Source organism: Somniosus microcephalus, unplaced genomic scaffold (genome assembly GCF_052327205.1).
Source record: "Somniosus microcephalus isolate GS21.2 unplaced genomic scaffold, FLI_Smic_1.0 unresolved_chr1, whole genome shotgun sequence".
Taxonomy (NCBI): domain Eukaryota; kingdom Metazoa; phylum Chordata; class Chondrichthyes; order Squaliformes; family Somniosidae; genus Somniosus; species Somniosus microcephalus.
Window position 1 is genome coordinate 158,243,500 of NW_028225179.1, and position 72,089 is coordinate 158,315,588.

General features: G+C 49.9%; 1 pseudogene across 1 annotated transcript; it reads right to left on the bottom strand.

Moving 5' to 3' along the window:
• Positions 1 to 1,022: 1,022 nt before the first annotated feature.
• LOC147096353 (zinc-binding protein A33-like) lies at positions 1,023 to 29,998 on the bottom strand (annotated as a pseudogene). The gene is made up of 6 exons (XR_015074886.1): positions 29,166 to 29,998; positions 28,980 to 29,075; positions 28,632 to 28,887; positions 27,485 to 27,528; positions 27,272 to 27,387; positions 1,023 to 4,947 (listed from the first exon to the last, which is right to left on the bottom strand). The product of XR_015074886.1 is annotated as a zinc-binding protein A33-like (transcript).
• Between the last annotated feature and the right edge of the window lie 42,091 nt (positions 29,999 to 72,089).

The following is a 72,089-nucleotide window of genomic DNA, read 5'->3' on the forward strand; positions in this document are numbered from 1 at the left end:
CCAGATCTTACTCAGGCCAACAGAGGCAGGTAAAGAAGAGAGGAAAGGAGCATCAATCACACAGCGGCATGGGGTTTCCCAACAGAACCAGGGTGTATTCCAGCAGATGCATGAAGCACACAGCAGAGGCAATCAGCATCCCAGCAGAAGCAGGGAGCTCACATCAGAGCCAAGACGTGTCCCAGCACAGGCAGGGAGGTAAAGAAATGAAACAAAGGTGCTCTCTTCTTCTGTATCTGCTCGAAGCAGGTTACATTTCCGTATTAGCAGAGACATGGTGTGAACAATAATATAAAAAACAGAATCTACTAATACAATAAACCTGAATTGGAAAAGGTGTTTCAGGTGTATAACGCCTCATCACGAGTTCTGATGAAAAGATTCACATTCAAACCATCAATCGGCTCTTTTCTCTTTACAGATACTGACTGGTCTGCCATGCACTGCCGGCACTTTGTATTTTATATCCGGTAGGAACAGTTTGCCAGTGAGCCCCATCAGCTGGGAACAGATGTGTGGCACTGGAGGGGCGGGGGGAAAGGGGGCAACTGAATTTGCCACACTACAGTGACAGAGCTTACTCATGAAAAAAATAAGTTGAAAACCACAATATTTCTCAATGCACTGAGGGCTGTAAAAGAGATTTCACTCCAGCTTATAGGGCAGCACAGCTCAGACTGGGAGATCACCATGTGTGGAGTGCAGCGAGCACCGTGGCACAGTGAGCTGAGCACCAGCACAGCCAATCACCTTTTTATAATGTGGCTTTCTTTGTAGAAGTCCCTCAAACCTCAATTTCCTCGCTTCTTCTCCTGAAGGCACTAACTCCAGTGTCGGGAACAGCAGAGCTGAGCTCAGTTGTGTCCTCACCTGATGGCCACGTCCAGCGGGAGGAGTCACTGGAGAGCACCCAGGCTGGGGCTCGTTTCTCTAGATAAGAGAAGACTGAGGGGTGATGTCGCTTTTAAAAGTTCTTTAGAATAATTTCTCCGTGACTACACAAAGCACTCTGGGTCCAGGTATATTGTGTATCAGTAAAACAGGTTTATTAAGCATTAAACATCCAGTACAAAGAAGTAATGCTGAACAAGAAGATAGTCACAGTCTGTTCATCAAACCCTGGCATTCCTCCGAGTGTCTGTGGTGTCGTCTCTTTATTCTCTTGCTGTGGTCTGTTGACTGAAGCTTATTTTTCCTCCTCTGGCTTCGCGCTGCTTTCGGTGTTCAATATCTGCATTTTTATACCCTTCTTCTCCCATTTTGCCTACATGGCAGTAATTAGCTCTCTGACATTAGTAAATGTCCCTCCTCTCCTCACCAATCATCTTCTGACCTCGTTAACCCACTCGGCCTCTTTCTGTGCATAACAAAATACCCTTATCTAAGAATTTCACTTTGCCGAACATCCTTGAAGTGTTTTCTAAACAGTTTGTCTATTCTGCAGTTTCTAAAATGAAGGATGTCTCCAATCCTATCTCTTTTCTCTAGTTCTTATCTCTTTTCCATAACATTACCGAATTCTCTGTCTCCGACAGTCTCCGTGTTTATTCCGCACCACATTCCATTACTTCAGTCATTTAAAACACAGGTTTTCAGTCAGCTTGGCATAATTTCCCATCCTGCTTTGGTCTCAGCCATTCGCCAATTTATACAGGGTTTTTAGCTATTTAACATACAATTTCACATATTATAGTTATACAAAAATGGTTATAGAATCTTCACAATGTTTACTAAATCCTACCGGTACACTCTATCCTACAGATACCCGATAGAGGTCTTTACAATGATGAAAGGGAAAGGTCGACGTACAGTAAATAAGTGCATGTTCCATTACCCAACTCCTCCAGATCCATCAACTGATTGCAGAAGGAATGTTGGCCAGGACATGGGTAACCTGCCTGTCCTTATTTCAATAGTATCTCGTGATCTTTAACACCCAGTTGAACAGGTAGACAGGGCCTCTAACACCTCAACCTAAAGATGGTACATCTAAATAACAGGGACTGCACTTCAAAAAGAATTCATTGGCTGTGACGTGTTTTGGAATATCTTGAGGTCATGAAGGACCTATATAAATGCAAGCTCTTTCCTGCTGATTCCTTCATTATTGCACTGGAGTGTCAGCTCAGGTTATGTACTCAGCAAGGCAAGGGTCTTGAACCCACAACATTCAGACTCTACTGGGTTTTTAGTTACCCGAGTGGGCTCCCAGACCCTGGCCCTAAGGAGACTGGTCGCAGCTGCACCGTGCAGTCGGCAGATCTGGTTCACCCTTCGCCCCTGTGCTCACTCATCTACACTGGCTCCCGGTCCGGGAAGGCCTCGATTTTAAAATTATCATCCTTGTTTTCAAATCCCTCCATGGCCTCGCCCCTCCCTATCTCTGTAACCTGCTGCAGTCCTACAACCCTCCGAGATCTCTGTGCTCCTCCAGTTCTGGCCTCTTGCACATCCCCGATTTTCATCGCTCCACCATTGGCAGCCATGTCTTCAGCAGCCTAGGACTAAACTCTGAAATTTCCTTCTTAAACCTCTCCGCATCTCTACCTCTCACTCCTCCTTTAATAAACTCCATTAAACCTACCTCTTTAACCAAACTCCTTATGTGGCTCAGTGTCAGATTTGGTTTGATAACGTTCCTGTGAAGCGCCTTGGGTCATTTTACTATGTTCAAGGTGCTATATAAATGCAATTTGTTGTTGTTGTTTGATTCAAATCCAGGACCAAGGGGCGAAGTAACGGTCTGACACATACCTAGGGCGCTGCCTAGGATAATCCAGTAATTGTTTCCATTCACTTTTGACCAAAGTATCTCCCAGGCACCCTCTGGAAATAAATTTCATGTCTTCAGCACCCACTTCAGAGATTATTTAACTGATTAATCTCCTCTCTGTACTCGGAATACAGGCCCAGATTTTGGAATTCCGCTCTCCTGACACACAGCAAGAGCCCATATTGGGAAATTCCACAATCCCAACCTGTGCTTTTTTGAACATTGGACAGACCGGGAATGCGGATTTTCCTGACAGGGACTCGGTGTGTGCCAGGAGCACGGGAGAGGGAATTCTAGGCTCATGTTTATTGTCCATTCTTTTTTCTGATCCCATTATCTTTCAGTTCTGAAGGAAGGTCCTGCCTGAATTGTCTGATCCGCCGAGTGTTTCAGCATTTGCTGTTTTTGATATTCCCTCAGTACCGGTTTCCACCAGCAGGTGGTGATACTGCACTGTAAAACTTTACAGCGCTTTGTACAGCTCGCCATCACCATCTCCTGGCTGAAAGTGGCACTACAAGCAACTGCAAGGGAACGTCAAACACTCTGGGGTGAATTTTCACTTTTACCACAACAGGCGTTAGCGGATTGGCCGCCCGTTTTACAGCCCGCACCGCAGTAAAAGTGAACATTCAGCCCGTTAAACCGAAGATTTGCAAACTCCCCGTCATCTTGAAGAGAGATAGTTTGTGTATTTCTCATCACTAATGGTGCTGATGAACTGAGGAATGTCCTCATTTTGAGAGCACAACTTATACCTGCTTTTTAATATAAAGGAGTGGGGCAGTGATGAGAAAGGGCTGGGATGGAGTTGCTGTCGGTTTTACTTTTTATTTTAGTCTTTGTTTTTATTACAGTGTCAGCCAGTGGCTCAGTTGGTCGCACTCTCGCTTCCTGAGTCAGAAAGTTGTGGGTTCAAGTCCCACTCCAGAGACATGAGCACAACAATCTAGGCTGACACTCCAGTGCAGTACTGAGCGAGCGCCGCACTGTCCGAGGGGTCTTTTCGATGAGACCTTAAACCGAGGCCCTGTCTGCTCTCTCCGGTGGATGTAAAAGATCCCAAGGCACTATTTCAGAGAAGAGTTCTGAGGAAGGGTCATCAACCTGAAACGTTAACTCTGTTTCTCTCTCCACAGATGCTGCCTGACCTGCTGAGTATTTCCAGCATTTTCTCTCTTTATTTCAGATTTTCAGCATCCGCAGTATTTTGCTTTTGTGTTTGAGTTTTCCCCGGTGCCTTGGCCAATATTTATCCCTCAATTAGCGTAACAAAAAACAGATTATCTGGTCATTATCACATTGCTGTCTGTGGGAGCTTGCTGTGCGCAGATTGGCTGCCGCATTTCCCACATTACAACAGTGACTACACTCCAAAAAGTACTTCATTTGCTGTAAAGTGCTTTGGGAAGCCCTGTGGTCGTGAAAGGCGCTATAGAAAGGCAAGTCTTTCTTTCTTCTTCTGACATTTTATATTTTTATTGGTTGTATTTACAGTCTCATTGAGATTTTACAATGTGTAATTTGGAAATTACATTTTCTAACTCCTGACCCCTGACCTCTGCGCCTGACCCGAATGGTGCGGGGTCAAGTCATTGTGATGTCATGGATGATGCGGGCCGGCCCGAGGCCCCGCCCCTTTTACAGACCCGGATCGGAGCCGGAGCAGATTCTCAGCCAGTTGTTTTTATCCCAAGGCCAGAAGAAAGGATAAAGTTTCCCCGTGAATTTATTCCCAGTGACGGTGTGGAGATGGGACTTGGTGTCCGCGCTGTAAAATGAAACTGTCCCGGACTCATAACTGAGATAAACTCCCACCTTCCCGGGGATCGGACCGGCGGGGAGAGCGGATTGAGGGGAGGAGTTTACATAAATATCATCAAAATTCCGCTCGATGGCCCAGAATCCATTCTCCGGGCTCAGTGTGACCGCTCCCTTCCTCTCCACAGACTCTGCGGCTACTCCCAGACACCAGACCTCATTCCCCGCCACCTCCACCTCCCAGTAGTGTCTCCCCGATGTGAATCCCTCCGATCCCAGCACACAGGCCCAGTTTGTAAACCTCTTCCCGGTGTCAGGGAGATTCCTCCAGGTCTCGGTCCATCTCACACTCTTCAGATCCTCAGACACCTCGAGCTCTGGATTCGCTGTTTCGACATCCAGGGTCACAGAGACTGGGAGAAAAAACAGAGAATTAGAGAGATTCACCCGGGATTAGAGAGAGACTGGCCGGGGATCGGGGAGAGAGACTGGCCGGGGATCGGGGGGAAGAGACTGGCCGGGGATCGGGGGGAAGAGACTGGCCGGGGATCGGGGGGAAGAGACTGGCCGGGGATCGGGGGGGGGGGGGGGAGGCTGGCCGGGGATCGGGGGGGGGAGAGACTGGCCGGGGATCGGGGGGAGAGACGGATCGGGGGGAGAGACTGGCCGGGGATCGGGGGGAGAGACTGGCCGGGGATCAGGGGGAGAGACTGGCCGGGGATCGGGGGGAGAGACTGGCCGGGGATCGGGGGGAGATGCTCTCACTGAGATCCCCCTTTCTGACTGATTTTTTGTTTCTCAATTCGAGAAAAGAGCCGCCCTGAGGGGAGGAAACGAGGATCTGACAACAGCAGAAAACACCGGGACTTCCAGAGAGGGAGGTCACAGCTTCTGAAAATATCAAACATTACACCCGCCTCCGCACTGTAGGATTCTGTGGGGATATAAATACTAAAATGAACAAAAGCTGGAACTGGAGCCTCAATGTACAACTAAATACTGTTCCCAGTTTAATGCCCCACAAACTGGGGTTAAAATACCTGGGGGTTGAACACATTCCATACTCCTTACCAGATTACTAACTGAGGAAAGTCACTCTGTGGGACTGGGTGTATATGGGTAGATGTGTGTGTGTGTGTTCCTCAAAGTAGGAAAGTCCCTGGTCTGGATGGGATGCACCCTATGTTACTGGGGGAAGTAAGGGGGGAAATTGCGGAGGTTCTGGCCACAATCTTCCAATGCTCCTTAGATCTGGGGGTGATGCCAGAGGACCGGAGGATTGCAAATGTTACACCGCTCTTTTAAAAAGGGGAGAGGGCTAAACCTGGCAACTACAGGCCAGTCAGCCTAACGTCGGTGGTGGGGAAAGTTGTAGAGACAATAATCTGGGACAAAATTAATCAGCGTTTGGGAAAGTGTGGGCGAGTAAACGAAAGTCAGCACGGATTTGTGTTTGACTAACGTGATCGAGTTCTTTGATGAAGTAACGGGGAGAGTTGATGAAGGTAGTGAGGTGGATGTGGTGTATATAGACTTTCAAAACAAGGTACCACATAAGAGACTTGTTATCAAAATTAAAGCCCACAGGATTAAAGGGCAGAAAGTAGCGAGTAGTGGTGAATGGCTGTTTTTCAGACTGGAGGGAAGTATACAGTGGTGATCCCTGGGTGCTTATTAGGACCACTGCTCCTTTTGATATCTATTAATCACAGAAATCACAGAAACCCCACAGTGCAGATAGAGGCCATTTCGGCCCATCGAGCCTGCACCAACACATATCCCACCCAATCCCCGTAACCCCATATATTTAATCCCCTAACACTAAGGGTCAATTTATCATAGCCAATCATCCTAACCTGCACATCTTTGGACTGTGGGAGGAAACCGGAGCACCCGGAGGAAACCCACGCAAACACGGGGAGAATGTGCAAACTCCACACAGACAGTCACCCGAGGCCGGATTCGAACCCGGGTCCCTGGCGCTGTGAGGCAACAGTGCTAACCACTATGCCACCGTGCTGCCTGGACTTGGGTATACAAGGCATCATTTCAAAGTTTTCAGACGATATGAAACTTGTAAATGTTGTAAATATTGAGGAGGATAGTAACAGACTTCAGAAGGACATAGACAGACTGATGAAACGATCAGACAAATGATAGACAAAATTTAATGCAGAGAAGTGTTGAGTGATATTTTGGTAGGAAGAATGAGGAGAGGCAATATGATCTCAATGGTACAATTTTAAAGGTGTGCAGGAACAAAGAGACCCCTGGGGGTGTATGTACATAAATCTTTGAAAGTGGCAGGACAAGTTGAGAAGGCTGTTAAAATAATATGGGATCCTTGGCTTTATTAATACAGGAATAGAGTACAAAAGCAAGGAGGTTATGATAAATCTTTATAAAACACTGGTTAGGACTGTGTTCAATTCTGGGCACCGCACTTTAAGAAGGATGTCAAGGCCTTGGACAGGGTGCAGGACAAATTTAGTAGAATGGTACCCGGGATGAGGGACTTCAGTCACGTGGAGAGACTGGAGAAACTGGAATTGTTCTCCTTAGAGCAGAGAAGGTTAAGAGGAGATTTGACAGACGTGTTCAAAATCATGAATGTTTTTGATCGAGTAAATAAGGAGAATCTGTTTCGAATGGCAGAAGGGTTGGTAACCAGAGGACACAGATTGAAGGTGATTGGCCAAAGAACCAGAGGCGACATGAGGAAACATTTTTTACACAGCGAGTTGTTGTGATCTGGAATGCGCTGCCTGAAAGGGCGGTGGAAGCAGATTCAATAGTAACTTTCCAAAGAGTATTGGAGAAATAGTTCAAGGGAAAAAATGACAAGGCTGTGGGGAAAGAGCAGGGGACTGGGATTAATAGGATAGTTCTACCAAAGATGGGCCAAATGGCCTCCTTTTGTTCGGTATCATTCTATGATCACAAAAAATAAGCATTTTATTAAGAGTGTCTAATCCTCGACCGTGCTTAATCTGAATTAAATTCACTGAAAATGACTTTAAAACTGTATTGAACCATTTACTAGTTTCACTGGTGTACATTAGTCAGTTTCTTCGTAAATTAAATATTTTTTAATATTTAAAAACTTTTAAAACGTGCCTACTAGTGCCTGTGCCCCTAAAAATGGGTTCAATTTGAAGAGCTTCCTCAAACGGGTACAATCAGCGGAAACTCGCCATGCTCATTATCCCGATCTGGCGGCGGGGCCAGTTTTATGGGCGGGGTCGATAAATGGAACAACACCCAAAAGCTCAGAGGGACTTGGACTTCGAGCTTCGAGCAGCGTAAGGAGATGAGAGCTACACGCTTACAACTGTTCCTGATAAGTCCTCCGGTGAGTATCTGTCTGTCCCAGTGTAAGAATCCTGGGAAATCCCCATTTCAGATTCCCACTAGCTAACATGGACGAAATGAAATAAACATTATTAGTTGTAGGTTTAGGTTGGTATTATGTAACTGTTAGTCAATGCTCGCCAATTCTTGAATAATCATGTTTGTAAACCAGTGTAATACGCCTTGGGTAGACCCGGTTAGATTTTAAAATGGAAGAAAGAGGCCTTGGGCCTGCTTGACCAAATATTAAAGGTGCAGACTTTAACAAGCCTTGTTAGCAAAGCGACAGTCAGTCTGTGAGAAAAGCTGAGAGAATTAATGGAATTCCAGAGACTGAGATACGAGGCAGGGACTGTAAGATTGTTATGAATTACATGTTCGTTGTTTTTTTTTAAATTCTTGTTTTAATATCTTATAAGCAATAAAATCTTATAATTGTCAGTAAGAGATCCATAATCGTGTGTAAGGATTAAATGTAGAAGTTTGTAATCATCAACTGTATGCAATGATAGCCTGAATGATGTGTAACATGTAACCCTTTTTCTTATGCTTAAAAGTCTGTGAGGAAGCTGTAACCAGACAGCCTGGGGTGAGAAAGAGATTGTCACGGTCGAATAGACTGCAGTTACCCTGGGAACCAAGGTCAGGTGCAGTTACCATTGTGCTGAAATGTTAGAACATCCGCAGTGAATTATAAAAACAAAGGCCAACAGCAAGGGCCATATCTCAACCTGTGGAGACATATTCCTTTAGTATTGCCATAAATACCCCAGATAAAACCGCGTGGACCACCCAGCATTGACATCGGTACCGGCTACGGACATGACAGTGGCACACCCAGCCCAGTCGCCCCTGCGGAGTCCTCCGCACGAACATCTGGGCACTTGTGCTAATATTGGGAGAGCTGTTCCACAGACAAGTCAAGCAACAGCCTGACATACTCATACTCACAGAATCATACCTTTCAGCCACTGTCCCAAACTCCTCCATCACCATCCCTGGGCAGATCCTGTCCCACCGGCAGGACAGACCCACCAGGAGTGGCGGCACAGTGGTATACAGTCGGGAAGGATTGGTCCTGGGAGTCCTCAATATTGGCTCTGGACATCATGAAGTCTCATGGCTTTAGGTAAAGCAAGGTGAAGGAAACCTCCTGCTGATTAACACCTACCGCCCTCCCTCAGCTGATGAATCAGTTCTCCTCCATGTTGAACACCACTTGGAAGAAGCACTGAGAGTAGCAAGGGCACAGAATGTACTCTGGGTGGAGGACTTCAATGTCCATCACCAAGAGTGCCTCGGTAGCTCCTCTACTGACCGAGCTGGCCAAGTCCTTAAGGATATAACTGCCAGTCTGGGCCTATGACATGTGGTGTGAGAACCAACATGAGGGAAAAAGCTACTTGACCTCGTCCTCACTAAACTACCTGTCTCAGATGCATCTGTCCATGACAGCATTGGTAGCAGTGACCACTGCACAGTCATTGTGGAGATGAAGTCCCGTCTTCACACTGAGGGCACCCTCCATCGTGTTGTGTGGCACTACCACCGTGCTAAATGAGATAGATTCAGAACAGATCAAGCAGCTCCAAACTGGGCATCCATGAGGCGCTGTGGGCCATCAGCAGCAGCAGAATTGTATTCCACCACAATCAGTAACCTCATGGCCCGACATATCCCTCAGTCTACCATTACCATCAAACCAGGTGACCAACCCTGGCTCACTGAGGAGTGTAGAAGAGCATGCCAGGAGCAACACTAGGTGTACCGAAAAAGGAGGTTCCAACCTGGGGAAGCTGCAACACGGGAGTACATGCATGTTAAAAAGCAGAAGCAGCATGCTATAGACAGGGCTAAGCGAACCCACAATCAACGGATCAGATCAATGCTCTGCAGTTCTGCCGCATCTAGTCGTGAATGGTGGTGGACCATTAAACAACTAACGGGAGAAGGAGGCTCTATGAACATCCCCATCGTCAAGGATGGTGGAGTCCAGTACGTGAGTGCAAAAGAAAAGGCTGAAGCGTTCTCAACCATCTTCAGCCAGAAGTGCCGAGTGGATGATCCATATCGGCCTTCCCCTGAGATCCCCACCATCACAGAAGCCAGTCTTCAGCCAATTCACTCCACGTGGTAGCAAGAAATGGCTGTGTGCACTGGATAAGGTCAGAAGTGGGTATGTTCGCTGATGACTGCACAGTGTTCAGTGCCATTCACAACTCCTCAGATAATGAAGCAGTCCATGCCCGCATGCAACAAGACCTGGACGACGTTCAGGCTTGGGCTGATAAGTGGCAGGTAACATTCGTGCCACAGAAGTGCCAGGCACTGACTATCTCCAACAAGCGAGAGTCTAACCACCGCCCCTTGACATTCAATGGCATTCCCATTGCCGAATCCCCCACCATCAACATCCTGGGGGGTCACCATTGACCAGAAACTTAACTGGACCAGCCACATAAATACTGTGGCAACAACAGCAGGTCAGAGGCTAGGTATTCTGCGGCGACTGTCTCAACTCCTGACTCCCCAAAGCCTTTCTACCATCTACAAGGCACAAGTAAGGAGTGTGATGGAATACTTTCCACTTACCTGGATGAGTGCAGCGCAAATAACACTCAAGAATCTCGACACCATACAGGACAAAGCAGCCGCTTGACTGGCACCCCCTCTAACACTTTAAACATTCAGTCCCCCAACCAAGGACTGCAGCGGTTCAAGAAGGCGGCTCACCACCACCTTCTCAACGGCAATTAGGGATGGACAATAAATGCTGGCCTTGCCAGCGACACCCACATCCCATAAAAATGAATTTTAAAAAATACAGCGAAGGCTATGGGCCCTGTCAACATCCCGTCTGTCGTGCTGAACACTTGTGCTTCAGAAACAACAGTGTTTCTAGGGAAGCTGTTCCAGTACAGCTACAACACTGGCATCTATCCGACAATGCCGAAAACTGCCCCGGTATGTCTTGTCCACAAAAAGCAGGACAAATCCAACCCAGCCAATTACTGCAATCTCCAATACCTCCAAGTTACCACCCATGTCTCACCTCCTGACTCCCCAAAGCCTTTCCACCATCTACAAGGCACAAGTCAGGTGTGTGATGGAATACTCTCCACTTGCCTGGATGAGTGCAGCTCCAACAACACTCAAGTAGCTCGACACATTCCAGGACAAAGCAGCCCACTTGATTGGCACCCCATCCACCACCTTAAACATTCATTCCCCAACCACCGGCGTACCGTGGCTGCAGTGTGTGCCATCTGCAAGATGCACTGCAACAAATCACCAAGGCTTATTCGGCAGCACCTCCCAAACCCGCGATCTCTGCCACCTAGAAGGACAAGGGCAGGGGGCGCATGTGAACACCACCACCTCCAAGTTACCACCCATGTCACACACCATCCTGACTTGGAAGTATATTGTCGTTTCTTCATCGTCACTGGGTCAAAATCCTGGAACATCCTACCGAACAGCACTGTGGGAGTACCTTCACCTCACGGACTGCAACAGTTCAACAGGCGGCTCACCACCACCTACTCAAGGGCAATTAGGGATGGGCAATAAATGCTGGCCTTGTCAGCGACGCCCACATCCCATAAACACGTTTTAAAATGAGTCTTGATGGTCAAAAACAGATGATGTAAGAGTGTCATCAGACCAAAAGCCTGAGTAAGCCAGGGTGATACCAACGTGGCATCTTTATGATTGGATTTTGGGTTTGGGTGTCAGTCAGTCATTGGTTCAGGAGGATCCCATAGGTTTTGAATGAGAGTAAGGATATAAGAAGTTCTTAACAGCCACAAATTGTAGAAGATTCCAGGGGCGGGCGATTCCAAGGGCGGGAGATTCCAGGAGTAGGCGATTCCAGAGACACAGTAGAAGGATTCAGGAAGAAACAAGGAGACACCCGGGAGTCGAGAAGAGATGAGAGACAAGAGACACAGGGTGCAGCTTACTCACAGTTGCGGCTTGTACCCAGAGTATGAGTGGTAATATAAGTCTCAATTATACACTGTAACTGCTGCTTGAATGCTGTAGTGAATGAAGCCTTGCTTGTGCTGAATAAAGTTAAATCACTGTCCCCAATGCGGGTCAACCTCGAATCATTTGGAACCAGGGTCTCGCTGAACATAACATAAGAACATAAGATATAGGAGCAGGAGGAGGTCATTTGGCCCCTCGAGCCTGCTCCACCATTCAATAAGATCATGGCTGAGCTGATCTTGGCCTCAACTCCACTTCCCTGCTCGCTCCCCGTAACCCTTGACTCCCTTCTCATTCAACAATCTGTCTATCTCCACCTTAAATATATTCAATGACCCAGCATCCACAGCTCTCTGGGGAAGAGAATTCCAAAGATTCTCGACCCTCTGGGAGAAGAAATTCCTTCTCATCTCAGTATTAAATCGGGGACTCCTTATTCTGAAATTATGCCCCCTAGTTCTAGATTCCCCCACGAGGGAAAACATCCTTTCTGCATCTACCCTGTCAAGCCCCTTCAGCGTCTTATATGTTTCGATAAGATCCCCTCCCATTCTTCTAAACCCCAATGAGTATCGGCCCAACCTGCTCAACCTTTCCTCATAAGACAACCCCTTCAACTCAGGAATCAACCGAGTGACCTTCTCTGAACTGCCTCTAATGCAAGTATATCCTTCCTTAAATAAGGAGACCAAAACTGTACGCAGTACTCCAGGTGTGGTCTCACCAATGCCCTGTACAGCTGTAACAGGACTTCCCTACTTTTATACACCATTCCCTTTACAATAAAGGCCAACACTCCATTTGCCTTTCTAATTACTTGCTGTATCTGCATGTTAACTTTTTGTGATTCATGTACAAGGACCCCAGATCCCTCTGTACCTCAGCATTTTGTAATCTCTCCCCATTTAAATAATAATGTGCTTTTTTATTTTTCCTACCAAAGTGGATAACCTCGCATTTTCCCACATTATACTCCATCTGCCAGATTTTTGCCCACTCACTTAGCCTATCTATATTCCTTTGGAGATTCTTTGCGTCCTCCACACAATTTGCTTTCCCACCTATCTTTGTATCATCAGCAAATTTGGCTACATTACACTCGGTCCCTCCATCCAAGTCATTAATACAGATTGTAAATAGTGGAGGCCCAAGCACTGATCATTGCAGTACCTGACTAGTTACAAATTGCTAACCCGAAAATGACCCGTTTATTCCTACTCTCTGTTTTCTGTCCGTTAACCAATCCTCAATCCATGCTACTATATTAGCCCCAATCCCATGAGCCCTAATTTTGGTTCACAACCTCTTGTGTGGCACCTGATAGAATGCCTTCTGAAAATCCAAAGACACCACATCCACCGGTTCCCCCTTATCGATTCTGCTAGTTACAACATCAAAAAACTCAAACCGATTTGTCAAACACGATTTCCCTTTAATAAATCCGTGTAGACTCTGCCCAATCCTATTATTATTTTCCAGGTGCCCTGTAATCACAACGTTAATAATAGATTCCAGCAATTTCCCTACTAATGACGTCAGGCTAACTGGTCTGTAATTCCCCGTTTTCTCACTCCCAGCTCCCTTAAATGGTGGGGGTACATTTGCTACTTTCCAATCCCGGGAACCATTCCAGAATCTGATCTGTCTGCATCAGGAATCTTACAGTCACTGTAAGATCTGTCTGTACCAGTAATATCATGATCAATCTATGATCTGTCGATACCAGTATCCGAAGTAAATGTATGATCTGTCTGTACAAGTAATCTTACGGTCACTGTATGATCTGTCTGTACCAGTAATCTCACGATCATTGTATAATCTGTCTGCACCAGTAATCTCATGGTCACTGTATGATCTGTCTGTACCAGTAATCTTACAGTCACTGTATGATCTGTCTGTACCAGTAATCTCACGATCATTGTATGATCTGTCTGTACCAGTAATCTTACAGTCACTGTATGATCTGTCTGTACCAGTAATCTCACAGTCACTGTATGATCTGTCTGTACCAGTAATCTCATGGTCACTGTATGATCTGTCTGTACCAGTAATCTCACGGTCATTGTATGATTTGTCTGTACCAGTAATCTCACGGTCACTGTATGATTTGTCTGTACCAGTAATCCCAGTCACTGTATGATCTGTCTGTACCTGTAATCTCATGGTCACGGTAGGATCTGTCTGTGCCAGTAATCTCAGTGTCACTCTCTGATCTGTCTGTACCAGTACTCTCGGTAAATGTATGACCTGGCTGTACCAGTAATCTCACGGTCACTGTATGATCCGTCTGTACCAGTAATCTCACGGTCACTGTATGATCTGTCTGTACCAGTAATCTCAGTGTCACTGTATGGTCTGTCTGTACCAGTAATTTCATGGTCACTGTGATCTGTCTGTACCAGTAATCTCACGGTCACTGTATGATCTGTCTGTACCAGTAATCTCACGGTCACTGTATGATCTGTCTGTACCAGTAATCTCAGTGTCACCGTTTGATCTGTCTGTACCAGTAATCTCACGGTCACTGTATCATCTGTCTGTACCAGTAATCTCATGGTTACTGTATGATCTGTCTGTACCAGTAATCTCATGGTTACTGTATGATCTGTCTGTACCAGTAATCTCAGTGTCACCGTTTGATCTGTCTGTACCAGTAATCTCACGGTCACTGTATCATCTGTCTGTACCAGTAATCTCACGGTCACTGTATGATCTGTCTGTACCAGTAATCTCATGGTCACTGTATGATCTGTCTGTACCAGTAATCTCATGGTTACTGTATGATCTGTCTGTACCAGTAATCTCAGTGTCACCGTTTGATCTGTCTGTACCAGTAATCTCACGGTCACTGTATCATCTGTCTGTACCAGTAATCTCACGGTCACTTTATGATCTGTCTGTACCAGTAATCTCACAGTCACTGTATGATCTGTCTGTGCCAGTAATCTCACAGTCACTGTATGATCTGTCTGTACCAGTAATCTCACAGTCACTCTATGATCTGTCTGTACCAGTAATCTCACAGTCACTGTATGATCTGTCTGTACCAGTAAACTCACGGTCACTGTGTGATCTGTCTGTACCAGTAATCTCAGTGTCACTGTATGATCTGTCTGTACCAGTAAACTCACGGTCACTGTGTGATCTGTCTGTACCAGTAATCTCAGTGTCACTGTGTGATCTGTCTGTACCAGTAATCTCAGTGTCACTGTATGATCTGTCTGTACCAGTAATCTCAGTGTCACTGTATGATCTGTCTGTACCAGTAATCTCACGGTCACTGTATGATCTGTCTGTACCAGTAATCTTACGGCAACTGTATGATAATAAGAAATTAAGAACATAAGAACATACGAAATAGGACCAGGAGTAGGCCAATTGGCCAGTCGAGCCTGCTCCGCCATTCAATATGATGGTTGATCTGCTGCCTCTTTTCCACTTTCCTGCACTTTCCCCATATCCCTTGATTCTCCTAATATTCAAAAATCTATCGATCTCTGTCTTGAATATACTCAACGACTGAGCCTCTAGGGTTCTCTGGGGTAGAGAATTCCAAAATTTCACCACCCTCTGAGTGAAGAAATTTCTCCTCCTCTCAGTTCCATATGGTCGACTCCTTATTCTGAGACTGTGACCCCTGGTTCAAGACTCCCCAGCCAGGGGAAATATCCTCCCTGCATCTACCCTGTCAAGCCTGTAAGAATTTTGTATGTTTCAATGAGATCACTTCTCATTCTTCTAAACTCTAGAGAATATAGGCCCAGTCTACTCAATCTCTCCTCATAGGACAATCCCCCCATTCCCAGGAACCAGTCTGGTGAACCTTTGTTGCACTCCCTCTATGGCAAGTACATCTTTCCTTAGGTAAGGAGAACAGAACTGTTCACAATACTCCAGATGTGGTCTTACTAGAGCCCTATATAATTGCAGTGAGACATCTTTACTCTTATACTCCAATACTCTTGTAATAAAGGCCAACAAAGCATTTGCTTTCCTAATTGCTTGCTGTACTTGCATGTTAACTTTCTGTGATTCGTGTACAAGGACACCCAGGTCCCAATGAGCACCAACATTTCACAATCCCTCACCATTTATAAAATAAGCTGCTTTGCTATTTTCCAACCAAACTGAATAACTTCAGATTTGTGCACATTATATTTCATTTGCCATGTTCCTGCCCACTCACTTAGCCTGTCTATATCCACTTAAAGCCTCCTTGCATCCTCCTCACAACTTACATTCCCACCCAGCTTTGTATCAGCAGCAAACTTGGATATATTGCATTTGGTCCCCTCATCCAAATCATTGATGTAGATGGTGAACAGCTGAGGCCCAAGCACTGATCCTTGCGGTACCTGACTAGTTACAGATTGCCAACACGAAAATGAACCATTTATTTCTACTCTCTGATTTCTGTCCAGTAAACCAATCCTCAATCCATGCTAATATATTAGCCCCAATCCCTTGAGCCCTCATTTTGGTTAAGGCACCTTATCGAATGCCTTTTTAATTCCAAATACACCACATCCACTGGTTCCCCCTTATCTATTCTGCTAGTTACATCATCAAAAAACACTAACAGATTTGTCAAACACAATTTCCCTTCAATAAATCCGTGTTAACTATGCCCAATCCTATTATTATGTTCTAAGTGCCCTGTTACCACATCGTTTATAATAGATTCCAGCATTTTTCCTCATACTGACGTCAGGCTAAATCGTCTGTAATTCCCAGGTTTCTCTCTCCCAACTATCTATAATAGTGGGGATACATTTGCAACTTTCCAATCGCGGGCACCATTCTAGAATCTGTGATCTGTCTGTACCAGGAATCATACGGTCAATATATGATCTGTCTGTATCAGTAATCTCACGGTCACTGTATAATCTGTCTCTACCAGTAATCTCACGGTCACTGTATAATCTGTCTCTACCAGTAATCTCACGGTTACTGTATGATCTGTCTGTACCAGTAATCTCACGGTTACTGTATAATCTGTCTGTACCAGTAATCTCACGGTCACTGTATAATCTGTCTGTACCAGTAATCTCACGGTCACTGTATAATCTGTCTCTACCAGTAATCTCACGGTTACTGTATGATCTGTCTGTACCAGTAATCTCTCGTGTGGTGTATGTGCCTTTAAGAGCCCCAGGTGTGCGTAATGCCGGTAATTGCCACTTGGGCTATATAAGCCTGTGTATTGTGTATATCCTTTAGAACCCCCCCCCCAGACTTGCTTAGTAAATACCTATGAACCAACTCCTGTCTTCAGTGTCTTTATCTACACACGGACACTACAGTGGCGATGAAGTGGAAACGAACTTACCTGCAATTCGGCAGCACCTCAAGGACATCGATTCCTCGGGCGTCCAGAAGACTCAAGGAAGTAAGAGAAACTGTGGTTTCACCAGCTGGCCAAGCTGGTGGCAGGTACTGCGCTAATCCTTCCTGGGCATCAGGCTGGGGCTCCAGCGACTGGCTCTACAGCTGAGACAGGCAGCGAAATCGGAGGCAAGCAATAACGGACTGGGAGGGAGCACTCGGGAGACGGCCGGCGCAGCAAGCAGGTCAGCGTTCAGACCTCCGGCGGGAACGAGTCTCCAACAGTGAATAAACGGAAACCGCAGTAAAACAGCGTTGTTATCGGCAGCAGCGGCGGGAAAGCGCGGGAAGCGCCATATCTTTGCTGCAGAGAAAAAAAAGCGCGGGAAGCGCCATATCTTTTTTTTGAAATGCCTAAATCTGGTAATATTGATGCTTTTGATAGCGAAATAGAGGATTGGACCACATACGTGGAAAGAGTAGAGGTATATTGCACTGCAAATGGAATAGAAGATGAAAAAAAAGCTTCAGTACTTCGGAACTTAATGGGCGCAAAGACATACGGGCTGTTACGAAACTTAATCACTCCAGCCAAACCAAAGGACAAGAATTTTAAAGAAATTGTTGATACCCTGCAGGAGCACTTAAACCCAACACCGCTGCTGATAGCGGAACGATTCAAGTTCTTCAAGAGAAATCAACACAAGAATGAAAGTAACGCTGATTGCCTAACCGAATTAAGAAAGCTATCAAAGTACTGCCAATTCGGGGCAGGACTATCAGATTATCTTCGAGACAAATTTGTTTGCAGTCTCTTAAGTGAAGGAACACAAAAAAGACTGCTTTCTGAACAAGATTTAACATTGGACAAAGCTTTCAGTATGGCCGTATCATACGAAGCAGCAGCAAAAGGAGCTGCAGAGATACAACAAAAGACACAGGACTTCAGCACCTATGAAATGACACAGGGTTTCGGAAGATGTTATCGCTGCGGCAGATCCACCCATAACCAGAGGGACTGCTGGTTCAAGGACAAAGCATGCAGGCAATGCGGGAAGATTGGACACATTGCACGGGTATGCCAATCTGGACAAAATAAATCCACTGACAGAAAACTAAAAATCAATAAAGAAAAATACAGGAAGGTACAAATGATGACGGACAGTAGCTCCGAAGACCAGAAGAGCGATAGCGACTTCAAAAACAAGAGACTAAGCTGTCTCAAATTATATAATGTACTTGCCAAAGAGGATTACCAAACCATTTGGGTTACCCTCACAATAGCAGGGTCCCCAGTTAAAATGGAGCTAGATACAGGATCAGCTCTAACCGTAATAAATCGACGAGATTACGAGAGGCTATTTTCGCATATACCTCTAAAAGGCACATCCATTATCTTAAAAACATATACGGGGCAGAAAGTATACCCCAAAGGAAAAATAAGGGTGCCTGTTGTATACAACGGCAAAGAAATACCAAAGTTGTATTTATACATTCTACAAGATGGTGGTCCACCGTTGTTGGGACGTGAATGGATCAGGAAGATACGTTTAGACTGGCACTCCATTCAGGCACTGACGGTGACCAGTAAGGAAAAAAACAATGATGACATCATACCTGAACGATTAAAAGACATCTTGGCCAACGCCAAAGAAGTGTTTCAAGAGAAACTAGGAACCTTGAAAGGCATCACCGCCTCAATAAAAGTGGAAGATGCAGCAATTCCCAAATTTTTTAAGGCAAGACCGGTGCCATACGCAATACGTCCAGCAGTCAAGGCAGAGCTGGAGAATTTGGAAAAAGCAGGCGTATTATCCAAAATAGATTGGAGCGAATGGGCAACACCCATTGTTCCAGTCATGAAAAAAGCATTGAAAAATAACTCTGATGAACAGAGAAAAATTCACATCTGTGGTGACTTCAAGGTAACTGTAAACCCGGTCCTTCACACAGTACAGTATCCTCTTCCGAGGATAGAAGATATTTTCGCCTCACTATCCGGAGGGAAACGTTTCACCACAATTGACTTGGCACAGGCATATCTACAGATGGAGGTTGAGGAGGCCTCTAAAAAGTATCTCAAAATAAACACACACAAAGGCCTGTACCAGTACAATCGACCTGGTTTTTGGAGTAGCATCAGCTCCAGCTACCTGGCAAAGAGCTATGGAGCAAGTCCTGCAAGGGATTCCGGGGACTCAATGCTACATAGACAACATCCTTATAACAGGAGAAAACGACAACGAGCACCTTGCCAATTTGGAGCAGGTGCTCACTAGGCTGAAAGAACGGGGCCTGCGAGCAAATCGCCCCAAGTGCGAATTTTTCCAAAATCAGATATCATATTGTGGCCACATAATTAACAGTGAAGGGTTGCATAAGTCACCTGAAAAAATTGAAGCAGTCATAAAAGCCCCAGCACCTGAAAATGTTTCACAATTAAGGTCATTCCTGGGATTAATAAATTACTATCATAAATTTTTACCTAACTTATCAACTCTTCTACACCCTCTTAATGAACTTCTACAGACAGGAGTGATTTGGAAATGGAACGAAGACTGTAAACGTGCCTTCCATAAATGCAAAGACTTAATCACATCCGAAGAAGTTTTGGCTCATTACAACCCATCACTACCAATCAGACTGGCGTGCGATGCATCCCCTTATAGCATAGGAGCAGTATTATCCCATAAATTCCCTGATGGCTCAGAACGGCCGATAGCTTTTGCGTCACGCTCATTAAACTCAGCTGAGCGTAACTATGCCCAAATAGACAGGGAAGCACTCAGCCTGGTATGGGGAGTGAAGAAATTCAACCATTACCTACACGGACAAAAATTTACCTTGTTGACTGACCATCAACCCCTCATCTCCATATTCAACCCTAAAAAAGGTGTTCCCATTATGACAGCACAAAGACTACAGAGGTGGTCCCTTTTTCTAGGGGCACACCAATATAACATAGAATACAAAGAGTCAAAACAGCATGGGAATGCTGACGGTTTATCGCGGCTACCATTGCCAACGATAGAAGAGGCACCTACAGTAGACCCAGTAGAAATATTCCACTCTACCATAGTGGAATGTCTACCAGTGACAAATTCTGCCATTGAAAGGGAGACAAGAAATGATCCGACTCTCTCACGGGTCTACGATTTAACAGTGAAGGGATGGCCAGCACATGGCGAACCACTGTTGCCAGCATTCTCGCAAAGAAGAGAACAGCTGTCAGTGTGCCGAGGAACCTTGATGTGTGGATCCAGAGTGGTGATTCCACCCAAACTCCAGGATAAAGTGCTAAAGGAGCTTCACGAGGGGCATCTGGGTGGAGTGAAAGTGAAGAACCTAGCTAGAGCGTTTGTATGGTGGCCAGGTATCGATGGAGACATCGAAGACATGACCAAGAGCTGCCTAGGATGCCAAAAGGTCCAAAACGCTCCACCACAGGCCCCTCTACATCCATGGGAGTGGCCCTCATCTCCCTGGCAAAGGGTGCACATCGACTTTGCTGGTCCATTTATGGACTCAATGTTCTTAATCGCGGTTGATGCACACTCCAAGTGGCTGGAGGTAATAAAGATGTCCTCCACCACCACGGAAAAAACCATCACAGTATTAAGGACCATATTTGCCAGGAATGGGCTGCCGGAACAGATATGTTCTGATAATGGACCGCAATTTGTGTCTGAAGAATTCAGAAAGTTCTTAAAAAACAATGGGGTAAAGCACTACACGTCCGCCCCATACCATCCCGCCACCAATGGATTGGCTGAAAGGTTTGTCCAGACCTTCAAGAAGGCCATAAAGGCCATGGGTAATGAAGACATAAAACTTCAGCACAAGGTGGATAACTTCTTATTCGCATACAGGAATGCAACACATATGGTTACCAACCAAACTCCCGCCATGATGTTCTTCAATAGAAACCTAAGATGCCGGCTGGATTTGGTCAAGCCCAACATCAGAAGGGACGTGGAGAACCGGCAGTTTCAAGGCATGAATGAAAGGCCAACTAGGGCCTTCCAGATAGGCCAACAGGTTTTGGCCCGGGACTACCATACCGAGAAATGGCAGCCTGGAACTATCTGCACATGACTAGGACCACTAATGTATACCGTGGACATCGGAGAAAGCATAATAAGGCGCCATGCAGACCAAATCATAAAGTCATCCGAAAAGGGACAACCTACACCACCACTCTATACATCTAATGATGAAGTAGAGATACCCATATCTACCTCCGATCCAGTGATACTGGAACCCGATGAACCGGACACTGGCATTCAAGCCGAATCAGCCTTACCAAAAGAACCTACTACACCACCAGAAACTACTACACCCCCGAAGCGTTATCCGGAACGAGTCAGGAAGCCTCCTGAGAGACTAACTCATAATTAATTAATTAAAGCAATGTATATTATTTTGCATATAACATGTAATTAATAATTACTTAAAATATGATGTACTGGTTAGCTAAAAAGGGAGGAATTGTGGTGTATGTGCCTTTAAGAGCCCCAGGTGTGTGTAATGCCGGTAATTGCCACTTGGGCTATATAAGCCTGTGTATTGTGTATATCCGTTAGAACCCCCCCCAGACTTTGCTTAGTAAATACCTATGAACCAACTCCTGTCTTCAGTGTCTTTATCAACACACGGACACTACATCATGGTCACTGTATGATCCGTCTGTACCAGTAATCTCAGTGTCACTGTGTGATCTCTCTGTACCAGTAATCTCACGGTCACTGTATGATCTGTCTGTACCAGTAATCTCACGGTCACTGTATGATCTGTCTGTACCAGTAATCTCACAGTCACTGTATGATCTGTCTGTACCAGTAATCTCACGGTCACTGTATGATCTGTCTGTACCAGTAATCTCACGGTCACTGTATGATCTGTCTGTACCAGTAATCTCATGGTCACTCTATGATCTGTCTGTACCAGTAATCTCACGGTCACTGTATGATCTGTCTGTCCCAGTAATCTCATGATTACTGTATGATCTGTCTGTACCAGTAATCTCACGGTCACTGTATGATCTGTCTGGACCAGTAATCTCATGGTCACTGAATGATCTGTCTGTACCAGTAATCTCATGGTCACGGTATGATCTGTCTGTGCCAGTAATCTCACAGTCACTGTATGATCCGTCTGTACCAGTAATCTCAGTGTCACTGTGTGATCTCTCTGTACCAGTAAACTCACGGTCACTGTATGATCTGTCTGTACCAGTAATCTCATGGTCACTGTGTGATCTGTCTGTACCAGTAAACTCACGGTCACTGTATGATCTGTCTGTACCAGTAATCTCACGGTCACTGTATGATCTGTCTGTGCCAGTAATCTCATGATTACTGTATGATCTGTCTGTACCAGTAATCTCACGGTCACTGTATGATCTGTCTGTACCAGTAATCTCACAGTCAATGTATGATCTGTCTGGACCAGTAATCTCATGGTCACTGAATGATCTGTCTGTACCAGTAATCTCATGGTCACGGTATGATCTGTCTGTGCCAGTAATCTCACAGTCACTGTATGATCCGTCTGTACCAGTAATCTCAGTGTCACTGTGTGATCTCTCTGTACCAGTAAACTCACAGTCACTGTATGATCTGTCTGTACCAGTAATCTCATGGTCACTGTGTGATCTGTCTGTACCAGTAAACTCACGGTCACTGTATGATCTGTCTGTACCAGTAATCTCACGGTCACTGTATGATCTGTCTGTGCCAGTAATCTCACGGTCACTGTATGATCTGTCTGTACCAGTAATCTCACGGTCACTGTATGATCTGTCTGTACCAGTAATCTCACAGTCACTGTATCATCTGTCTGTACCAGTAATCTCACGGTCACTGTATGATCTGTCTGTGCCAGTAATCTCACGGTAACTGTATGATCTGTCTGTACCAGTAATCTCACGGTCACTCTATGATCTGTCTGTACCAGTAATCTCAGTGTCACTGTGTGATCTGTCTGTACCAGTAATCTCACGGTCACTGTGTGATCTGTCTGTACCAGTAATCTCACGGTCACTGTATGATCTGTCTGTACCAGTAATCTCACGGTCACTGTATGATCTGTCTGTACCAGTAATCTCATGGTAACTGTATGATAATAAGAAATTAAGAACATAAGAACATACGAAATAGGAGCAGGTGTCGGCCAATTGGCCAGTCGAGCCTACTCCGCCATTCAATATGATGATGGTTGATCTGCTGCCTCTTCTCCACTTTCCTGCACTTTCCCCATATCCCTTGATTCTCCTAATATTCAAAAATCTATCGATCCCTGTCTTGAATATACTCAACGACTGAGCCTCCAGGGTTCTCTGGGGTAGAGAATTCCAAAATTTCACCACCCTCTGAGTGAAAAGAAATTTCTCCTCCTCTCAGTTCCATATGGTCGACTCCTTATTCTGAGACTTTAATCCCTGGTTCTAGACTCCCCAGCCAGGGGAAATATCCTCCCTACATCTACCCTGTCAAGCCTGTAAGAATTTTGTATGTTTCAATGAGATCACTTCTCATTCTTCTAAACTCTAGAGAATACAGGCCCAGTCTACTCAACCTCTCCTCATAGGACAATCCCCCCATCCCAGGAACCAGTCTGGTGAACCTTCGTTGCACTCGCTCTATGGCAAGTACATCTTTCCTTAGGTAAGGAGAACAGAACTGTTCACAATACTCCGGATGTGGTCTTACTAGAGCCCTATATAATTGCAGTAAGACATATTTACTCTTATACTCCAATACTCTTGTAATAAAGGCCAACATACCATTTGCTTTCCTAATTGCGTGCTGTACTTGCATGTTAACTTTCTGTGATTCGTGTACAAGGACACCCAGGTCCCAATGAGCACCAACATTTCACAATCCCTCACCATTTATAAAATAAGCTGCTTTGCTATTTTCCTACCAAAGTGAATAACTTCACATTTGTCCACATTATATTTCATTTGCCATGTTCCTGCCCACTCACTTAGCTTGTCTATAACCACTTAAAGCCTCCTTGCATCCTCCTCACAACTTACATTCCCACCCAGCTTTGTATCAGCAGCAAACTTGGATATATTACATTTGGTCCCCTCATCCAAATCATTGATGTAGATTGTGAACAGCTGAGGCCCCAGCACTGATCCTTGCGGTACCTGACTAGTTACAGATTGCCAACACGAAAACGAACCATTTATTTCTACTCTCTGATTTCTGTCCAGTAAACCAATCCTCAATCCATGCTACTAGATTAGCCCCAATCCCTTGAGCCCTCATTTTGGTTAAGGCACCTTATCGAATGCCTTTTTAATTCCAAATACACCACATCCGCTGGTTCCCCCTTATCTATTCTGCTAGTTACATCATCAAAAAACACTAACAGATTTGGCAAACACGATTTCCCTTCAATAAATCCATGTTGACTCTGCCCAATCCTATTATTATGTTCTAAGTGCCCTGTTACCACATCGTTTATAATAGATTCCAGCATTTTTCCTCATACTGACGTCAGGCTAAATCTTCTGTAATTCCCAGGTTTCTCTCTCCCAACTATCTATAATAGTGGGGATACATTTGCAACTTTCCAATCGCGGGCACCATTCTAGAATCTGTGATCTGTCTGTACCAGGAATCATACGGTCAATATATGATCTGTCTGTATCAGTAATCTCACTGTCACTGTACGATCTGTCTCTACCAGTAATCTCACAGTCACTGTATGATCTGTCTGTACCAGTAATCTCACGGTCACTGTATGATCTGTCTGTATCAATAATCTCACGGTCACTGTGTGATCTTTTGTACCAGTAATCTCATGGTCACTGTATGATCTGTCTGTACCAGTAATCTCATGGTCACTGTATGATCTGTCTGTACCAGTAATCTCACGGTCACTGTATGATCTGTCTATACCAGTAATCTCACGGTCACTTTATGATCTGTCTGTACCAGTAATCTCACGGTCACTTTATGATCTGTCTGTACCAGTAATCTCATGGTCACTGTATGATCTGTGTATACCAGTAATCTCATTCACTGTATGATCTGTCTGTACCAAAGATCTCACCGTCACTGTAAGATCTGTCTGTACCTGTAATCTCAATCACTGTATGATCTGTCTGTACCAGTAATCTCACAGTCACTGTATGATCTCTCTGTATCAATAATCTCACAGTCACTGTTTGATCTGTCTACCACTAATCTCAGTCACTGTATGTATTGGGTGGTTTAATATGATTGAAAAGTATTAAACTGTTCACTCATTATTTCCTAGTTTTCAAGCTCGTTTAAAGGGTCTTAATACAGATTATTCTGTAAAAAGCCAATGTATATTTAGCGTATTAGGGGACAAACACCTAACTGGATGAAGAACACATCCCGCAGATGGAGTGAGGAAACGAGCTGCCACAGGGGAAAAGGTAAGGAAGGGCAGTGAATAAATAATTCAAGGGAAAAAGTAGAGTAAAAAAAAAGAGGATGAAGCAGCTGTGGCCCACAACTCGATCAGTCTGAACAGCAGCCTGGACAGGAACTCAAACAAAACTGGTACAATCGGGCAGGCCCCAGATTCAGAGACACCCACAAGAGGAAAAGACACCCTGGAGACAGCAAACCGACATCACCCTGAATACAGTCCATCAATCAAATTATATCCACAAATCTCAACAGACTCCAGCACATAATCAGACAAAACAAAACTGACTGACATAAAAGGACAGGTGGGTGCTCCATTTCTACAGGAGATCCTCCTCACCACCCTCAGAACACACCAAGTTTGAGAGTGAGTGGGTGGGACCAATGCTGGCCGCTTTCTACTAACCCAAGAGCAGAGGATGGTCACACTAATCAACAGGAACCTTCCCATTACTCTGAGACACGCATTCCTGGAGAAGGAGGCCGCTCCATCCTAAAGAACCTCGAATAACAGGAGAACCCAAAGTGATGCTTCAGTTCTGTGTCCTGAATGAGGTGTCCCCACATCAGCAATCCTCACACTCGCCCCACGTATGGACAGCACAGTAACCATGAGTGGAGACCTAAGCTGTGCTCTTCACTCCCAACAGGACAAGCTTCCAGTGGACACAGGGCACTAGGACAAGCAGCCGGAGCAATCTGGGAAAAATAGTGACCTGGTCCCACGCCAACTAATAGGTCCCCTACCGAGTTTTACAAGGTCCTAATCGCGGAACTTGCTCTCCCGCTACTGAAATCCCGCACTATGTGCTGGAGACAAGGACACAGACACACTTAACTTAGTCACAATCATGTTAATACATATGAAGAGAAAGGTCACCACCATTGCTCATCGTAGAAAATTAAATACCTCCTCAATGCGGACAAGAAAATATTGGCCAATATAACCTCCAGATATCTCCGGCCTGGTCCATGCAAACAAATAGGCTTAATACGGGGCCGCACATGGAGGCAAAGCACCAGCGGTTATTCAATGTGATGCACCATTGTCATACCTCTACCCTGAAACTATCCCTGGATGTATAAGCCATAATTGTCTAGGGCGAGTGGAATGATTCAAGGCAATTGAGAGAATAAGCCTTGGTGACACTTTCAGCAATCCAGTGCTTGCTCCCCAGGTCCACAGTGAGCACCAGCTAACTCTATACCCCTCACCACTCCTCCCTCAACAGGCAGAGAAAGCCTCGCTCCCAGGCTTCCTGTCCTGACCTTGGTCACGGACATGAGTTTGACACACAAGATGGAGATGGATCAGGGGATGAGTATTGTAGAGGAGGAAAGGTTCAGCTGGGAAGGGCGGTGTTTCCTGTTGCTGAAGTGTGCAAAGTATCGATGGGTTCTGGAGGCTGTGGTTCATCTGAGGGTCCCTGTGTTGGTCATGTTCGGGGAGCTGACATTTTCAGCTGACCAGTTGAAGGCGATGCTTTTTAGAACATGGATTTGGTGCGTGAATAACACTAACTCCATCCAGGCCCACTTTTAACCACGTTCATTTGCAACTACTTAGTACTAAAAGATACTTTCTATGATATTTTTATGTATAAGGAATCAAATTATAAGATATAAATCAGGCCAAAGGAACTTATATGAGTTTTACCTGGGTTCATGACATCCAACATTTCTCTGCACACTGTGTATAGTAAAGGGCCGTTGAATTTTTCGATAGTCAGGGCGGTATCTACTAATGTCAGTTTATTATCGTCCTCACTAATCCTGCAAATATCAAACAATTGGTTATAAATTGACCATAAACACTTTCCTGAGCTATTTTACCAAACTGTGCAGAGTGTCAGTAAAGAGCATGTCCTACCTCCTCTTCTGACGAGTTTCTTCCTGAAATAAATAAAACACAATCTGAGTTGACAGAGACTGAGCGTCTATATCCCGACAGCAGAAATTACACCCAGATTGTTACAAGTTGCTGATAATTCCCAATTCTCACTGCTGCCCACACACAGGTAGAAAGAGGATATTACAAAAAGGATATAGAAGCACAGGAGAACGTATAAAAGAGATTTACAAGAATGATACCAGAACTGCGAGGGTACAACTAACAGGAAAGAGTGAACAGGAAAGATTATTCTCTAGAAAAGGGAAGACTGAGAGGAGACCTGAGCGAGGTCTTTAACATTATGAAAGGATTCGATGGGGCAGATGTAGAGAAGATGTTTCCACTTGTGGGGAGTCTAAAGCAAGGGGTCATAAATATAAGAGAGTCAGTAATGAATCCAAAGGAGAATTGAGGAGAAATCTCTTTACTCAGAGAGTGTTTAGAATGTGGAACTCGCTACCACAAGTTGAGGAGAATAGCACCGATGTATTTAAAAGGGAGCGAGATCAGTACATGAGGGAGAAAGGAACAGAAGGATATATTGATAGGGTGAGATGAAGTAAGGTGGGAGGAGGCTCGTGTGGAGCATAAACACTGACATTGATCTGATGGGCCGAATGGCCGGTCTCTGTGCTGTAAAATTCTGTGTAATTCTATGAGCGGCATATTTGAAAACAGGCCATCAGAAATTACACGAAAAATTATTAAATGCTTCTGATAGAAACAGGATATAGTTGAAAAATCTTATTAGAGTATAGATACTAGAAATCAACACCAGTGTCACTCCCAGACACAGTGCCTCTCACACCCACCCTACCAGACACACCCACACACTCACAACATGGGACTGGAACTGGATTGGAATGTGAGTTTCAGGAGAATATTAAACTTGGGCACCACAGAAATAATTACAGACTAAACATCAAGATCACGGCAACTCATTCCCGGGGAGGTTGCAGGTATTCCCGGGATCCTGTAGATTTTGTGGGAGGCCGATTAGTTCGGTGACAATCGCAGCTCCGCCCAGGATAGACAAAACAATCGATCGGTTTAAATCAGTGACGAATTATTGGGAAAATGCTGCATTTATGTCAAAATTCTCGCCCGTCAACTTGTGACTGTGAACTTTCACTGAACTAAACTGAAATATAATCCTCACCTTCAGAAATGTCAGCTCGTCTTTTTGCTCCATCTGTTTCTGCAACTTTGAGAGTTTCTCCTGAATAGAATTTAAATTCTCTTGAATCTGTCGCCATTGTTTTTAGAATCTCCCCCTCTTGTTCCCTGAGATCTCTGATTAAACGCTGCTCTTTCTCACTGAGAATCTGGTGCATTTCAGCGAACTCGGATGTGATGCGGGTCTGCAGACTGCTCGACTGTTCCTACCAAATGAAATGTGAAAAATAATACGTTTTCCGCATTAAAACCAAAAAAAACCGAATCAAACTTCGAAAATCAGCAAAGCGCGATTTACCCTAATTTCGGAAATCTTCTGTTTCTGCCGCCACTCCGTTTCTAGAGCCGCCGATTTCTTCTTTCTGAGAGAATCTAAGGAAGATTTCAGCTGATCCTGGGATTGGGAGAGAAAATCACAGAATAAAAGTGTTGGACCATGAAAATGTGATAAAATAATCAGGTGATCAAATCTGTTCCCTTTTACCTTGTAGATTCCAACAGCTTCTTTAATGGGCATGAAGCGGTGCTCTCTGTGTTCCCGCGCATCTCTACAAGTGTAACAGATCAATTTCTTGTCAGTTTCACAAAACAGCTTCAGTTCTTCCTGATGTTCCTCACAGGGAATTTTCCTTTCCTTCTCTTTCGGATTCAGCTTTAATTTTCGAGCTTTCTCGGCCAGGCTCGCTAAGGCCCGATTAACCTTGAGGTTTCTTTCCGGAAACTCCTCTCTACATTCCGGGCAGGAGTTTGTCTCCTTCTTTTCCCAACACTGTGTGATACAGGAGCGGCAGAAGTTGTGCCCACACTCCAGTGAAACCGGGTCGGTGAAGAAATCCAGACAAATGGGACAAATTGCCTCCTCGGACAAACTCTCGGCCTGTTGTCTGGAAGCCATGTTCACCCTCAGCACTTCCTGATTCAAACCGCTTTCAGTTTCCGTGTTTACTGCGGTGCCCACCATCCGCAGTTCAGCGATTTCCCGATGAAATTCACGGGGGGAAGCGGATTGGCCGGAGCGCCTGTCACTCAGATTGAGGGGCGGGTTTCCGGGGCGGGGCTCTCCCGGGGGAAGCGGATTGGCCGGAGCGCCTGTCACTCAGAGTGAGGGGCGGGTTCCCGGGCGGGGCCTCAGTGGGAGTCGGACGCGGAGCTCGGGCAGTAAGTTGGGGCTGAGCGGCAGTGACGCCGCGCTGGGCGCTGGTCTCGGCCAGTTGGAGCGGCTCACGGCGGCCACCGCCTGGTTTTATACTCGGGGGTTTATTTCAAACTTTGGATTCTTGTTGTTATTATTCACTCGGGGGGAGCGAGGGCGTCATGGCAACGGGTAATGAGGAGAGGGGTGAGGAGGAGGAGGAGTTGGGTGGGGGGGAGAGCGGGGTGAGGAGGAGGAGGGGAGAGCGGGGTGAGGAGGAGGAGGGGCGAGCGGGGTGAGGAGGAGGAGGGGAGAGCGGGGTGAGGAGGAGGAGGGGCGAGCGGGGTGAGGAGGAGGAGGGGAGAGCGGGGTGAGGAGGAGGAGGGGAGAGCGGGGTGAGGAGGAGGAGGGGGAGAGCGGGGTGAGGAGGAGGAGGAGGAGGGGAGAGCGGGGTGAGGAGGAGGAGGAGGAGGGGGAGAGCGGGTGAGGAGGAGGAGGAGGGGAGAGCGGGGTGAGGAGGAGGAGGAGGGGAGAGCGGGGTGAGGAGGAGGAGGAGGGGAGAGCGGGGTGAGGAGGAGGAGGAGGAGGAGTGGAGAGCGGGGTGAGGAGGAGGAGGAGGGGAGAGCGGGGTGAGGAGGAGGAGGAGGGGAGAGCGGGGTGAGGAGGAGGAGGAGGGAGAGCGGGGGTGGAGGAGGAGGAGGAGGGGAGAGCGGGGTGAGGAGGAGGAGGAGGGAGAGCGGGGTGAGGAGGAGGAGGAGGGGAGAGCGGGGTGAGGAGGAGGAGGAGGGGAGAGCGGGGTGAGGAGGAGGAGGAGGGGAGAGCGGGGTGAGGAGGAGGAGGAGGGGAGAGCGGGGTGAGGAGGAGGAGGAGGGGAGAGCGGGGTGAGGAGGAGGAGGGGAGAGCGGGGTGAGGAGGAGGAGGAGGAGAGAGGGGGGTGAGGAGGAGGGGAGAGCGGGGGTGAGGAGGAGGAGGAGGGCGGGGTGAGGAGGAGGAGGGGGAGAGCGGGGTGAGGAGGAGGAGGGGAGAGCGGGGTGAGGAGGAGGAGGAGGAGGGGAGAGCGGGGTGAGGAGGAGGAGGAGGGCGGGGTGAGGAGGAGGAGGGGAGAGCGGGGTGAGGAGGAGGAGGAGGGGAGAGCGGGGTGAGGAGGAGGAGGGGGAGAGCGGGGTGAGGAGGAGGAGGGGAGAGCGGGGTGAGGAGGAGGAGGGGGGAGAGGGGTGAGGAGGAGGAGGGGAGAGCGGGGGTGAGGGGTGGGGGGAGAGCGGGGCGAGGAGGAGGAGGGGGAGAGCGGGCGAGGAGGAGGGGAGAGCGGGGCGAGGAGGAGGAGGGGAGAGCGGGGCGAGGAGGAGGAGGGGAGAGCGGGGCGAGGAGGAGGGGGAGAGCGGGGCGAGGAGGAGGGAGAGCGGGGCGAGGGGGTGGGGAGAGCGGGGCGAGGAGGAGGAGGGGGAGAGCGGGGCGAGGAGGAGGAGGGGGAGAGCGGGGCGAGGAGGAGGAGGGGGAGAGCGGGGCGAGGAGGAGGAGGGGGAGAGCGGGGCGAGGAGGAGGAGGGGGAGAGCGGGGCGAGGGGGGAGAGCGGGGCGAGGAGGAGGAGGGGGAGAGCGGGGCGAGGGGAGAGCGGGGCGAGGGGGAGAGCGGGGCGAGGAGGAGGAGGGGGAGAGCGGGGCGAGGAGGAGGAGGGGGAGAGCGGGGCGAGGAGGAGGAGGGGGAGAGCGGGTCGAGGAGGAGGAGGGGGAGAGCGGGGCGAGGAGGAGGAGGGGGAGAGCGGGGCGAGGAGGAGGAGGGGGAGAGCGGGGCGAGGAGGAGGAGGGGGAGAGCGGGGCGAGGAGGAGGAGGGGGAGAGCGGGGCGAGGAGGAGGAGGGGGAGAGCGGGGCGAGGAGGAGGAGGGGGAGAGCGGGGCGAGGGAGGAGGAGGGGGAGAGCGGGGCGAGGAGGAGGAGGGGGAGAGCGGGGCGAGGAGGAGGAGGAGGGGGAGAGCGGGGCGAGGAGGAGGAGGGGAGAGCGGGGCGAGGAGGAGGAAGGGGAGAGCGGGGCGAGGAGGAGGAGGGGGGAGAGCGGGGCGAGGAGGAGGAGGGGGAGAGCGGGGCGAGGAGGAGGAGGGGGAGAGCGGGGCGAGGAGGAGGAGGGGGAGAGCGGGGCGAGGAGGAGGAGGGGGAGAGCGGGGCGAGGAGGAGGAGGGGGAGAGCGGGGCGAGGAGGGGGGAGAGCGGGGCGAGGAGGAGGAGGGGGAGAGCGGGGCGAGGAGGAGGAGGGGGAGAGCGGGGCGAGGAGGAGGAGGGGGAGAGCGGGGCGAGGAGGAGGAGGGGGAGAGCGGGGCGAGGAGGGGGAGAGCGGGGCGAGGAGGGGGGAGAGCGGGGCGAGGAGGGGGAGAGCGGGGCGAGGAGGAGGAGGGGGAGAGCGGGGCGAGGAGGAGGAGGGGGAGAGCGGGGCGAGGAGGAGGAGGAGAGCGGGGCGAGGAGGAGGGGGAGAGCGGGGCGAGGAGGAGGGGGAGAGCGGGGCGAGGAGGAGGAGGGGGAGAGCGGGGCGAGGAGGAGGAGGGGGAGAGCGGGGCGAGGAGGAGGAGGAGGGGAGAGCGGGGCGAGGAGGAGGAGGGGGAGAGCGGGGCGAGGAGGAGGAGGGGAGAGCGGGGCGAGGAGGAGGAGGGGGGAGAGCGGGGCGAGGAGGAGGAGGGGGAGAGCGGGGCGAGGAGGAGGAGGGGGAGAGCGGGGCGAGGAGGAGGGGGAGAGCGGGGCGAGGAGGAGGAGGGGGAGAGCGGGGCGAGGAGGAGGAGGGGAGAGCGGGGCGAGGAGGAGGAGGGGGAGAGCGGGGGCGAGGAGGGGGAGAGCGGGGCGAGGAGGAGGAGGGGGAGAGCGGGGCGAGGAGGAGGAGGGGAGAGCGGGGCGAGGAGGAGGAGGAGAGCGGGGCGAGGAGGAGGGGGAGAGCGGGGCGAGGAGGAGGAGGGGGAGAGCGGGGCGAGGAGGAGGAGGGGGAGAGCGGGGCGAGGAGGAGGAGGGGGAGAGCGGGGCGAGGAGGAGAGGGGGAGAGCGGTGGCGAGGAGGAGGGAGGGGGAGAGCGGGGCGAGGAGGAGGAGGGGGAGAGCGGGGCGAGGAGGAGGGGAGAGCGGGGCGAGGAGGAGGGGAGAGCGGGGTGAGGAGGAGGAGGAGGGGAGAGCGGGGTGAGGAGGAGGAGGGGAGAGCGGGGTGAGGAGGAGGAGGAGGGGAGAGCGGGGTGAGGAGGAGGAGGAGGGGAGAGCGGGGTGAGGAGGAGGAGGGGAGAGCGGGGCGAGAGGAGGAGGAGGGGGAGAGCGGGGCGAGGAGGAGGAGGAGGGGAGAGCGGGGGCGAGGAGGAGGAGGAGGGGAGAGCGGGGCGAGGAGGAGGAGGAGGGGAGAGCGGGGCGAGGAGGAGGAGGAGGGGAGAGCGGGGTGAGGGGGAGAGCGGGGCGAGGAGGAGGAGGAGGGGAGAGCGGGGTGAGGAGGAGGAGGGGAGAGCGGGGTGAGGAGGAGGAGGAGGGGAGAGCGGGGTGAGGAGGAGGAGGAGGGGAGAGCGGGGTGAGGAGGAGGGGAGAGCGGGGTGAGGAGGAGGGGAGAGCGGGGTGAGGAGGAGGGGAGAGCGGGGTGAGGAGGAGGGAGAGCGGGGTGAGGAGGAGGGGAGAGCGGGGTGAGGAGGAGGAGGAGGGCGGGGTGAGGAGGAGGAGGGGAGAGCGGGGTGAGGAGGAGGGGAGAGCGGGGTGAGGAGGAGGGGAGAGCGGGTGAGGAGGAGGGGAGAGCGGGGTGAGGAGGAGGAGGAGGGGAGAGCGGGGTGAGGAGGAGGAGGAGGGGAGAGCGGGGGTGAGGAGGAGGAGGAGGGCGGGGTGAGGAGGAGGAGGGGAGAGCGGGGTGAGGAGGAGGAGGAGGAGGGGGAGAGCGGGGTGAGGAGGAGGAGGGGGAGAGCGGGGTGAGGAGGAGGAGGAGGGGGAGAGCGGGGTGAGGAGGAGGAGGAGGGGGAGAGCGGGGTGAGGAGGAGGAGGAGGGGGAGAGCGGGGTGAGGAGGAGGAGGAGGAGGGGAGAGCGGGGTGAGGAGGAGGGGAGAGCGGGGTGAGGAGGAGGAGGAGGGGAGAGCGGGGTGAGGAGGAGGGGAGAGCGGGGGGGTGAGGAGGAGGGGAGAGCGGGGTGAGGAGGAGGAGGAGGAGAGCGGGGTGAGGAGGAGGAGGGGGAGAGCGGGGTGAGGAGGAGGAGGGGGAGAGCGGGAGGAGGGGGAGGGGTGAGCGGGGTGAGGAAGAGGGGGAGAGCGGGGTGAGGAGGGGGAGAGCGGGGTGAGGAGGAGGGGGGAGGGGAGAGAGCGGGGTGAGGAGGAGGGGAGAGCGGGGTGAGGAGGAGGGGAGAGCGGGGTGAGGAGGAGGGGAGAGCGGGGTGAGGAGGAGGAGGAGGGGAGAGCGGGGTGAGGAGGAGGGGAGAGCGGGGTGAGGAGGAGGAGGAGGAGAGCGGGGTGAGGAGGAGGAGGGGGAGAGCGGGGTGAGGAGGAGGAGGAGGAGAGCGGGGTGAGGAGGAGGAGGAGGAGAGCGGGGTGAGGAGGAGGAGGGGGAGAGCGGGGTGAGGAGGAGGGGGAGGGGTGAGCGGGTGAGGAAGAGGGGGAGAGCGGGGTGAGGAGGGGGAGAGCGGGGTGAGGAGGAGGGGGAGGGGGAAAGCAGGAGGAGGGGTAGGGGGAGAGCGGGGTGAGGAGGAGGGGGAGGGGGAGAGCAGGAGGAGGGGTAGGGGGAGAGCGGGGTGAGGAAGAGGGGGAGAGCGGGGTGAGGAGGGGGAGAGCGGGGTGAGGAGGGGGAGAGCGGGGTGAGGAGCGGGAGGGAGAGCGGGGTGAGGAGGGGGAGAGCGGGGTGAGGAGGAGGGGGAGGGGGAGAGCAGGAGGAGGGGTAGGGGGAGAGCGGGGTGAGGAGGAGGGGGAGAGCGGGGTGAGGAGGAGGAGGAGGGGGAGAGCGGGGTGAGGAGGAGGAGGGGGAGAGCGGGGTGAGGAGGAGGAGGGGGAGAGCGGGGTGAGGAGGAGGAGGGGGAGAGCGGGGTGAGGAGGAGGAGGGGGAGAGCGCGGGGTGAGGAGGAGGGCGAGAGCAGGGCGAGGAGGAGGGGGGAGAGCGCGGTGAGGAGGGGTTTGGGGTGAGGAGGAGGGGTGTTGGGAGGAGGGGGACTGGGGTGAGGAGGAGTGGAGGGACTGGGGTGAGGAGGAGGGGGGCCTGGGGTGAGGAGGAGGGGGGGCCTGGGGTGAGGAGGAGGAGGGGGGGTCTGGGGTGAGGAGGAGGAGGGGGGGGTCTGGGGTGAGGAGGAGGGGGTACTGGGGTGGTGAGGAGGAGGAGGGACTGGGGTGAGGAGGAGGTGGGTCTGGGGTGAGAAGGAGGGGGGCCTGGGGTGAGGAGGATGAGGGACGGGGTGAGGAGGAGTGAGGGGGAGATTGGGTGGGGATAAGGAGGAGGGGTATGAAATTGGAGTATGGGAGGGTGAGGAGAGGGATATTTGGGGGAGATGGGTGAAATTGGCGGAAGGGGGAGATGGGGGCAAAATTGGGGGGGAGGGGGAGATGTGGTGTGATATTGGGAGGGAGTGGGAGATGGGGGCAAAATTGGGGGGAGATGGGGACGAAATTGGGGGCGGTGGCATGTGGGGTGAGGAGGTGGAGGGATGGGTTTACGGTGTTTGTTACAGTCTGTACTATAAAGTGTTGAACTTTGTTCTGGATTACTACACAAGGGAAACTCATTAAAATTGTTTGCAATTACATTATTCTGCCCTCGCAACGCGATCCTATGCAGAGCTAGACAGATAGCGAACAACTTGATATCTTCCCATAAAATCACAAGGCTTGACTTAAGGTTAAGTTAGAGGGAGAGACAGCACAGACATGAAACTTTAAATTTTACACAACGAGTTGTTGTGATCTGGACGTACTTTTGACATGACTCACGGTTGTAATGTAGGAAACGCAGGAGCCGATTTGTGCACAGCAAGCTCCCACAAACAGCAATGAGATCATGACCAGATAATCTGTTTTAGTGATGTTGATTGAGGGATAAATATTGGCCAGGACACCGGGGATAACGCCCCCTGTTCTTCTGAAAATAGTGCCACGGGATCTTTTATGTCCACCTGAGTGTAGACTGGACCTCTGTTTGAGGTCTTATCCGAAAGAGGCACCTCTGACAGTGCAGCACTCCCTCAGTACTGCACTGGGAGTGTCTGACTAGATTTCTGTGCTTAAAAGTTCTGGAACGGCCTGTTTGTATGCTGTAATTCTATGCTAACTCTGTAGTAGGGAGATGTGCAAAGCCCATTTCAAAAGCAGCTCTGTACAAGTGTGAGGTGATGCGTAGTACTGTATTTCTGTCCCGATTTCAGAAGGAACACGTGTCTTATTTGTGAGCACTTTGCCAAGCAAGTTAAACCTGTATGTGAGCCTTTTTCTGCTCATGTTTTTGTCTGGTATTAAATACTTACTCCAGTGTGGTGAGCTAAACCATACCACTGAATCAATGCTCTACCACTTGCGCAGTCTTTCCTCTTCCCCCGAGCTCATTAAATCTCATTTAATTTGTATTGGGAAATTGGTTACATAAGAACATAAGAAATAGGAGCAGGAGTAGGCCATCGGCCCCTCGAGCCTGCTCCGCCATTCAATAAGATCATGGCTGATCTGATCCTAACCGCCAATCCACTATCACAGAACCATCTCCTGAATCTAACAGAATTAGACACACGAAATAGGAGCAGGATCAGGCTACACGGCCCCTGGGCCCGCTCCGCTACCCACAGGGCCATGACCGATCCGAACCTAGACTCGTCCAATGTCCAAATTCCTGCCCGCAACCCTTAATTCCCTTTACTTCTAGGAAACTGTCTATTTCTGTTTTAAATTTATGTAATGATGTAGCTTCTACAGCTTTTTGGGGCAGCATATTCCATGGACCTACCACCCTCTGAGTGAAGTAGTTCCTCCTCATCTCAGTTTTGAAAGAGCAGCCCCTTATTCTAAGACTATGCCCCCTAGTTCTAGTTTCACCCATCATCGGGAACATCTTCTCCGCATCCACCCGATCCGACCCCTTCACAATCTTATATGTTTCAATAAGATCGCCTCTCATTCTTCTGAACTCCAATGAGTAGAGTCCCAATCTACTCAACCTCTCCTCATATGTCCATCCCCTCATCCCCGGGATTAACCGAGTGAACCTTCTTTGTACTGACTCGAGAGCAAGTATGTCCTTTCTTAAGTATGGACACCAAAACTGTACGCAGTATTCCAGGTGCGGCCTCACCGGTACCTTGTACAACTGAAGCAATACCTCCCTATTTTTATATTCTATCCCCCTAGCAATGAAAGCCAACATTCCATTGGCCTTCTTAATCACTTGCTGCACCTGCATACTAACCTTTTGAGTTTCGTGCACCAGGACCCCCAGATCCCTTTGTACTTCAGTACTTTCCAGTTTCTTGCCATTAAGGTAATAACTTGCTCTACGATTTTTCCTGCCAAAGTGCATAACCTCACACTTTCCAGTATTGTATTCCATCTGCCAAATCTCTGCCCACTTACTTAGCCTGTCGATGTCCCCTTGCAGGTTTTTTATGTCCTCCTCACTCACTACTTTCCCTCCCATCTTAGTATCATCTGCAAACTTTGATATGTTACACTCGGTCCCCTCCTCCAAATCATTAATATAGATTGTAAAGAGTTGGGGACCCAGCACTGACCCCTGCGGAACACCACTAGTTACTGATTGCCAGTCTGAGAATGAACCATTTCTCCCAACTCTCTGCCTTCTGTTAGATAGCCAATCCTCTATCCATGCTAGAATATTACCCCCAATCCCGTGATTTTTTATCTTAAGCAATAATCTTCTGTGTGGCACCTTGTCAAATGCCTTTTGGAAGTCTAAATACACTACGTCCACTGGTTCCCCTTTATCCACCCTATATGTTACTTCCTCAAAGAACTCCAGCAAATTTGTCAAACATGACTCCCCCTTCATAAAACCATTATTATACACGGTTCTGTTGTGTCCGTGTATAATAAGACACAGACTGCAGGAGAACGGTACAACAGGTGTTTACTAAATGTGGCCCACACTGGAACTGATCTGTACCGATTACTACTCAGTGCTATATACAGGTGTGGTCACTGCCGGTACTGCAGTATACATGAGCTGTAAAAGATAGTTCCCCCCTTAAAGGTATATACATTACATTCCTCCCCTTTTAGATTAACAGTACCATAACACTCATTTAACAATTAAATATCAAACTAATTACAATTAACACTTTTAACATTCAACATTAGCTGAAAATAGTCTCTTTATATATTCAGTCTTTGGGGAGGCTTCCTGATCCTTTCTGGATAGCGCCTTTCCCGAGTGTCTTGCTCTTGGTGCGGAGGCGATTCTGGCACCCTGTCGTCGGTTGGTTCATCAGCTTCCGATGCTACTGTTTCTGGGGTAGATGCAACCTGTACGTCGGGTTCATCACCAGGTACGTATGGGCGAGGCATGGGGTTGACTTGTTCCTGTGACTCTAGGATCTGGTCAGCATAGCGTCTCACGATGCTCTCCCCAATGTCCACTGTGTACATTAGTGGGCCCTGCCGTGTGCATATCGTTCCTGGCTGCCATTTGGTAGTCGCGGGCCAAGACTGGTTGCCCTACATTGAAGCTCCTTGTTGGCTTCTCATGGATGTGCTGGAATTGCTTACTCTCAACATCTCTTCGTACGTTTGGTCTGAGCAAATCCAGGCGAGATCTTAACCTTCGGTTAAAGAACATCATGGCTGGGGCCTGGTTGGTGACTGCATGTGTCGCATTCCGGTAGGCGAACAGGAAATTGTCCACCTTGTGCTTGAGCGGAATGTTGTCATTGTACATAGCCTTTATTGCCTTCTTAAAGGTTTGTACGAACCTCTCAGCCAAGCCATTTGTGGCTGGATGATACGGGGCAGATGTGTAATGCCATACCCCATTCTTTTTCAAGAACCTCCGGAACTCTTCGGACACAAACTGTGGTCCGTTGTCGGAGCAAATCTGTTCTGGCAAGCCATTCCTGGCAAAAATGGTCCATAGGACTGCAATAGTTTTCTCCGTGGTGGTGGGGGACATTTTGATGACCTAGGCCATTTCGAGTGCGCATCCACGGCTATTAAAAACATTGAGTCCATGAATGGACCAGCAAAATCAATATGCACCCGTTGCCATGGAGATGAGGGCCACTCCCATGGGTGTAGAGAGGCCTGTGGTGGTGCATTTTGGACTTTCTGGCATCCTGAGCAGCTCTTGGTCAGGTCCTCGATTTGTTTATCGATTCCCGGCCACCACACATAAGCCCTGGCTAGGCTTTTCATTTTTACCCCTCCCAGATGACCCTCATGAAGCTCATTGAGCACTCTATCCCTTAACTTGGGTGGAATTACCACTCGGGATCCACACATCAAGGTCCCCCGGCACACTGACAGCTGTTCTCTCCTTGTCGAAAATGCTGGCAACAGTGAGTCGCCATGTGCTGGCCATCCCTTCACCGTCAAATCATATACCCGAGACAGTGTCGGGTCATTTCGGGTTTCCTTTTCGATACAAGCGTTAATTACCGGTAGGTATTCAACTATAGTCGAATGGAATATTTCGACAGGATCCACTGCTGGTGCTTCCTCCGCAGTAGGCAGTGGCAGGTGTGATAGCCTATCAGCATTTCCATGCTGTTTCGTGCCCTTATATTCAATCTCATAGTGGTGTGCCCCTAGAAAAAGTGACCATCTTTAGTCGTTGTGCAGTCATCACCGGAACGCCCTTCTTCGGATTAAAAATGGAGGCAAGAGGCTGGTGATCAGTCAGCAAGGTGAATTTCTGCCCGTGCAGATAGTGATTGAACTTTTTCACTCCCCACACTAGGCTGAGGGCCTCCCTGTCAATCTGGGCGTAGTTACGCTCGGCTGAGGTTAGTGATCGTGACGCAAAGGTTATTGGCCTCTCTGAGCCATCCGAGAATTTGTGCGACAGCACCGCTCCAATGCCGTAGGGTGACGCATCACATGCCAACCGAATTGGTAATGCCGGGTTGTAATGGGCCAATACCTCTTTCCATGTGATTAGTGTTTTGCTCTTCTGGAAAGCTCGTCTACATTCGTCACTCCACTTCCATGGCACCCCAGTTTGCAGTAGGGTGTTCAGTGGGTGTAGTATTGTAGACAAATTTGGCAAGAACTTATGGTAGTAGTTTACCAGCCCGAGGAACAACCTCAGTTGTGACACATTTTCCGGTGCTGGAGCCTTGACTACTGCCTCAATCTTCTCTGGGGACTTATGTAACCCCTCTTTATCGATAACGTGGCCACAATACGAGATCTGTTTTCTAAAAAACTCACATTTGGGGCGGTTAGCTTGGAGCCCATATTCCTGCAATCTAGTGAGCACCTGCTCCAGGTTTTCATTTTCGCCCGTGACCAGGATGTCGTCCAAATAACACTGGGTCCCTGGGATCCCTTGCAGGACTTGTTCCATTGCCCTCTGCCAAATAGCCGGAGCTGATGCTACCCCGAATACCAGCCGGTTGTATTGGTAGAGACCTTTATGGGTGTTGATTGTGAGGTATTTTTTTGATGCTTCTTCTACCTCCATTTGCAGATACGCTTGGGCCAGATCAATCTTAGTGAAGCGTTTCCCTCCAGATAGCGAGGCAAAAATATCTTCAATCCGCGGAAGTGGATATTGTACGGTGTGAAGGACCGGGTTCACTGTTATCTTAAAGTCCCCACAGATGCGAACCTTCTTTGGTTCCCCAGGCGTGCTGCTCAATGACTTTTTCATCACAGGGACGATGGGTGTAGCCCACTCGCTCCAGTCTACCTTGGACAGTACACCTGAACGTTCCAGACTCTCCAGCTCTGCTTCGACGGCTGGGCGGATCGCATAAGGTACCGGTGTGGCTGTAAAAAATGTTGGGCTTGCGTTTCTTCAATTTTAATCATCGCTGTCATGCCTTTTAGTGTTCCGAGTCCTTGCTGGAACACTTCTTTTGCGTCAGTTAGGATCTTTGACAGTCGCCCAGGTGTGACGTCGTCATCCTTTTTGTCAGCCACAGTCAGTGCCTGTATGGAATGCCAATCCAGTTGTATTTTCCGGATCCATTCACGTCCCAGTAATGGTGGTCCTCCATCTTGCAATACATACAGGTCTAGTTTTGGTGTTTCCTTACCGTTATATATAACGGTCACCCTTATTTTTCCTTTGGGGTAGACTTTTTGCCCCGTGTACATCTTCAAAATAATTTTTGTGTCTCTCAAGGCTATGTGTGAGAATAGCCGCTCGTAGTCCTGTCGGTTTATGACTGTTAGAGCTGATCCTGTGTCCAATTCCATCTTTACCTGGACTCCTGCTATCTTGAGAGTGACCCAAATGGTTCGGTGATCCTCCGTTGTGATCACATTATGTAGTTTCAGACAACTCAGTTCCCTGCTTTCGGAGTCGTTATCATTCTTTTGTTCAACTGAACTATTCTCCGTCATCTTATGTACCTTCTTGTACTTCCCTTTGGTCGGTTTCTTATTGCTGGTTTTCTTTCCCGACCTGCCAACTCGTGCTATGTGTCCTACTTTTCCACACTGTCTGCACACTTTGTCTTTGAACCAGCAATCATTCTGGTCGTGTGTTGTTCTGCCGCAGCGATAGCACTTCTCTGTTCCATATGACATTTCGTTTGTGCCATATTCTTGCGGTCTCTGTTGTATCTCTGCAGCGTCCCGTGCTGCTGCTTCATATGATACCGCAATGCTGAAAGCCTTTTCCAGCATAAGGTCCTTTTCAGATAAAAGCTGTTTCTGGGTTCCTTCACTTTGAAGCCCACACACAAACTTGTCCCTTAAGCTATCTGCCAGCCCCACTCCAAACTGGCAGTGTTTCGATAGTTTGCGCAGTTCTGTTAAATAATCAGCATTGCTTTCATCCTTATGCTGGTTCCGTTTGTGAAACTTGAATCTTTCTGTTATCAGCAGCGGTGTGGGGTTTAAATGTTCCTTTAGTATCGTTACTATGTCTTCAAAACTCTTTTCCATTGGCTTCGTTGGGGTTACTAGATTTCGTAATAAACCATACGTCTTTGCACCCATTAAATTTAACAATACCGACGCTTTCTCGTCATCTGACACCCCATTTGCCTTGCAGTACACCTCTATTCGTTCGACATATGTAGTCCAATCTTCAACTTCATTGTCAAATGTGGTGATACTGCCACTCTTCGGCATTTTGGGTGTGGTTTAAAATGGCGTCTCCCAATGGCTTAAAATGGCGTCTCCCGTGCTTTCCTTCCTCCCCCGCTGCTGCCGACGCCGCTCCCGGCGGTTCTCGTGGCAATGGCGGCGCCCTGTAGGTTTTGCGCGCTTCTCTCTCTCCCTCTCTCCGACGCTGCTCGGCCCCTGAACACCGGCTGCGCCCTGTGCGCTCTGCCCTCTCTCTCTCTCTCTCCCCTGTCGACGCTGCTCGGCCCTTTGCTGTGCCGCTCGGTCGGCTCTAGCCCGCCGCTGTCCGGGAAGGGTCTGCGCACTACCTGTTGCCAGCCCATTTCGCTGGACCACCTCGACTGGAAAGCCAAGCCTGGCTCTCGACAGCCTCCCCCGCAATTCTCGAGTCTCTGCTGGATGACTGGGCGGTTGCCCGTGGTCGACGCCCGAGTCTCTGGCCTTGACCTCCAATCCACTGATCTCCAGGAACGAATCCCCGGGAGGTGATGCAGAGTTGCAGGTAGGTTCGAACCTGCCTCATCGCCAATGTTACATCCGTGTAATAATCAGACACAGACTGCGGAGAACGGTACAACGGTGTTTACTCAACGTGGCTCAGACTGCAACTGAAACAACAGATTACTACTCAGCGTTATATACAGGTGTGGTCACTGCCGGTACTACAGTATACATGAGCTGTAGAAAGTAGTTCCCCCCTTAAAGGTACATACATTACAGCTGACACCCAAACCCAAAATCCAATCATAAAGATGCCCGTCTGCAGCACCTGGGCTTACACAGGTTCTAGTCCTATGACCCCCTGACATCATCTGTTTTTGACCATCAAGACTCATATCTGGGGTCGTTATGGCAACACAATCGGAACGTGTCTCCACAGCTTGAGACACGGCCCCTGCTGATGGCCTTTGTTTTTAATTCACTGCGGATGTTATAACATTCCAACGCAATGGCAACTGCAGCTGACCTTGGTTCCCAGGCTAACTGCAGTCTATTCGACCGTGGCAATCTCTTGCTCACCCCAGGTTGTCTGGTGAAAGCCGACTCACAGACTTTTAAGCATAAGAAAAAGGGTTACATGTTATACATAATTCAGGTTATTGTATGCAGTTAATGATTATAAACTTCTACATTTAATCCTTACACATGATTATAGATCTCCGACAGTGCAGCGCTCCCTCAGTACTGCCCCACCGACAGTGCAGCGCTCCCTCAGCACTGACCCTCCGACAGTGCAGCGCTCCCTCAGTACTGCCCCACCGACAGTGCAGCGCTCCCTCAGCACTGACCCTCCGACAGTGCAGCGCTCCCTCAGTACTGCCCCTCCGACAGTGCAGCGCTCCCTCAGCACTGACCCTCCGACAGTGCAGCGCTCCCTCAGTACTGCCCCACTGACAGTGCAGTGCTCCCTGTGTACTGCATCTCCGACTGTGCGGCGCTCCCTCAGCACTGACCCTCCGACGGTGCAGCGCTCCCTCAGTACTGCCCCTCCGACAGTGCAGCGCTCCCTCAGCACTGACCCTCTGACAGTGCAGCGCTCCCTCAGCACTGACCCTCCGACAGTGCAGCACTCCCTCAGTATTGCCCCTCCGACAGTGCAGCGCTCCCTGTGTACTGCATCTCCGACTGTGCGGCGCTCCCTCAGTACTGCCCCTCCGACAGTGCAGCGCTCCCTCGGTACTGCCCCTCCGACAGTGCAGCGCTCCCTCGGTACTGCCCCTCCAACAGTGCAGCGCTCCCTGTGTACTGCTTCTCCGACAGTGCAGCGCTCCCTCAGTGCCGCCCCTCCGCCAGTGCAGCAATGAACGGGCATGGGTTGGGATGACAATAACACTTTTTTGGGGGAGGGAATTTACTTCAGGGAGATTGAGGGATAAAGATAGAAAGAGAGGGAGAGAGAACGTTTGAGAGTACTGAAGGGCAATCTTTGTTGCGATGGTAACCACAGGGAAATCCGCTAACACTTCTTTACCCAGAGAGTGGTAAGAATGTGGAACTCGCTACCACAGGTAGTAGTTGAGGCGAATAGCATAGATACGTTTAAGGGGAAGCTAGATAAGCACATGAGGGAGAAAGGAATAGAAGGATATGTTGACGGGGTGAGATGAAGAGGGGTGGGAGCAGGCTCGTGTGGAGCATAAACACCGCCATGGAGCTGACGGGCCGAATGGCTTGTTTCTGTGCTGTAAATACTTTGTAATTCTTTCGGAAAACTCTTCCTCATTAATCTCCATCTTGTTGCCTACTTCTGTAAAACCTGTAATGCAAAATATACAGCACTTAAAAAACAAAGCAAAGAAAAATGTGCTGAGATAATAAGGAAGTTATGATAGATAAGAAACTATGCAGAAGAATGCAATATCACGTAGTGATGTGCCAAGAAAGACCATCTGAAAATACCAGCAGGTCTCCTGTAGCATTGCTGGAAAGTATTCCGTGACCTAGATTGCACTTTCTAAAAATGATCATACGCCAATGGGGGGGTAATCGTGGCAACTGTACTGCCCTTCAATACTGTCTCTCATTCTCTCTCCCCCTCTCTCTCTCTCTTGCTGTTTCTCTTTAGTTGAAATACAGAAAATGTGATGGAGTTATAGAACACATGACTGAGGCAGGGTAAAAATGTAACACAGCTCATTGATACAAGCCCTCGCAGATATAATGGCCCAGAAATTCGGGTCGGGGGCTTCCCGCGGGTGCAAGCCCCCGACCTGCACTTACCTTGCCCGCCGGCCGTTGAGCTGTGGGCCCGCGTGGGATTCCGATCCTGGGCCTCCTCCCAACTGCCGGCGCGCAGTGCTTGCGTATCCCAGGGGCGCAGTTAGTTCGATGTGTCCCCTGGGATCACGTGGGCCATGGAGTGCCAATGGTAGCAGGGAAATGCCCATTCATAAAATTGACAGGAAGAGGTGTCAAAACTATAAATACTATAAGCCCCAAAACATCACTAAAACTTCAAATACATTTTTTTTAAATCACATTTTTAAAATAACTATAAATTACATAAAATAACTATTTTAAACAATAATTTAAATTTTTGAAAAAATTAATTACATTTTCTAACGGGGCTAAAAATAAACTTAAAGTATTTAAAAATAATAAACCTGTGGAAAAAATGTTTTAATTTTAATTAATTCACCACTTACCTTGTTAAAAGCAGGCCTTGTGCCTGCTTTTTAAAAGTGTAAATGCTGGAGACTTACCCTCCCAGAGAAACCTGCAAAAAAAACGTAAGTTCCAGGCGCACGCGCTGCCTCTCCGGCATACGCGTTCGACCTCTGAACCTCTTCTTTTAAGGGAATGGAAGTTCTGGTTTCCCGCGCATGTGCAGTGCATGCATGAAACCGGCACTTCCATTGGGCCTACGGGTGAGTACCCCGTGCGTACTCACCCGTGGAGACCCGAGTTTCTGGGCCAATAGGTCTTACTATCTTTGCAAAATGTGCTTAAGGCGAAAGTAAATTCCCTTCCCCCAAAAAGTGTTACTGTAACCCCAACCTACCACATTAGTTCAAATTTAACCCTTATCCATTCATTGCTGCACTGTTGGAGGGGCAGTACTGGAGGGTGTGCTGCACTGTTGGAGGGGCAGTACTGAGAGATCGCTGCACTGTTGGAGGGGCAGTACTGAGAGATCGCTGCACTGTTGGAGGGGCAGTACTGAGGGAGCGCCGCACTGCCTGAGGGGCAGTATTGAGGGAGCGCCGCACTGGCGGAGGGGCAGTACTGAGGGACCGCTGCATTGTCGGAGGGGCAGTACTGAGGGAGCGCCGCACTGGCGGAGGGGCAGTACTGAGGGAGTGCTGCACAGGCGGAGGGGCCAGTACTGAGGGAGCGCTGCACTGTCGGAGGGGCAGTACTGGAGGGTGTGCTGCACTGTCGGAGGGGCAGTACTGAGGGAGTTCTGCACTGTCGATAACGAGTACTGAGGTGGGCTGCACTGTTGCAAGGGCAGTACTGAGGGAGAACTGCACTGTCGAAGGGGCAGTACTGAGGGAGCGCTGCACTGTCGGAGGGGCAGTACTGAGGGAGCGCTGCACTGTCGGAGGGTCAGTACTGAGGGAGCGCTGCACTGTCGGAGGGGCAGTACTGAGGGAGCGCTGCACTGTCGCAGGGGCAGTACTGAGGGAGCACTGCACTGTCGGAGGGGCAGTACTGTGGCAGCACTGCACTGTCGGCAGGGCAGTACTGAGGCAGCGCTGCACTGTCGGAGGGGCAGTACTGAGGGAGTGCTGCACTGTCGGAGGGGCAGTACTGAGGGAGCGCTGCACTGTCGGAGGGGCAGTACTGAGGGAGCGCCGCACTGTCGGAGGGGCAGTACTGAGGGAGCGCTGCACTTTGGAGGGGCAGTACTGAGGGAGTGCTGCACTATCCAAGGGACAGTACTAGAGGGAGCGCTGCACTGTCGGAGGGGCAGTACTGAGGGAGCGCTGCACTGTCGGAGGAGCAGTACTGAGGGAGTGCTGCACTATCCAAGGGACAGTACTAGAGGGAGCGCTGCACTGTCGGAGGGGCAGTACTGAGGGAATGCTGCACTGTCGGAGGGTCAGTACTGAGGCAGCGCTGCACTGTCGGAGGGGCAGTACTGAGGCAGCGCTGCACTGTCAGAGGGCAGTACTGAGGGAGCGCTGCACTGTCGGAGGGGCAGTACTGGAGGGTGTGCTGCACTGTCGGAGGGGCAGTACTGAGGGAGTTCTGCACTGTCGATAACGAGTACTGAGGTGGGCTGCACTGTTGCAAGGGCAGTACTGAGGGAGAACTGCACTGTCGAAGGGGCATTACTGAGGGAGTGTTGCACTGTCGGAGGGGCAGTACTGAGGGAGCGCTGCACTGTCGGAGGGGCAGTACTGAGGGAGCGCTGCACTGTCGGCGGGGCAGTACTGAGGGAGCGCTGCACTGTTGGAGGGGCAGTACTGAGGGAGTGCTGCACTATCCAAGGGACAGTACTAGAGGGAGCGCTGCACTGTCAGAGGGTCAGTACTGAGGGAGCGCTGCACTGTCGGAGGGGCAGTACTGAGGGAGCGCTGCACTGTCGGAGGAGCAGTACTGAGGGAGTGCTGCACTATCCAAGGGACAGTACTAGAGGGAGCGCTGCACTGTCGGAGGGGCAGTACTGAGGGAATGCTGCACTGTCGGAGGGGCAGTACTGAGGCAGCGCTGCACTGTCGGAGGGGCAGTACTGGAGGGTGTGCTGCACTGTCGGAGGGGCAGTACTGAGGGAGTTCTGCACTGTCGATAACGAGTACTGAGGTGGGCTGCACTGTTGCAAGGGCAGTACTGAGGGAGAACTGCACTGTCGAAGGGGCATTACTGAGGGAGTGCTGCACTGTCGGAGGGGCAGTACTGAGGGAGCGCTGCACTGTCGGAGGGGCAGTACTGAGGGAGCGCTGCACTGTCGGAGGGTCAGTACTGAGGGAGCGCTGCACTGTTGGAGGGGCAGTACTGTGGGAGTGCTGCACTGTCGCAGGGGCAGTACTGAGGGAGCGCTGCACTGTCGGAGGGGCAGTACTGAGGGAGCGCTGCACTGTCCAAGGGACAGTACTGAGGGAGCGCTGCACTGTCGGAGGGGCAGTACTGAGGGAGCGCCGCACTGTCGGAGGGGCAGTACTGAGGGAGCGCTGCACTGTCGGCGGGGCAGTACTGAGGGAGCGCTGCACTGTCGGAGGGGCAGTACTGAGGGAGTGCTGCACTATCCAAGGGACAGTACTAGAGGGAGCGCTGCAGTGTCAGAGGGTCAGTACTGAGGGAGCGCTGCACTGTCGGAGGGGCAGTACTGAGGGAATGCTGCACTGTCAAAGGGACAGTACTGAGGCAGCGCTGCACTGTCGGAGGGGCAGTACTGAGGGAGTGCTGCACTGTCGGAGGGGCAGTACTGAGGGAGCGCTGCACTGTCAGAGGGGCAGTACTGGAGGGAGCGCTACACTGTCGGAGGGTCAGTACTGGAGGGAGCGCTGCACTGTCAGAAGGGCAGTGCTGTGGGAGCGCTGCACTTTCGGAGGGGCAGTACTGGAGGGGGCGCTGCACTGTCGGAGGGGCAGTGCTGAGGGAGCGCTGCACTTTTGGAGGGGCAGTGCACTGATTGCCAGCTCTGTATGGTGGGCCGGGGGGGGAACAGCGCAGCCTGTGGAGGAGCAGTGAATGACAGACCGCAACTTCTGGATTTCTGCATTAGGCTGTGCCTGCGCTAAATCATGAAGTTCAGTTAGTTTACTGCCAGTTTGCCGTCATCGTGGACCGTAAATTCGGGGCCAATACAAAGACACTGGTGTGGATTTATTTTGACCCAAATTTATAATATACCGCTGTTGAAATTCACGAAAAGATTTTATAAAGAGGATAAAAAGGCAGTTTTGGAGAATTACAAAGTTACAATTTGATCTTTTTCAAAGCAGTTTTATTATTGACTTAAACAGCACGTCTGAAACTGCCACTGTGCTGGCTGACTCCTCCCCACCCCCAAGGGCTTTTCACAGTGAACAAGTAATTAATCCCTTACTTCTATTTGCCACCTTGAATTGCTGAAAGTTGTATTAGGTTTTTAAGTTTCAGCTCGAAGCGATACCACCAGGCTCACTACTGTGAAAATTCTTGTGGAACAAGTTCTTTTGAAGTCGAGAGTTGGAGGCGATCGCTGGTGATAATGGACAATGCTTTGTGGGCTGGGTCATGAAAGAAATATGCACAATGTTCGGGATAGCACAGAATTTCCATATCCCATAACACCCGCAAGAACAAATCGAACAGTTAAAACTGAGATCTTAAAATACCCCTGAGTTTGATGGCAATTGGAGGAAGTGTGTTTGAAAGTATTGATGTCACACAAATTTTCCTACTCTGTTAAATTTTTCTTGGTACCTTTCCTTTCCGATTGATGTAAGCGTATGATTGTAGAATTTCATCATCCAGTGCTAAGAGAAATGGTACACAATTTTACTAAGTGCAATCCGGGAAGAAAATCAGGTGAATTGACATAAGGAGAATGTGGGAACATGATAAACCATGCACAAGCAATTAAAGGGACTGTTTAAAGGAATAAATAGGCAGACAGGATGTAGTGTCCGCGTCTTAATAACACACGGACTGCAGGAGAACGATAATAATAGATGTTTACTGCACAGAGAGTATGCTGAACTGAAAGTACAGAAGCCTGCTACTGCTTTATATACAGGTGTGGTCACTGCCGGTACTACAGCATAAAAGCAGTTCTCTCTTAAAGGTACATACACAACAATTCCTCCCCTTTTAGATAACCAGTACATAACATTCATTTAACAATTGAATAATAACTAATTACAATTACAATTTTATTTGTACTATATACATCAGCTGAAAGTAAACATTTATAAATTCAGTCTTTGAGGAGGCTTCCTGATCCTGTCTGGATAGCGCCTTTCTCGAGTATACTGTTCTTGCGGCAGAGTCGATTCTGGCTCATTGTCATTGGTTGGTTCGTCAGCTTCCAATACCACTGATTCTGAGGTAGACGCAATCTGTGCTTCGGGTTCATCACCAGGTGCGCATGCTCGTGGTATGGGTTTGACTTGTTCCTGTGACTCTAGAATCTGGTCAGCATGGCGTCTCACGATGCTCTCTCCAACGTCCACTGTGTACATTAGTGGTCCCTGCCGTGTGCATATCGTTCCTGGCTGCCATTTTTCTGTTCGGTAGTCGCGGGCCAAGACTGGTTGCCCTATCTTGAAGCTCCTGGTTGGCCTTTCATTGATGTGCTGGAATTGCTTATTCTCAACATCTCATATTATGTTTGGTTTGAGCAAGTCCAGGCGACATCGTAACCCGCGGTTAAAGAACATCATGGCTGGAGATTGGTTGGTGACTGCATGTGTCGCATTTCGGTAAGCGAACAAGAAATTATCCACCTTATGTTGCAGTGGTATGTTGTCGTTATACATCGCCTTTATTGCTTTTTTAAAGGTTTGAACAAACCTCTCAGCCAATCCATTTGTGGCTGGATGATATGGGGCGGATTTGTAATGCTTTACCCCATTATTCCTCAAAAACCTCCGGAAATCCTCGGACACAAACTGTGGTCCATTGTCAGAGAAAATCTGTTCTGGCAAGCCATTCCTGGTGAAGATAGTCCGTAGGACTGCAATAGTTTTCTCCGTGGTGGTGGAGGACATTTTGATGACCTCTGGCCATTTCGAATGTGCATCCACGGCGATTAAAAACATTGATTCCATAAATAGACCAGCAAAATCAATGTGTACCCGTTGCCATGGAGATGAGGGCCACTCCCATGGGTGTAGCGGGGCCTGTGGTGGAGCGTTTTGGACTTTCTGACATCCTGTGCATCTCTTGGTCATTTCCTCGATTTCTTTATCGATTCCCGGCCACCACACACATGCCCTGGCTAGGCTCTTCATTTTTACCCCTCCCAGATGACCCTCATGAAGCTCATTGAGCACTCTATCTCTCAACTTGGGTGGAATTACCACTTGGGATCCGCACATCAAGGTCCCACGGCACACTGACAGCTGTTCTCTCCTTGGCGAGAATGCTGGCAACAGTGAGTCGCTATGTGCTGGCCATCCCTTCACCGTCAAATCATAGACCCGAGAGAGTGTCGGGTCATTTCGGGTTTCCTTCTCTATACTTGAGTTTGTAACAGGTAGACATTCGACGATGGTCGAATGGAATATCTCAACAGGGTCCACTGCAGGTGCTTCCTCCACCGTAGGCAGCGGCAGGCGCGACAGCCCATCAGTGTTTCCATGCTGTTTCATGCCCTTATACTCTGTCGTATTGATGTGCTCCTAGAAAAAGGGACCATCTTTGCAGCCGTTGCGCCGTCATCACCGGAACGCCCTTCTTTGGGTTAAAAATGGAGACGAGGCTGGTGATCAGTCAGTAAGGTGAATTTCTGCCCGTGCAGGTAGTGATTGATCTTCTTCACCCCCCACACCAGGCTGAGGGCCTCCCTGTCAATCTGGGCGTAGTTACGCTCAGTTGATGTTAACGAGCGTGACGCAAAGGCTATTGGCCTCTGAACCATCAAGGAATTTGTGCGACAGCACCGCTCCAATGCCGTAGGGAGACGCATCACATGCCAACCGAATTGGTAGTGATGGATTGTAGTCAGCCAATACTTCTTTTGAAGTAATTAGGCATTTACATTTCTGAAAGGCATGCTTACACTCATCACTCCACTTCCATGCTACTCCAGTTTGCAGCAGAGCGTTCAGTGGGTGCAGAATTGTAGACAAATTTGGCAAGAACTTATGGTAGTAGTTCACCAACCCGAGGAACGACCTCAGTTGTGACACATTTTCCGGTGCTGGAGCCTTGACTACTGCCTCAATCTTGTCTGGGGACTTAGCAACCCCTCTTCATCAATCACGTGGCCACAATACGAGATTTGTTTCCTGAAAAACTCGCATTTGGGGCGGTTGGCTCGTAGTCCATATTCTTGTAATCTAGTGAGCACCTGCTCCAGATTGGCAAGGTGTTCACTGTCATTTCTGCCCGTAACCAGGATGTCGTCCAAATAACACTGGGTCCCCGAGATCCCTTGCAGGACTTGTTCCATCGCCCTCTGCCAAATAGCCGGAGCTGATGCTACCCCGAATACCAGTCGATTGTACTGGTAAAGACCTTTGTGAGTGTTTATTGTGAGGTATTTTCTAGATGATTCATCTACCTCCATTTATAGATACGCTTGGGCCAGATCAATCTTCATAAAGCATTTCCCCCCAGATAGTGAGGTGAAAATATCCTCTATCCGCGGAAGTGGATATTGTACCGTGTGAAGGACTGGGTTCACAGTAACCTTAAAGTCCCCACAGATGCGAACCTTCTTCGGTTCCCCAGGCGTGCTGCTCAATGATTTCTTCATTACTGGAATAATGGGTGTGGCCCACTCGCTCCAGTCCACCTTGGACAGCACACCCGAATGCTCCAGACTCTCCAGCTCTGCTTCGACGGCTGGGCAGATCGCATACGGTACCGGTCTGGCCTTACAAAATTTGGGGTTTGCGTTATCTTCAATTTTTATCATTGCTGTTACGCCTTTTAGAGTCCCAAGTCCTTGCTGGAACACCTCTTTCGCGTCAGTTAGAATTTTTGACAGTCGTCCAGGTGTGACGTCGTCATCCTTTTTGTCAGCCACAGTTAGCGCCTGAATGGAATGCCAATCCAATTGTATTTTTCGGATCCATTCACGTCCCAATAATGGTGGTCCTCCATCTTGTAGTATATATAGATACAGTTCCTGTGTTTCCTTGCCGTTGTATTTAACGGGCACCCTTATTTTTCCTCTGGGGTAGACTTTTTGCCCCGTATATGTCTTCAAGACAATGGAAGCATCCTTCAAGGGAATGTGTGAGAATAGCCGCTCGTAGTCTCGTCGATTCATGACTGTTAGGGCTGATCCTGTGTCCAATTCCATCTTTACTTGGGACCCTGCTATCATGAGGGTGACCCAAATGGTTCGGTGATCCTCCTTTGCGATCACGTTGTGTAACTTTAGACAACTTAGTCTCCTGCTCCCGGAGTCATTATCACTCTTCTGATCTTCCGAACTACTGTCCGTCATCTTTTGTACTTTCTTGTACTTTTCCTTAGTAGTTCTTTTAGTGTTGGTTTTCTTTCCTGACCTGCAGACTCGTGCTATGTGTCCCACTTTTCCACATTGCCTGCATACTTTGTCCTTAAACCAGCAATCCTTCTGGTCATGGGTTGTTCTGCCGCAGCGATAGCACTTTTCTGCTCCATATGCCATTTCATTGGCGCTGTATTCTTGCAGTTTCTGTTGTATTTCCACAGCTCCCTGTGCTGCTGCTTTGTAGGATACTGCAATGCTGAAAGCCTTTTCTAGCGTAAGGTCCTTTTCCGAAAGTAGTCGTTTCTGGGTTCCTTCACTCTGGAGCCTGCAGACAAACTTATCCCTTAAGCTTTCTGCCAGTCCTGCTCCGAACTGGCAGTGTTACGATAACTTGCGTAGTTCCGTATGATAGTCAACATTACTCTCGTCTTTGTGCTGGTTTCTTTTATGGAACTTGAATCTTTCTGCTATCAGCAGCGGTGTAGGGTTTAGATGTTCCTGTAAGATATTGACAATCTCATCAAAACTTTTCTCCATTGGTTCAGCTAGGGTAATTAAATTCCGCAATAGGCCGTACGTTCTTGCGCCCATCAAATTCAATAATACCGACGCCTTCTTTTCATCGGCCACCTCATTTGCCTTGCAGTACACTTCAATTTTTTCCACATACGTGGTCCAGTCTTCTATTTCGTTGTCGAAAGCAATGATGCTGCCACTCTTCGGCATCTTGGGTGGTTTAAAATGGCGCCTCCCGCGCTTTTCCTTCTTCCCCAATGGGTTAAAATGGCACCTCCTGCGCTTTTCCTTCTTCCCCAATGGATTAAAATGGCGCCTCCCGCACTTTTCCTTCTTCCCCCTGCTGCCAATGCTGCTCTTAGCGTTCTAACTCATAATAGCGGCGACCCGCGGCTTCCTGCGCGTCTCTCTTTTGTTAATTAATTTTTCTTCGACGCTGTCCACTGCGCGTCTCTTTTCCTTCCCCTTTTTTTTTTCTTAACGCTGCCCGACTCTTGAGCACCGGCTGCGCCCTGTGCGCTCCACCCTCTCTCTCTTTTCTTCCCGACGACGCTGCTCGGCCCCTTTGCAGAGCCGCTCGATCGAGCTCTAGCCCGCCGCAGTCCGGGAAAGGTCAGCGCACTACCTGCTACCAGCCCGATTTGCTGGGGCACCTTGACTGGAGAACCAAGCCCAGCTCTCCATAGCTTCCCCTGTGATTCTCTGAACTCCGATGGCTCACTGGGCGGTTGCCCACGGTCGACGCCCATTGCTCTGGCTTCGACCTCCAAGAAGCTTCTTTTCAGGGATGGATCCCCGTGAGGTGACGCAGTACTGCAGGTGAGTTTGAACCTGCTCGTCGCCACTATAGTGTCCGCGTATCAATAACACACGGACTGCAGGAGAACGGTAATAACAGGTATTTACTGAACAGAGGATATGCTGGAACTGAAAGTACAGAAGCCTGCTATGGCTTTATATACAGGTGTGGTCACTGCCGGTACTGCAGTATAAAAGCAGTTCTCCCTTAAAGGTACATACACAACAAGTGCCTTTCCTGCTTGTGGGCCAGGAGCAGCAAGTGTGCTTCCCCCCGGCCCCCAAGCTAACCTGCTTCATTCCCCAGGATCGGAGCCCCCATGCAATCGGACCCCCCCACAATCAGATCCCCCCATGATCGAACCTCCCCCTGCCCCCCCCCCACCACGATCACTGATCCCCCGGTGATCACCGACCTTCCCGATGCCCTCATCTCTGCCCCAATCTCTCGCCAACACCCCGACCCTCGAAGCCACACTGTATCCCCCTCCCACACCCTTGCAATCTCTATCACTGTTCCTGGGCTGTGGCCTTTTCAGCAGCCTCCCCCTCCCCCCCCCCCACTGTCAATCAGGCTGGCTTCCGGGTGGGGATGATGTTGAAAAAACCCACTCCCGACCAGAACTCCTCTCTCCTGCTTTGAAATCTCACCCCAGTAAAGATCGGGGGCGAATGTTTCAGGTTGATGAGCAACTGAGCTCTCGATCTCTGCAATCCTGATTCCAGCACTAACCTTTTCTTCAGTTCCTCCATTCTCTCTCCATTCTTCTGTGTATCATCCATTAGGCCGTCCATTTCTAGGGCTGGAGAAACCTCCAACTTGAAGAATTTCAGTTCGACAAACAGATCAGTACAATCTGGAGCTGCAATCACTGGGGAACCAATCGACCCTCTCTCTAAACACCTCTGTTGATTTTTGAAATATGTTGCTGATTCCCATTAGCTTGGCTGTTCACAAAAGAAACAGTGTAGGATCTCACCACAGAACAGTTTTGAATCTGTCATAGAAACATAGACATAGAAGATAGGAGAAGGAGTAGGCCATTCGGCCCCTCGAGCCTGCTCCGCCATTCAATGAGATCATGGCTGATCATCCAAATTCAGTACCCTGTCCCTGCTTTCTCCCCATATCCCTTGATCCCGTTAGCCTTAAGAAATATATCCAACTCCTTCTTGAATATATTTAATGAATTTGCCTTCTGTGGTAGAGAATTCCACAGGTTCACCACTCTCTGGGTGAAGAAATTCCTCCTCATCTCAGTCCTAAATGGCTTACCCCTTATCCTTAGACTGTGACCCCTAGTTCTGGACTCCCCGGCCATTGGGAACATCCTTCCTGCATCTAGTCTGTCCAGGCCTGACAGAATTTTATAGGTTTCGATGAGATCCCCTCTCAATCTTCTAAACTCCAGTGATACAAGCCCAATCGACCCAATCTCTCCTCATACGTCATTCCAGCCATCCCAGGTATCAGCCTGGTGAATCTTCGCTGCACTCCTTCCATGGCAAGAACATCCTTCCTCAGATAAGGCGACCAAAACTGCACACAATACTCAAGGTGCGGTCTCACCAAGGCCCTGTACAACTGCAGCAAGACATCCTTGTTCCTGTACTCAAACCCTCTTGCTACGAAGGCCAACATACCATTTGCCTTCTTAACCGCCTGCTGCACCTGCATGCTTACCTTCAGCGACTGGTGCACAAGAACACCCAGGTCTCTTTGCACTTCCCCTTCTCCCAATCTACTGCCATTCAAATAATAATCTGCCTTCCTGTTTTTGCCACCGAAGTGGATAACCTCACATTTATCCACATTATAGTGCATTTGCCATGCTTCTGCCCAATCACCCAACCTGTCCAAATCGTACTGGAGTTTCACAACATCCTCCTCACAGCATACCCTCCCACCCAGCTTTGTGTCGTCTGCAAATTTGGAGATACTACATCCAATTCCCTCGTCCAGGTCATTAATATATATTGTGAACAGCTGGGGTCCTAGGACCGATCCTTGCGGTACCCCACTAGTCACTGCCTGCCACTCGGAAAACGACCCGTTTATTCCAACTCTTTGCTTTCTATCTGCCAACCAGTTGTCTATCCAAGTCAATACCTTGCCCCCAATCCCATGTGCCTTAATTTTACACGCTAATCTCTTATGCGGGACCTTATCGAAAGCCTTCTGAAAGTCCAAATACACCACATCCACTGGTTCTCCCTTATCTATTTTACCAGTTACATCCTCAAAAAATTCCAGTAGATTAGTCAAGCACGATTTACCTTTTGTAAATCCATGTTGACTTTGTCCGATCCTGTCACTGCTTTCCAAGTGCTCTGCTATTACATCTTTTATAATGGACTCTAGCATTTTCCCCACTACCGATGTCAGGCTTCTGTACATGCCTGCCCCTTTAAGCCAGAACCTTGTCGCCACTTCTTCCTCTTGTCCGGCAGAGGACGCTCACCAGCTGTGTTTCTGAAGTCGATTATTTATTGTGGAGTCCTTCCAGATAGCAACCAGCGGAGGGCACTGCTAGCTATCACATTTGGCTCGTCTGCAACCCAGCCTTCAAACTAACCCTCCCCTTTGTGTCCAATTAGCCCTGGATCACCCACCTCCTCTCAGTGTCTGGACAGTCACTCCATCCACTGGGACTCACGATGAGCCATTAATGGGTAGCCTAACTTCTATCAATCTGGACCTTAGCTGGGTCCTGCTTTATGCGGACAATGAGGTAGCCCCACCACCACCGTCTCAATCCACATACGTACAGCACTAGGGTAATCACTTTTACAAAGCATTTTAGGGGTACCTTTTAGCAAAAAAAAGATTGTGGGGTTGGATTTCCTCCATCCAGCTTCGCCGCTGTTATGAATGGTGATCCACTCCTGAAGTGATCTCCCTGCCCTCCGGACAGGCATTAAAATAGGTGTCCATCCTGCCTTTTGCATGATTGTTAAAAGCTCCCGTATTGCAAGAGAAGAAAGGAGCTATTCCAGTGACCTGGCCAGTATTCCTCCCTCAACCAACACCGCCACAACCTGATTAACTGGTCATTCATCTCACTCTTGTTTTTGGGATCTTCCTGCCAAAGTAATCCATTGTTTGTGAAGTGTTGAGGTATTTCTGAGAGGCGTGATAAGGTGCGATATAAATGGAGGATATGAAAAAACCCTTGGCATTTTTTCAGCTATTATACTAGTCAACCACCGGTGGCATTGCACATGGGGTGTCAAGATTAAGCATAGTCTTCAAGTGAAGTGAGGTTAGAGAGCAGGTGATAACTGGACCACAGTGTGCAGACATCATCCTCATTTTAAAGTCATGCATTCTGTTCTTAATTGTATCTAATATTTTGATTTTTAAACAGCAAAAGCAGTGGTAGTTTGGGAAGGAGTGAAGTACAGTTGCCTGGGACATAGGAGTTTGGCTGAGGAGCAGGGAGCTGGAAAACTGAGACTCTACAGCACCACCATTGTCAGGAGGGTGTCATTACAGTGTGACATGTTTACATAGGTAAATGTGGGCATCGTAATTATAATGGGGACAAGTTGACATAAAAGTATGACAAAAATGTCACAATAGGAAGTAAGGTTTTACAAACAGAAATCACATATAAATGTACGCTTTTTAATATCTTCTTCTTAGGCAGTCCCTCGGAACCGAGGATGATTTGCTTCCACATTAAAAATGAGTTCTCAGGTGACTGATGAGTCCAATGCGGGACCTACAGTCTGTCACAGGTGGGGCAGACGGTGGTTGAAACGTCTGAGCTCCTGGGCAACGATAGCATTACAGCGTCACTGTTGGGGTTGTCCATGAGGGTCCTGATGTTCCAGGTCCCGAACTTCATTTTAAAGGGTGGAAGATGCCTGTGCGTGAATTATTTTAACATGGGGTGGCCGTTGCACACCAGCTACCACACGGGCTTGACAGAGCAAGGTCTTGGTCCAATGGCAAGGGGATCCAAGACAATTGGAGACCAGGCTCTGCTACAACGGCCTAGCACACACACACAAACATACTCCTACTGTCCTCCTCCCTCCTTCCCGCAGGTCCTCTCTGCCTGGGTTTCATAGGATGCATTGTGGTCCTCCCGACCTTGCCTTTGGCCCATGCTGCACCTTCCCTGGGCCCCGACCCCGCTGCTGGTCAACGCTGCGCCACTCCTGGGCCTTGACCTCGCTGCTGGGCTCGTCCTCCCTCCTGGGTCCCGGCCTCGAACATATAACCACACCTCGCACCGTAACAGTAATATACCCCACACCCCTCACTATAACAGTGATATACCCCACATTCCTCATTGTAACTCCGATATATCCCACACGCTGCACAGTAACCGAGATATACCCCACAGCCCTCACTGTAACAGTGATATAACCCACACCCCACACCGTAACAGTGATATAACCCACAGCCCTCACTGTAACAGTGATATAACCCACATCCCGCACTGCAACTCCGATATACACCACACCCCTCACTGTAACAGTGATATACCCCACACCCCTCACTGTAACAGTGATATACCCCACACACCTCACTGTAACAGTGATATACCCCACACCCCTCACTGTAACTCCGATATACACCACACCCCTCACTGTAACTCCGATATACCCCACACCCCTCACTGTAACAGTGATACACCCCACACCCTCACTGTAACAGTGATATAACCCACACCCCTCACTGTAACAGTGATATAACCCACACCCCTCACTGTAACTCCGATATACACCACACCCCTCACTGTAACTCCGATATACCCCACACCCCTCACTGTAACTCCGATATACCCCACACCCCTCACTGTAACTCCGATATACCCCACACCCCTCACTGTAACAGTGATACACCCCACACCACTCACTGTAACAGTGATACACCCCACACCCCTCACTGTAACAGTGATATACCCCACACCCCTTACTGTAACTCCGATATACCCCACACTCCTCACTGTAACAGTGATACACCCCACACACTCACTGTAACAGTGATATAACCCACACCCCTCACTGTAACAGTGATATAACCCACACCCCTCACTGTAACTCCGATATACACCACACCCCTCACTGTAACAGTGATATATATCATAGATGGGTGTTAATTCAAGTGTGCATTCCTGGAAAATGAAAATATCACCTGTATTGTATTAATTAAAGCAGTGATATTAGATTACTGCCTATCCGCTTTCTATTGTGAGTATCTGCTCTCTCTATATCCAGCCCTTTCTGGGCTGTTAAACTAACAGCAGCAGCATTCCTCTCCTTCTGATGAATTCGTTTCATATCAAACAGCCCAGAAAGGTTTTTTCTTTGCTGGATACAGAGAGCAGATACTCACAGTAGAAAGCTGATAGACAGTAATCTAATATCACTGCTTTAATCAATACAATACAGGTGATATGTTCATGGACACGAGGGACAATTGAATCACACGCATCTTGCAATGTTGATTCAGGAGTCCTGGCAGAACGGTTTCAAACGAAGGGGAAATGTGATTTCATTATGTATCCATATGCCCAATAGGTACTTAAAAACACACACACACTACATTTAAGGCTTTGTAACAGGGCAGTAGTCGGAAACAGACGAAACCACCCGCCCAGCACCCCACCCATCCCCTAATCCTTACTTGAAAAGAGCCGGGAATTCTCCCACTGTCCTAACCTATTCCCCTCGACCAAAGACACCAAAAGCAGCTTACAGGTTCATTTCATCTCATTTGATGTGTGTGAAACTGCACTTGAAAAGTGTTGCATTGGTCGTCAAACGCTTTGCATGTGATAAGGTGCTGTATCATTACATATATTTTGCTACATCATTTTATTATTTATTATAAGTGCATAGTAATTGGAATTTAAAAGCTAAGCAGGGAAATGATGCCATTTGACAGGATTCACATCAAAATATTTTTCTAATCCCTGTTGATGCTAAAAAGATACCTTATCACTGACCATTTTGATAGTGTTTTAAAAGCACGAATGCAGTTGATGTAAACTTTTATTGTTAACATTCTCAGTCTGTGGGGCTCAATTTTGAAATCTGAAAGCAACATAAATCGTTCGATGTATAAATCCACAGTGTACATAGAACCCTTACAATATTCTGTTTTCACATTTACATGTATGTGTGCGCATATAAACCAATTGTAAATCAGTCCTTATTTGACAACATACTTATTATGTTGTTGTTATGATGTAGCCCTTGTCACTAACGTGTATCATCAAGGAAGATAATTGTTTAAAGCGCGATTTGCTACCTTAAGATAATAATAGCTGCAAAGTTGAAGCAATTTTTTTTGTCTCAATTCCACCAGCCCTCCAGCTCCTTAAAGGGGCGGGACAATATCATTCTGACAGGAACCTGAGACCAAAGCAATCCTTCACCCTGAGCACACAGTCCAGTGGAGATCAACTCCCGTCCCGCAGCAAGGGAACAAACCTGAGTATGTGAATTCAGTCGAGTCTGGAAAAGAAGCTCCCTTGAAAGACTTTGCTGAACTCCCACTTGTCGTCATCCTGTCCAGGGAGTGAAACCGACTGACTCCACAATGAGCCCAATGTGAATGCACCTGCCAGCGAAAACTAGGAGTTTTCCCGGTGTAGGGGGGAGAAAAAACCCACACACGTGCAGATCTTGAAGGCATTCCCTAAGAGTAAAGGAGCAGAGGCGATATAGTTCCTGGGTGTGATGAAATATGCCATTCATCAGGCACTCTGTATTCTCTGTGTTTGATTGTGCCTGTGACTGTGACAAGCAGGGGAGTTTAGTTTCAGTTTCATTTCCTTACCTGTATTGTATTGTGTGTAGGGCTCCGCCCATACCTGGCCCCTACTTAAGCAGGCCCCAGCGTGTCTCACAGGCAGTACAGCAGATCTCTGGATGAGAGACACTTCTCCACTGTGTATTACTTTCTGAGTTAATAAAAGCCTTGCTTTGCCCCGTTAACGTTGAGTCTCGGATTCATTGAGGCACATCAATTTTATTAACTCAATTTTCAACGCAATGGATCAACTCTTGAAACCCGAACGTTTGGATTTGGACCCGCATGCTTCGGACGCATCGGCACGACTCGGACACTGGTTTAAGTGTATGGAATTCTTCCTGGACAATTCCGCAGCCATCACAGATGCTACGGACGCTGAAAGTATGAAACTCGGAATCCTGCGGAATTGGGTAAGCCACCGGGTTTACCCCCTCATCCAAGACGCCGACACGTACCCGGCCGCCTGCGACATCCTAAAGGCGCATTACCAGCAGCCTACGAACGAGGTGTACGCTAGGCATCTGCTTGCTACTCGCACACAGCGACCTGGGGAATCGCTGGATGAGTTCCTAGTCACCCTGAAAACACTTGGCAAAGACTGCAAGTGCCAAGATGTAAAAGCTGCAGTGTACACTGACGAGCTTGTTCGTGATGCCTTTATCACAGGCCTCAGCTCCACTTACGTCCGGCAGAGACTACTGGAAAAAATGGGATTGGACCTGAAATAGACTGTGGACACAGCGCGATCCCTGGATGTGGCCCAGAGAAACTCGGACGCCTACTCTTCAGCCCGCGCCGCCCACGCCGCCACGTGTGCACCAAGGGCACCGCCATCTTGGAAGGCATCTCCCCCCAGAAGCCCTACGACAGCCGCGACGCGTCGGGGCCCCAACTGCTACTTCTGCGGGCAGCCGAAGCACACCAGAAACCTGTGCTCGGCGAAAGGCACCACCTGCTTTAAGTGTGGTAAGAAGGGGCACTTCGGGAAGGTGTGCAGAGGGAACCCCGCTGGAAAACCCGCCACCGCCGCGTGTGCGCCGTGGGAGCGGCCATCTTGGATGCCATCTTGCCCGACCTCGTGGGGTCCGCCATCTTGTGAGCAGACAGCGTGGACGCCATCTTGTCTCGATCAGGGCCCTACAGTGGCATCGGTCACAGTGGACCAGACCAGACTGCACCTGCTATCCAAATCAATGGTGGACATCGAGGTAAACGGGTGCGGGGTTAAATGTTTAATTGACAGTGGAAGCACGGAGAGTTTTATCCACCCTGGACTAGCACAACAACTCTCTCTAACGGTGGTCCCTGCTCGGGGCACCATCTCTATGGCTGATAAAACCCAGACATCGACCATTATGGGTTACTGTGCGGTACAATTGTCCGTTAACGGAACTGTATACGATAATTTTAAATTACTAATCATGAAGAGTCTATGTGCGAGCGTGATCTTGGGCCTGGATTTCCAGTGCCACCACCAAAGCATCACACTCAATTACGGTGGGTCCCAGCCACCCCTCACAGTGTGCGGTCTGGCTACCCTGAAGGTAAAGCCGCCTTCGCTATTCGCGAACCTTACTCCCAACTGCCGGCCAATAGCGACCAAAAGCAGGAGGTACAGCTGGGAGGACAGGCGGTTTATCGCGACCGAGGTGGACAGGCTGCTGAGGGAGCGCGTTATTGAACGCAGCAAAAGCCCGTGGCGCGCCCAAGTGGTGGTGGTGAGGGGTAGCGAGAAGAAACGGATGGTGATCGTTTGGCTATAGTCGATCAACATGTACACCCAACTAGACGCCTACCCGCTACCCCGCGTATCAGAAATGGTGAACCAAATTGCCCAATACCGGGTGTTCTCCACCATCGACCTCAAGTCAGCGTACCACCAGCTCCCTATCAGATCAGAGGGCCGCCCGTACACCGCCTTCGAGGCGAACAGACGCCTCTACCAATTCCTCAGAGTCCCCTTTGGGCTGACGAATGGGGTCTCGGTCTTACAGAGGGAGATGGACCGCATGGTCGATGACCACCACTTGCAGGCAACCTTCCCCTACCTCGACAACGTCACCATCTGCGGTCACAACGAGCAGGATCACGACTCGAACCTCGAGAGGTTCCTGAAAACCGCACAAAAACTCAACCTCACTTACAACGAGGACAAGTGCGTTTTCAACACCACGCGCCTCTGCAGCGTGGTGGAGAATGGGGAAATCGGACCAGACCCCGACCGATTGCGCCCCCTACGGGAGCTGCCCCTGCCCAACACTCCCAAAGCCCTGAAAAGGTGCCTGGGGTTATTTTCTTATTATGCCCAATGGGTCCCCAACTACTCCGACAAAGCCCGCCCCCTCTTGAAAGCATCCTCTTTTCCGCTCTCTGCTGAGGCCCACGCCGCCTTCAAAAGCATTAAGCGGGATATTGAGCGGGCCACGCTATAGGCAGTGGACGAGAACACTCCCTTTCAAGTGGAAAGTGATGCGTCTGACTTTGCCTTGGCGGCCACCCTCAACCAGGCGGGGCGGCCCGTAGCTTTCTTCTCGAGGACCCTCCAAGGGCCCGAGATCAGACACTCCTCCGTGGAAAAGGAGGCCCAAGCCATCGTGGAGGCAGTGCGCCACTGGCGCCACTACCTAGCCGGCAAACGCTTCACCCTACTTACCGACCAGCGGTCGGTAGCGTTTATGTTTAATAATAAACAGAAGGGGAAGATTAAAAATGATAAGATTCTCAGGTGGCGGATCGAGCTCTCCACCTTCGAGTATGACATCATTTACCGGCCAGGGGCCCTTAACGAATCCCCCGACGCCCTCTCACGAGGGATGTGTGCCAGCACCACCGGGGATCGGCTACAGACCCTCCACAACGACCTCTGCCACCCAGGGGTCACACGGCTGTTCCACTTCATAAAGTCCCGCAACTTACCCTACTCGATTGAGGAAGTTCGGTCGCTGACCAGGAACTGCCGCACTTGCGCTGAGTGCAAGCCTCGGTTCTACCGCCCAGATAGAGCCCACTTAATCAAAGCTACACGGCCCTTTGAGCGGCTCAGCTTAGATTTCAAGGGCCCCCTTCCGTCAGTCGACCGCAATGTTTACTTCCTGAACATTGTGGACGAATACTCCCATTTCCCATTCGCCTTCCCCTGCCCAGACATGACCAGCGCCACGGTCATTAAATGCCTCAACAGCCTGTTCTGCCTGTTCGGTATGCCGAGCTACATCCATACGGATAGGGGGCGTCCTTCATGAGTGAAGAGCTACGCCAGTACATGCTGTCCAGGGGGATCGCCACGAGCCGTACCACCAGCTACAACCCCCAGGGTAATGGCCAGGTGGAGCGAGAGAACGGGACAGTATGGAAAGCAGTCACTCTAGCTCTAAGGACCAAGGGCCTCCCTATCTCCCGCTGGCAGGAAGTCCTCCCAGATGTGCTCCATTCGATACGGTCGCTATTGTGTACTGCCACTAATGCCACGCCTCATGAACGAATGTTTGTCTTTCCCCGGAAATCCACCTCGGGCGTATCCATGCCGTCATGGCTCTCCACCCCAGGTCCGGTATTTGTACGAAGGCATGTGAGGGGCCACAAGACGGACCCTCTCGTGGAGTCAGTGCACCTACTCCACGCCAACCCCCAATACGCGTATGTCCGGCACGCCGATGGAAGGGAGGACACCGTGTCCATAAAAGACGTCGCCCCAGCCGGTAACGACAACAACAACAATCACAGCAACTCTTACCCACCCACTATCCTTTCATCACCCCCGGAAGAACATCGACCAACGGTGCCCCCACCAACTACCCCTTCAACAACCCTGGCGGCGCCCCCGGCAGAGACCCAGGAGGCCACCGGGTACACCCAGCCGACACCCACGGCACCACAACAGCTACGTCGGTCACAGAGGACTATCAAACCCCCGAACAGACTAAATCTGTAGAAGGGGTGAATGTGATGAAATATGCCATTCATCAGGCACTCTGTATTCTCTGTGTTTGATTGTGACTGTGACAAGCAGGGGAGTTTAGTTTCAGTTTCATTTCCTTACCTGTATTGTATTGTGTGTAGGGCTCCGCCCATACCTGGCCCCTACTTAAGCAGGCCCCAGCGTGTCTCACAGGCAGTACAGCAGATCTCTGGATGAGAGACACTTCTCCACTGTGTATTACTTTGAGTTAATAAAAGCCTTGCTTTGCTCCGTTAACGTTGAGTCTCGGATTCATTGAGGCACATCACTGGGATTCAGTACAGCCTTTTTCTGTACCTGGTACTCTCCTGCCTTTACCCGTCACAGGCTTCGCAGGCAAGTAGCAACCTCTGTTTTTACTGCTATGCTGCAGATTGCTGTGAGAGAAAAGGAAAAATAGTTTATCGGTAAGAAACGTGAGTAAATTGTAGAATCAATAATCTGCAGGGGGACAGGGATGGAGGGGCTCCCAGGTCTCTGATGTCGCTGAAAGTTGTTCTCCGAGAAAATCTCATTGATGTGATGTATGCGCTAAAGTGCGTTTGAACAAATCTAAAAAGTACATTTCATGCAGAATGCACTGCAGACATTAAAATCTGTTCGTTTAATGACTTTGCAGGACATGCGGTGTTTCTTCCAGCTGTTACTGTATAATGGCCAATGTAGAGCGGTTCAAAGGCCTCAGATATAAACACTGCTGGTCCTGTTAGCTCTGCAATAATCCGATTTATAGAAATGCTTGTGAGCTTCAGAGAAGAGCTGGCTGTTGCAACTAAACTGATGCACTATCAATTGCTACAAAAGACTGGAGATTGAGAAAGTAATAAACAGGCTTTTATTACCAAAGAACAGAGCATGCCTCTTGTGGTTGCCTGGTATCCAAAAGGGCTGGAGGCTTCTGAGCAGCGACCTTTATACCCAGCCATGAGGGTGGAGCCAGGGGCGGAGTCAGCTGAGGCATGCACAGACAAGTACAACAATATGCAAGAGTGAACAACAGTACTAACAGTGAACAACAATACTAACAACAGTGGTTTACCACATTCACCCCTTGTTTAGAATTGAGTCCGGCGGGGTGAAGTGCACTAAAAATTCGTGTACTGAAGTCTATCAGGAGGCCTTGTAAGCCGTCCTGAGCGTCGCAGCAGCGGCGGTGATGGTGCAGCATCCAATGGTGAACCCGGTGTCTCGTTCAGAGGAGGTGTAGCAGGTGGCGGACCCTGGGGCTGCTGCATGCCGTCTACAGGGGTCAGAGCATGGGTAATGGGAGGTAGCAATGGTGGTCTCTCAGAGGCACCCGAAGGTGCGAGGTCTCGTGCGGGGACTGTGTCCTGGGGGTAGGCAGGAGTAGCGGTGGGTGGCGAAGAGGGTGTTTCAGGAGCACCTGCAGGTGCGAGGTCTCGAATGGAGACTGTGTCCTCCCGCCCGTCCGGGTACACCACGTAAGCATACTGCGGGTTGGCATGGAGGAGGCTCACCCTCTCGACCAGGGGGTCCGCCTTATGGGTCCTCACGTGCTTCCGCAGTAGGACGGGACCTGGAGAAGTCAGCCATGTTGGTAGCGAAATCCCCGACGTGGACTTCCTGGGGAAGGAGAACATTCTCTCGTGAGGAGTGGCATTGGTGGGTGTACAGAGCAGCGACCGAATGGAATGGAGCGCCGCAGGGAGGACCTCCTGCCAGCGGGAGGTCGGAAGGCCCTTAGATTTTAAGTTTAAAAGGACTGCCTTCCAGACTGTCGCATTCTCCCTTTCCACCTGGCCGTTACCCCGGGGGTTGTAGCTGGTGGTCCTGCTTGTAGCAATGCCTCTCGCGAGCAGGTACTGCCGAAGTTCGTCGCTCATAAAAGATGAGCCCCTGTCGCTATGGATATAGCTAGGGAAACCGAACAAGGCGAAGAGGTCATTCAGACATTTAATGACCGTGGTACTGGTCATGTCCGAGCAAGGGATGGCAAACGGGAAACGGGAGTACTCATCAATTATATTGAGGAAGTACACATTGCGGTCAGAGGAGGGGAGGGGCCCTTTAAAATCGATGCTCAGCCGCTCGAAGGGGCGCGTGGCTTTGATCAGGCTCGCTCTGTCTGGCCTATAAAAATGCGGCTTGCACTCGGCACAGATCTGGCAGTTCCTGGTCATGGTCCTGACCTCCTCGATGGAGTAGGGCAGGTTACGGGATTTGATAAAATGGAAGAACCTGGTGACCCCCGGGTGGCAGAGGTCATTGTGGAGGGTCTGTAGCCTATCAACCTGCGCGTTGGCGCACGTACCACGTGATAGGGCATCTGGGGGCTCATTGAGTTTCCCGGGCCGGTACAAGATATCGTAATTGTAGGTGGAGAGTTCGATTCTCCACCTTAAGATCTTGTCATTCTTGATTTTGCCCCGCTGCTTATTATGAAACATAAAAGCCACTGAACGCTGGTCAGTGAGCAGGGTAAATCGTTTTCCGGCCAGGTAATGCCGCCAATGTCGCACGGCTTCCACAATGGCCTGGGCCTCCTTTTCGACAGAGGAGTGTCGAATCTCGGGGCCCTGGAGGGTCCTTGAGAAAAAGGCCACGGGTCTCCCCGCCTGGTTAAGGGTTGCAGCTAGGGCAAAGTCGGATGCGTCGCTCTCCACTTGAAAAGGAAGGGACTCATCCACAGCGTGCATTGTGGCCTTCGCAATGTCTCCTTTTATGAGAGTGAAGGCTGCACAGGCCTCTGCTGTCAGGGGGAAGGAGGCGGACTTGATGAGGGGTCGGGCTTTATCCGCATAGTTGGGCACCCACTGAGCATAGTAAGAGAAAAACCCCAGGCATCTCTTCAGTGCTTTCTGGCAGTGGGGGAGGGGGAGCTCCATAAGGGGGCGCATTCTATCGGGGTCTGGGCCGATGACTCCGTTCTCCACTACGCAGCCAAGAATAGCGAGGCGCGTAGTACGAAACATACATTTGTCTTTGTTGTATGTGAGATTCAGCCGCTGGGCCGTCCGGAGGAATTTCTCTAGATTAACGTCGTGGTCCTGCTGGTCGTGGCCGCAGATGGTGACGTTGTCTAGATATGGGAAAGTGGCCTGGAGCGCGTTCTGGTCAACCATCCGGTCCATCTCCCGTTGGAAGACAGAAACTCCGTTGGTGACGCCGAAGGGAACTCTGAGAAAGTGATAGAGCCGACCGTCAGCTTCAAAAGCTGTGTACTGGCGGTCCTCAGCCCTGATGGGGAGCTGGTGGTATGCCGACTTCAGATCAATCGTCGAGAACACCCGGTATTGTGCTATCTGATTGACCATGTCAGATATGCGGGGGAGTGGGTATGCATCTAGTTGGGTGTAGCGATTGATCGTCTGGCTGTAGTCAATAACTAGGCGCTGTTTTTCGCCAGTCTTCACTACCACCACTTGTGCTCGCCATGGGCTGGTGCTACTTTCAATAATCCCTTCCTTCAGGAGTCTCGCTACCTCGGATTTAATGAAGCTCCTATCCCCAACACTGTAACGCCTGCTTTTGGTAGCAATGGGCTTACAGTCGCGGGTGAGGTTAGCGAACAAGGAGGGGGGGGGGACTTTAAGGGTGGAGAGGCTGCAAATGGTGCACGGCGGGCGATTTAAAAGCTGCTGGCTGCAGACTGTGAGTGGGGGGAGGGGTCCGTCATACGCTAATGTGACACTCTTAAGGTGGCACTGAAAATCCAACCCCAGTAGAACGGCAGCGCAGAGATGGGGCAGGACCAGAAGTTTAAAATTTTTGTATTCTGTGCCCCTTACTGAAAGGGTCACTACACAGTAGCCACCGACGTCCGCTGACTGGGCTTTGGAAGCCAAAGAGATCCGATGGCGCGTCGGCAGGACCGGGAGAGAGTAACTGCGCACCGTGTCGGGGTGGATAAAGCTCTCCGTGCTCCCGCTGTCAAAAAGGCAGGTAGTGGCGCGGCCGTTTACCGTAATATCCATCATGGACCTGGACAGTTGATGAGGGAGAGATTGGTCCAGCGTCACGGAGGCCAGCGTATGGTCGAGCGAGTCGATGTGGTCGTCAGATGAGGCGGTGGTTGAGTCCGGCTCCCCCGTGGTTGAAGTCGGAGGCGTCCAAGATGGCGGACAAAATGGCGGCGCCCACGGTCCCGATCCCCACGCGGCTGGGGGAGCCCAAGATGGCGGACAAGATGGCTGCGCCCACGGTTCGCACGCAGCGCTGCTGGCGTTAGCGGTCTTCCCTTTGCAGGCGCTAACGTAGTGACCTTTCTTCCCGCAGCCGGAGCAGGTAGCATTCTTCGCGGGGCAGCGTGCTCTAGGGTGTTTAGCTTGGCCACAAAAATAGCATTTTTGTGCCTTGGACATCGCTGCAGCAGTCGGAGGTGGCGGTCCCATGGCCCAAGATTGCGGCGTCCACGGCGCGGGGCGATGAGGGGAGAAAGCGTCCATATTTCTGTGGGCCGCGTCGAGCGAGAGCGCGAGGGACACTGCCTTTGTCAGGTCTATTTCACCCTTCTCCAGCAGCCTCTGCCGGGAGTAGTCGGACCTTAGACCCGCAACGAAAGCGTCTCGTATCAATCCCTCCGCATGTGCCGCGGCCGATACTTCCTTGCAGTCGCAGCCGCGTCCGAGTACCCGCAGTGCCCGTAGGAAGGCTTCCACCGATTCCCCGGGCTGCTGTCTGCGAGATCTTAAAAGGTGCCTGGCATAGACCGTGTTAACCGGGCGTGCATACTGCCCTTTCAGTAGGTCGATAGCCGCCGCGTAGGTCGTCGCATCTTGGATTAAAGTATAGACTTGGTGGCTCACCTTCGAGGCCAGGATTTTCAGTTTATTTTCATCAAGAGTCACGGTCGAGGCTTCCAGATACGCCTCAAAGCAACGCAGCCATTGTGCGAATTTAGTCGACGAACCCGCTTCTTGGGGGTCTAGGTCCAGGCATGTTGGTCTGAGGGCTCGCAGCAGCGCCTGCTGCTCAGCGTTTTGCGCCATCGGTTGATCAGCATCCGCAGCCAACATTTAACTTTGGTAATAAAATTGATGCACTATCAATTGCTACAAAAGACTGGAGATTGAGAAAGTAATAAACAGGCTTTTATTACCAAAGAACAGAGCATGCCTCTTGTGGTTGCCTGGTATCCAAAAGGGCTGGAGGCTTCTGAGCAGCGACCTTTATACCCAGCCATGAGGGTGGAGCCAGGGGCGGAGTCAGCTGAGGCATGCACAGACAAGTACAACAATATGCAAGAGTGAACAACAGTACTAACAGTGAACAACAATACTAACAACAGTGGTTTACCACATAAACCTCAAATGCTGAAGATGCCAATGTGAGTTAGTTTTTAATGTGTGTGTGTGTATATATATAGTACACAGCTACAATAGGGGTACGGTAGCATAGCGGTTATCTGGTCATTCTCACATTGCTGTTTGTGGGAGCTTGCTGTGCGCAATTGGCTGCCACGTTTCCCACATTGGCTGTAAAGCACTTTGGGACATACTGGGGTCGTGAAAGGCGCTATAGAAATGCAAGTCTTTCCTTTTTATGTTGCTGGACTAGTAATCCCGAGGCCTGGACTAATGATCCGGAGACGTGAGTTCAAATCCCACCCCGGCAACTGGGGAATTTAAATTCAGTTAATTCAATAAATCTGGAATAAAAAGCTAGTATCAGTAATGGTGACCATGAAACTACTGGATTGTCATAAAAACCCATCTGGTTCACTAATGCCCTTTAGGGAAGGAAATCTGCCGTCCTTACCCGGTCTGGCCTATAAGTGACTCCAGACCCAGAGCAATGTGGTTGACTCTTAACTGCCCTCTGACATGACCTAGCAAGCCATTCAGTTATACCAAACCCCGACAAAGAAGTATATTAATAATAAAACCGGACGGACCACCCGGCATCGACCTAGGGACCGGACACGACAAAGGCGCACCCAGCCTAGTCGACTCGGCAAAGTCCTCCTCACTAACATCTGGGGACTTGTGTCAAAATTGGGAGAGCTGTCCCACAGACTAGTCAAGAAACAGCCTGACATAGTCATACTCACAGAATCATACCTTCCAGACTCTTCCATCTCCATCCCTGGGTATGTCCTGTTCCACCAGTAGGACAGACTCAATAGAGGTGCTGACACGGTGGGGAGTGGCCCTGGGAGTTCTCAACTTTGACTCTGGACCCCATGAAGTCTCATGGCATAAGGTCAAACATGGACAAGGAAACCTCCTGCTGATTACCACCTACCGCCCTCCCTCAGCTGATGAATCAGTACTCTTCCATGTTGAACACCACTTGGAAGAAGCACTGAGGGTAGGAAGGGCACAGAATGTACTCTGGGTGGAGGACTTCAATGTCCATCACCAAGAGTGGCTCGGTAACACCACTACTGACCGAGTTGGCCGATTCCTGAAGGACATAGCTGCCAGACTAGGCCTGCGACAGGTGGTGAGAGAACCAACATGAGGGAAAAACCTACTTGACTAATCCTCAGCAGTCTACCTGTCGCAGATGTATCTGTCCATGGAGTGACCACTGCACAGTCCTTGTGGAGACAAAGTCCCGTCTTCATACTGAGGACACCCTCCATCGTGTTGTGTGGCACAACCACCGTGCTAAATGGGATAGATTCAGAACAGATCTAGCTGCTCAAACTGGGCATCCATGAAGGTGCTGTGGGCCATCAGCAGCAGCAGAATTGTATTCCACCACAATCTGTGACCTCATGCCCTGGCATATCCCTCACCCTACCATTACCATCAAGCCAGGGGACCAACCCTGGTTCAATGAGGAATGTAGAAGAGCATGCCAGGAGCAGCACCAGGTGTACCTAAAAATGAGGTGCCAACCTGGTGAAGCTGCAACACAGGATACATGCATGCTAAAAAGTAGAAGCAGCATACTATAGACAGGGCTAAGTGATCCCACAACCAATGGATCAGATCAAAGCTCTGCAGTCCTACCACATCCAGTCATGAATGGTGGTGGACCATTAAACAACTAATGGGAGGAGAAGGCTCCATGAACATCTCCATCCTCAATGATGGTGGAGCCCAGCATGTGAGTTCAAAAGACAAGGCAGAAGCATTTGCAACCATCTTCAGCCAGAAGTGCCGAGTGGATGATCCATATCAGCCTCCCCCTGAAGTCCCCACCATCACAGACGCCAGTCTTCAGCCAATTCAATTCACTCCATGTGATATCAAGAAACTGCTGAGCACATTAGATACAACAAATGCTATGGGCCCCAACAACATCCCAGCTGTCATGCTGAAGACTTGTGCTCCAGAACAAACCATGCCTCTAGCCAAGCTGTTCCCGTACAGCTACAGCACTGGCATCTATTCAACAAAGTGGAAAATTGCCCAGGTATGTCCTGTCCACAAAATGCAGGACAAATCCAATCTGGCCAATTACTGCCCCATCAGTCTACGCTCAATCATCAGCAAAGTGATAGAAGGTGTCATCAACAGTGCTATCAAACAGCACTTACTCACCAATAACTGCT